The sequence below is a fragment of the Glycine max genome, chromosome 15 (genome assembly GCF_000004515.6).
Source record: "Glycine max cultivar Williams 82 chromosome 15, Glycine_max_v4.0, whole genome shotgun sequence".
Classification (NCBI taxonomy): domain Eukaryota; kingdom Viridiplantae; phylum Streptophyta; class Magnoliopsida; order Fabales; family Fabaceae; genus Glycine; species Glycine max.
Genome location: NC_038251.2, coordinates 53,585,691 through 53,657,779, shown reverse-complemented (window position 1 = coordinate 53,657,779; position 72,089 = coordinate 53,585,691). Strand labels below are relative to the sequence as shown.

The 72,089-nt window shown below is 36.6% G+C and overlaps 1 protein-coding gene across 6 annotated transcripts; it reads left to right on the top strand.

Moving 5' to 3' along the window:
• The first annotated feature begins 14,591 nt into the window (after window positions 1–14,591).
• Window positions 14,592–66,197, top strand: LOC100798570 (protein PHYLLO, chloroplastic). Of its 6 annotated transcripts, XM_041009557.1 has the most exons (26): window positions 14,592–15,289; window positions 15,359–15,475; window positions 15,773–15,874; window positions 17,256–17,315; window positions 17,444–17,512; window positions 24,654–24,758; window positions 24,831–25,025; window positions 25,623–25,721; window positions 29,982–30,548; window positions 30,707–30,931; window positions 34,032–34,334; window positions 34,703–34,770; window positions 48,233–48,391; window positions 50,059–50,184; window positions 50,266–50,397; window positions 50,495–50,612; window positions 54,454–54,486; window positions 54,568–54,609; window positions 54,913–55,155; window positions 55,275–55,442; window positions 55,807–55,950; window positions 61,254–61,715; window positions 62,706–62,999; window positions 63,083–63,240; window positions 63,344–63,451; window positions 65,503–66,197. In XM_041009557.1, exons 1-26 carry the CDS (start codon window positions 14,636–14,638, stop codon window positions 65,747–65,749), a joined length of 4,998 nt encoding a protein of 1,665 aa, XP_040865491.1. In that variant the 5' UTR covers window positions 14,592–14,635; the 3' UTR covers window positions 65,750–66,197. The 6 variants fall into 6 exon arrangements, with proteins under 6 accessions (XP_040865491.1, XP_006598280.1, XP_014623070.1 ...); XM_006598217.4 differs by having other exon boundaries at window positions 54,454–54,609; XM_014767584.3 differs by lacking the exon at window positions 48,233–48,391 and having other exon boundaries at window positions 54,454–54,609.
• The last annotated feature ends 5,892 nt before the right edge of the window (window positions 66,198–72,089 follow it).

The window sequence follows — 72,089 nt, the reverse complement described above, 5'->3', positions numbered from 1 at the left end:
GTGGGATGAAGGAGTCAACATTGTGCCAAAGTACCTGAATTGTAGCTTGTTGTCCATTTCGTTCATCTACTTGGGCATCCCAATTGGGGAAAACCCAAGGCATTGTGAGTTATGGGATCCTATCTTTAACAAGTGTGAGAGAAAGTTAGCAAAATGGTAACAAAGACACATTTCTTTTGGGAAAAGAGTGACCCTTATACAGTCAGTCTTAACATCTATTCCTATTTATATCTTCTCATTTTTTAGGGTTCCCAATAGAGTAGTGGATAAGCTGGTAAGTATACAATGCCGATTTTTATGGGGAGGGGGAATCGAGCAAAAGAAGATTGCGTGGATTAAGTGGGATACAATGTGCCTCCCAAAAGAAAAAAAAGGGATTAGGCATAAAAGACATCAACACCTTCAATCTAACACTGCTTGGAAAATGGAGATGGGATCTATTTCAGCACCAAGGGGAACTATGGGCCAGGATATTGGATTCAAAATATGGTGGCTGGAGGTGCATGGATGTCGTAACAAGAGGCAGCTATGAATCTTTATGGTAGCAGGACCTAAAAGCGGTGTTCCACCAATCGCAACAGGGCAATGTCTTTCAAAATGGAATAGTTTGGAGGGTAGGATGTGGAGATAGGATTAGGTTTTGGAGGATAGTTGGATTACTAATGATGCTCCACTAATAACAAAATATCCTAGGCTATATCACATTTCCTGCCAGCAAACACAGCTCATTCAGCACATGGGAAGCCACATATATGCAGGTTGGGAGTGGAATTTCATATGGAGGAGATCCTTGTTTGACAATGAAATCGACATAACTGACAGCTTCTTGGGGGACATAATAGGTAGTCTAATCCAGCCACATAGAAGAGATAACTGGGTGTGGAAAGCAGATCCAAATGGCCAATACTCAGCACAAAGTGCATATAATCGGCTGTTGGGGGAATCAATAGATGAGAATCAAGATGGAATTTTTGAGGAATTATGGAAATTAAAGATTCCAAGTAAAACATCTTTTTTTGCATGGAGGTTAATTAGAGATTGACTGCCAACAAAATTAAACCTGACAAGGAGACATGTAGAGATCAATGATTTGTTATGCCCATTCTACAGAAATAAGAAGGAGGACGCAGCTCATATACATTTCAACTGTAGCAAAATCCTCCCTATATGGTGGGAATCTTTGTCTTGGATAAACATCTTAGGTACCTTCCCACAAAATCCAAGACAACATGTCTTTCAACATGCACATGGGCTGGAGGCTAGAATAAGGGCTAACAGATGGAAATGCTGGTGGATAGCACGCACTAACATGGATTATCTGGCAGCATAGGAACATGATAGTTTTCTCAAATGACACCTTCAATGTTAACAAATTGATGAATGATGCAATCTTCGTAGTTTGGACATGGTTCAGAAACATGGAGAAAGATTTTGTAATACATTTTAATCAATGGTCGAGTAACCTAAGAGAAGGTTTTTGTAATTTGGAGAGGGTAGTAGATATAGGATCTGAGTAGCATATAGACTACATTGTAACTAGCTTTTGGTTCCTATCTAGACTGTTTCAAGTCTGATCTTAGGAACCAATTGTCTAGACAATCCGAAACATGTAACTTTAGTACCTCTGGTACTCTTATGTATATCTAATTTATCTTTGCTGATAAAAAAAAAAAAACTACCATGGTCACGGGAGAAAAAGAAGAAGGTTAGGGGAGAGGTGGGTCGTGCACGGGAGAGGAGGAATAGGTGACATGGGTTTTTTCTTGCTTTGAAGTTAAGTGTTAAAATTCACTCAGTAACAATCAGATAATAAGGCTATTTTTGCGGATTTCAGCCTAAAATCGATGTAGTGCCTACTCCTAATGTTGATTGATATTAATTTTAATGGAGTTTTGGAAATCCTTAATATATTATCATACTATTGTTATATTTACTGCCTTTGATAGAAATTATCTTATTTAATTGCATTTGAACAAATAAAAAAGCACATGTATTTGAAGTCCTGGTAGAATTTTCTTTTTCTTTATGCTGTTTTGTTTGTCATTTTATATTAATTTCTCTACATCTGGTTCCCTTTTATTCGTATCTTGCCACTATTTATTTAGAGCTGAAATATTGTCTTTCACAGTTTCACCTTCGTAAAGTCTTCATTGTTTTGTAGTCAAGGTTGTGGAATTCTAAGGGTAAAAGGTGACTTATAAATTGATACTCATACTTTGTATATCATATTTAAAGAGGGTTCTATAATTTGTATGTCAGTGTTTTAGTTTCTATTTTTAGATAATATTGAAACTGATGATGATAATTGTCTAAATAGCATTATACATCTTAAAATTACATCTGGTATTCATTATTGAAATTCTTTTTATGACTTCTCTCCTTGTCTGGTATTATCTGTCAACTCAACCATTTCCAAACTCAACCTACCAACTTTACTTGTCACACAGTCTTTCTTTTTCCTCCTACATTCAAAGATATTAAGTTTATTGATAACAATGTTCTCTTAGGTGTTATGAAGCAGAACTAAAAGCGTGAAGAGAGAGAACGGCATCCTATTAACCAGAGGGAGAAACACACCCTTTATCCTGTGAGTAAGCAGGCAATTTTAATGTTTCTATTTAAACTGATTGATTTTGCACTAGTTCTTTTCTTACTTGTACAGTTGTGTGAAAAACACTTGGCAGCTATGAAGCCTAGGTACTCCCAAAATGTCAAAGACATCAGTGTCATACGCAAAACCAATACTGATACATATATGGCATGCCTAGTCAGGTACCCTGGGAGTATCATCCGTTTAAAAAAATTGTCAACTAATATGTTTGGGATACAACTTCGGTACTTTGAATAAGACTAAAATTGCATATGGCTCCAATACTTTTCTATCTTTTTGATAGAAACTGGATCCAAAGTATAGAGAAAAAAGCTTCTATTAACAGAAAAGCATACAAATGGGTACCAAGACTTTCAAGATGCCTGAACTCTCTCCTACAATAATCTGACTTCCTTCTCAAATCACAAGATAAAATCCCTAAACCCCTTTTCTTATTTTGAATTATTAAAAGATTTGGTATCCTCATTGTTATGCCATTACTGTCATACCATTCGTGTGTCATATTAAGTATAGCTTGGCTGTGAATTACCTTGGTTTCAGCATAACTAGCGAGTCAGATAACTCAAAATTTGATATGAATCATATGATGTATTCTTTTGATAGCTACCAATTAGTAAAAAATGAAATTGGAATTTTCATGCCTTGTATGTTCTTGCAGGTAGAAATTACTGACGTACCTGCCGATACGAAGGACAAAGACGAGATTCTTGAGAGTGAATTCTTTGACACTAGGCAGGCATTTGTGACAAGTAGACCAATGTCAAATCATCAACCCATGAAATTATTATCAAAATCAGGGGAAAAAAAAAGATCAGAAGGAGAATGTCCAAGGAAATAAGATTTAGAATTTATGTCCAAGGGAATGTCCAAGGTTTATGATGTTGGGGTTCAATATAGAGGGATTAGGGTTTATAGGTGTTTGAGGAAGGGTCCTAGGGGGTTAATTTGTTTTACCTGAGGGTTGAGGGGGTAAAGGTTTACATCTTAGTGCCTTGTTAAGGGTTATAGGTGTAGGTTTTATGGTTGAGTTTAGGGTTATAGGTTTATAGATTAGTGGCTTATTGGTTTGAGGTTATTGAATAGGATTTAAATTTGATTGAATTAGATGATAAATTTAGTCAAATCTAATTCAAATAGATTCATCTATATATATTTAATTATTCTTCTTTCAAATATTAATAACAAATAATCAAGGAAATGGAGAGATACAAAAAATAATTTTTTGGATACATAATATAAATACAAAAATTAGTTAAAAGGGTCTTATAGATAAAAGAAAGAAGTATTTAATTAATAATTAATTATTTAATGATTAATTGCATTAAATTTCATTTGGGTTTTTTCTAATTTCTTAATAATAAATTATATTCTTTTTATAATTTAAAATGTATGAAGTATAAAAATACACACAAGAGGTCATTAACATAAATATGGGACAAATAACACATTTTAGACATTGATTATAAGTCGAATGCAACAAATTTATAAGTAATCTAAAACTAGGACATTTATTTTCGGTGCAAAAACAAAAGTAATTTTCATGTAATAACCCTTTGTGCTAAAGTTGCTCGTAAAAAAAGTACACCCTCGTCAACTGTACCCTACTTACTAGACAAGTCAAAGGCATGTGCATAAAGTGGCCATAAACAAGCGTGTCCTGTCTGCAACACGCCACTGTCTGAAATGAGTGAATTTTCATGTTATGTACAAAAAAATATTTATGAAAGCATTCACGCAAGGACCAAATTGCTCTAAGCAAAGTTTGTAACTAACTCATTCTTTTCCTCATAATTTTTACATGTTAGAAGCTACTCGACAACAAAGTCCGTTCAATATTATTTGTCTACTTTATTGTTATATATTTATGAAAAGGCAAAAAGAGGGCACTAGGAAGGGTATGTGCCACACCGCTTGCACCTAACTTGTCTTTGGATCCTCTATCTTCTCCCTGATCAACGAATATTATATAAAATAGATGTATTTAATAAATAAGAAAGATATTTATTATTTTGATTATAAGCAAATCTATTGATCTAAATAAGGAAAACATAATCATTATTTTAAAAGAATCATTAATAATATATTAATCTAACTTAAGTAAACATAAATTATTAATTGTTGTTATTCTGTACAATGTTACACATCCGAAATAAAAATTAAACCCTAATTCCACATACCTTTCAAACAACAGTAGAATAACTTTTTTTTATTATGTTTCATCCTAAATATTTTTTCTTCATTTTGTTCTATTTTACTACATTTAATTTTGTTTCATTCATCATTAAATATTCTAACATAACCAACATGCGTAATAGACCAAATCATAATCTATTTCAATTCAAAATAATGGCTACCAAATTTTGTTTAAGGCATTTTGATATTTCCTTTGTTCATGTTCAAGTTTAGTCGTTTGATGGGATTTGATAAAACGCCTTCCAGTTTAACTAAACCATATCGTAATCTTTGTTTTGAGCTTCTCATTAATTAACACAAGGCACCTTTTAGAAGCAAAGGATCCTATTAACGCAAATAAACGAATGAGTGATTTTTCATTTATAATATCATGTACAAAAAAATTATTGTAAATATAACATTCTGGTACTAACTTCTCCCACTAGAATACTGCCCAACTCAAACAAGCCATGTAACATTCCCCAGAACAAACAGAGTCAGAGTTGAGGCGCCGGCTGATATATATTCAATAACTGCTATATGTTTAATGAGACACTTTACTTTCCAACAGACTAATCTCTGGTCTAGCAAATAAGCTGCCACAACAAAAGTTTCTAAACCCTAAAGTTAATCTGGGGATCCCAACAACTGTATTAAGAAAAAAAAACATGGGAATAAAATAGAAGTGTAAAATCAACCTGAATTCTTTTTTACCATGGTTACATTGTTTTAGTCAAGCAGAGCTAATTCAATGCATCTTCATGAAAGGCTTATCTTAATTAGGACTTATTGCAATCCTCATTCCGAAGACAGTGATATTTCTTGTCCAAATAAGCACACTAGCAAATTGATCAATTATGCGTACAATAAGAACATTAAGGAATCACCTCATTATGGTCATGGAGAATAACATGAGTGTTAGGTGAGAATCCAATTGTTGGTATTCCACACACTCACAAAAGTAGTGAGTGAATCTGTAGCCGATACACTACTCTCACTGCACATGCATCCTCTCCTCTCTCTCTACAATAGAAACATAACTTCGATTATAGGATTTAGGATTTAGGCTTTATAATTTCACATACATTTAAACATTTTACACGAAAATTTATTTCAATGTTAAGGTTATTAAAGTGAATGTTTAACTTAATTTTATGAGTCCTATAATTTTTGAAAAATTTATTATTTATGACATAAATCTTTTAAACAACAATCACTCATATATAAGTAATTTCATGTTATCTACTTTAATGGGGGAATTGAGTAACTTGTAAATGTTCTAAGTAAAAAGAGTGCACTTCTAATTTTTATATATTTTTTTGTTAAAAAATAACATATAATATTACATCTTTATTAACACTATTAAAGTCTGATGTGACTAACATGTAACAATATGAATAGAATTAATAGTTAAATTAATTATTTGACTTTATAGGTGATAGTGAGCATGATCCTAGTTGGTCCGAATCTATGTTAATTTGAACGGAATTGAATTTTAAAAATAGTAATCTTATTTTTAGGATGGTTTGAGTCGCATTTCAGAGTTTAATATCTATATTCTCTTAAAAAGTATAATTTTTTAATAATTATGTATTAATAATAAAACTTTCATTAAATTTTTTTGTAGGTGATAAAACTTTTATTTAATAGTTAATGTTTTGTATAATATGATATTATATATATATATATATATATATATAATGAAATTATTTTATTATTTATATTGCAAAATATATATTTTAAGTTTTATACTTCTTTTATTTTACAACTTAATCAAGGGGCCGATGCTCAACGATGATCACTGAAATCTATCAATACACGCAATATACAGGAAAATGGCCGATGCTACCAATTTTTAACGAACATAAAATAATATCGACAAGAATATACAGCTCCTATGTTACAGTAAGACTCCAAGAAAAAATTGAAACGAGTCGGCCCCACAATAAAGGCTTTAGAAAGGACAAATTATGACATAAATAATCCGCCTCAATGATGTATTTGGTATCAAATAAATTACAACAAAATTTCATGTCATTTACCTAACTCTATGCTAACAAGTTCGTCAGTTGCTCCATTCTAATCTAGCAAGCAGAGATTAGTGATTCTCAAGAACCAAACTGCTACCTCAGTTCTATAGGAGAAACGAAGTCAGAAAAGATATAAGCTGCAGTGCGAGGATGTTGTGCAAGTGAAAAGATCATCATCTCATAACAGACTCTTTCACATACGATCGACCACCTGAACTGCAATAATGGCAGGGAACAAAGTCAGAAATCCATTAAAAATTTACCCTAAAGGCATATTTTGGTGAAAGAAATTGTTCTGACTCACGTATATTCAAGGTGAATATTCATAAATCGAGCATTTTCTTTGCTTTGTGACAATGTCACTGAACCTTCAATTAGTTGATCTTGTTCCAGCTCTATAGGGTCATAAAAGTATATCAATGTCTGTAAAATACATCAATAAGATCAAGACACCAAAATAATAAAAGAAATGTAATTTTGAACATAATATTCCAGCAGTCAAAATAAGCATAATAATAAAAACCTAACTAACTATATTCCAAAAGCTTAAGCTTTGGGTCTTGTGTTTACATCTCTAACGGGAATAGATGGGAACATTGTTCAAGGTCCACCCCCAGTTCATATTGAACAAAAAAACTAGAATCATATATTTAAACTGAAAATTGAAAAAATAAATACTGCACCTGCTGCTGATGTGTTGGAGGGTCCTCAGGCGCAGTGTACAAGGCCAGTGCTTCATTTGGGTTTGTTCGCCTTTTTCTCTGACTACCATTCATCTGATGATTGTCAACAAATGAAGTAGTTGATTGATAATTGGTTGATGATATTGCATGCCCATTAAATTCAACGTCAAACCAAAATGCAAAACCATGTAATGGTGCAGGAGAAAACAAGAAACAGATTTCAATTAATGCTGTGATAATACAGGACCTCATTAAACAATAATTTGTCAGTAAATTGGATAAGAACAGAGCACTGTCAAAACAAACGAGCAAACATTATGATGACTGCCTGAGGCTCGAACATTAGCAGCAAGGTAAAGATTAAGAGGTCAATACACCAGTGAAAAGGAAGAAAAAATAAAAGGAGGTTACCTCGCATCATAGAATTGAACTTAAATTTGGCTGTTACAGATTCTAACTCTTGGATGGTAACAGAATAACTATCAATATATTTTACCTGTAATAGTTAATGAACAATTTTTTCAGAAATGATACTACATACTTATTAAAAGGAAAGTTTGAACTAAAGAAACAAGCATGCGTCATATATACAGGCACAAACTGACATGTTATTGTACAAAAGTATTTACAAATTACAACGAAGACTACAAGACATTTCGATCAAATAGTGCATATTGTAATCTAAAGATTCTACAATAATCAAATAAATGGTGTCAAGTTAGAAACATTACTAACTGATGCTAACCAATAATGTTTAATCAGATAATTTTTCTTCTCCCTTTAATAATAGTAAATCAGTAAAAAAAAGTACAAAGGCATTGAATAATGCATCCTCTCAATAAATAAGATAACAAAAACTAAAATCCCCGAGGGTTGGCTCAACTAGCAGGGTCAAACTTCTTTGACCAAAAGATCTTCGGTTCTCTTCCTGTGAGTTGTCCTTTATGGGAAGGACATCAACAAGTACTACTGTGAGCCATCACTGAAGCATATGGCATGCCCAGCTTTGAAAGGGAGAAACTTTCCCTCCCTTGAACTTTATTTTCCTAAAAAAGTAAAGGATAACAAAAGCTTAAGAAAAAGATAGAGTGCAAAGCTAAGCAAAACTCCACCCACATATTACCCTTGTTGGCTCATAATTGGATCAACACCTTGTTAAGGAAAAAAGCCCAAAATATATTAACCTAATTAAAATAATGATTAAAGTTATTAAAATATAAGAAAAATTAATTTAAAGTAATTATATATGTGTGTGCCTAGATATTGTAAATTTTAAAAAATCAAAAAATTATATTAATAGATACTAATTAATATTGTAAAACATATTACAAATTTAAATAATATACCAAAATGAAATATACCCCCGACATATGATATGCTACATAACATGCACCCATACACATACTAAAGAGTATCATGCACTAAGTAACTATGGTATAAAGTATAGCATCTATGAAAAATGAAAACCATATATTGGTCAAAGGAGTCTACCTCAACTCGCCCATGCAATACAACAACGACATCAGACAAGTCATTTGCTTTCTCGACTTCATTTTCTTGCTTGCAAAAAAAAATAAAAATAGCTAGTTGAAACCAAGTAGGTCAAGGTAAAAAAAAAGTGCTACTCAACCAACTTATTCACAATTCAAAATTCATAACCTCAACCTTTAAACTTATAGAACAACTACATAACTCTTTGCTCTCTAAATCCCACAAAAAGAAAAGATGAAATTAAACAGAACAAGAACAACCACTAAATTGTACAAGATAGAAGAGATGAAAAAAAGAATATGTAGACACATTGATAATCAATGTACAACTGGTATTACAATTTACAAAATTTAAAATGTTGAGCAAAGTAACATAATTCACTAAGCAAGAAAAATTTATAAGAAAAAAAAATTATTACAAATTACAATGCTTTATAGGTAAGGGAAACAAAAAAGGCCTAATGAGAATTCTCTCAGTCTTTCAAATAGAAATAGATCATATGATGGTTGACACCATCATTCATATTTTCAAGGAAAAAAATATACAAAAAATGAACTATTATATTTCACAATCTCAGGAAAAATGATTGACATGAGAGAACGGGGATCAATTGAAGTTAAGCTAAACCCTAAATCATAACCCCTAAACCCTAAACTCTAAACCCAAGCCCCAAGTCCCAAGCCCTAAACATGGCAAGTTAGAGATAATGTAGACATAAATAAGCAATAATAAGTGAATCGTAAGGACAAGACATGATATGGAAAGCAAGAGAGAAGATAAAAAGCAAGACCTTCAATTTTTTTAAAAAGTTTCTTCACTTTCCTTATACCCATCAAAGTTAATGTTCACTTTGAGAATACAAATTTGTAGATGCCAATGACAAGATATAGAGCATACAACAAAAGAAAATAGATAAACTCTTCAGGAAATTGCCAACCAACAACTATGATGTATTCGTAGAAAATAGAAATAAAATTAAATTACAAATGGGTCTTAAAAGAGACATAAAGCATTTGATGCATAAGGTGAGAAAAACCTAGATTTAAGGATCTTAATGTCTTCGTCTTTAGTCATTTCTTTATTCTTGTTAAAATAAAATAAAATAAAATACAATAAAAATAGCATAATAGTAACTTCCCTCACAGTATAGTAACATCCCCATAAGAGTGTTGCCAATCTAAAACCAAAGACAAAAAACAACATAATGGCCTAATTAAAGAACAAGAACAATCCTAGAAGAATGCCATTAGAAGTTCTCCTCCTGTGAGACCACCCTGTGAATGTTGTTCAACATTAATATGTTTAGAACAACTTCTTACTAACAATCAAATACATATAGACACACAGTAGATATAAAACTAACAATAAAGGAGCTTGTTTAGAGTTTTTCCTTTCATCATAATAACCAATTCATTTTTCCCAATTTGAATGTAGTTCACATTTACTAGGCGATCACCATTAAATCTTGAAACACAGTTGGTGCATACTCTATCCTCTTCCTTTTATCAAGGTTATATAGCATTTGAAAGCTTATAGACTTTTCAGGAACATCTTGTGTGTTATCTCTGCTTATCTCCATTTATATGATAACAATAATTTTAATTGAAATAAAATTTTATTTATGTAGTAAGAGTGGTCATTTTTCTTGCAGTGCATATGAAATCAGATCCTCCAACAACATAAGACCAGAAAAAATAAAAGGCCATTCCTAAATCTGTAACACCTAATCGAAACCCCACCATGATCCATACTCCATAGAATAATAGAACCCAATGCGACTACCAAACCATCACCTTGAAAAATTACTAATGTTACTAATATTCACACAGTAATCTCCAGTTTTAGCAACTACAGTAGTAGCCTTCCCTACACTAAGGTCATTTCATAGTATCATTATGCATCTTATCACACTAACAATAAAACAAAACAATCAACCAAGTTCCTTTAACTTCATTAATTGACAACAACAACATGAACCTAAAGCTAAAAAGCTTCCAACAATTGATCTTCAGTGAAGGGGGAAAGGGCGAGTGAAGCAGAAAATTGCGTACATATTTATTGTCGACGATCTTTGAATTAGTGAAGCATACAACGTTGTCGACCATGACATCTTTGTAGAGCGGCAATCGGAGAAATGGGATGCTCCTGAGGAGGACGGAGGAGTATCGTGTGGGGTTGCTGGCAGAGAAGGACACAGAGGAAGGTTGGAGTTCTTTTGGAGAAAGAAAACCAAGAAACACAACAACCACACCCCGGAGAATGGGATGCTCCAGAGAAGAACCTTCACTGTGTCGTCGTGGTGTTGCCAGAGAAAAAGCACATAGGGGGCATGTGATATAGAGAGAACAAGACGAGGAAGATGTGTGCCGTTAGTTGTGGTGTTGTCAGAGAAAAATCCCGCATTAGGGATACAGAGTGAAAGACCATGAAGAATAAAATAACCGAAAGAGAGAGTGAATGCTGTCAGTTTCTTTTTTTTTTTTCTCTCTCTCATGGGATTTGCATCAGGGATTTACTAGGGGTAGTTTGTGAATTGAAGTAAAAATTTGGCAAATTGACCCCAGGGGTCAATTTAACAAACTTTTTTCGTAACTGGGTCTGTTTTCAAAGTAATTACCAAGGGGTCTGTTTTTCCAAAGCATGGCATTTCGCCAATGGGGTTGGCGAAACAGCCATGGCACGGGGTGCTAGTTTTGCCGCTGCCACTCGCGAAACAAGGTGGGCTGAGGGTTTCGCCATTTGTAGTGGCGAATAGCTGAGGGCATAGAAAAGAAAAGCGCATAAATACTTTTCGCCAGTACGGAAAATTAATTTAACTTCAAACGGTTGTAACTTATGATAGAAATGTCCATTTCAGGTCCATAATATGTCAAAATGCTCGAAATTGAAGGAGGAATCCCTGGATAACAATAATTTTAATTGAAATAAAATTTTATTTATGTAGTAAGAGTGGTCATTTTTCTTACAGTGCATATGAAATCAGATCCTCCAACAACATAAGACCAGAAAAAATAAAAGGCCATTCCTAAATCTGTAACACCTAATCGAAACCCCACCATGATCCATACTCCATAGAATAACAGAACCCAACGCGACTACCAAACCATCACCTTGAAAAATTACTAATGTTACTAATATTCACAAAGTAATCTCCAGTTTTAGCAACTACAGTAGTGGCCTTCCCTACACTAAGGTCATTTCATAGTATCATTAGGCATCTTATCACACTAACAATGAAACAAAACAATCAACCAAGTTCCTTTAACTTCATTAATTCACAACAACAACATGAACCTAAAGCTAAAAAGCTTCCAATAATTGATATTCACTGAAGGGGGAAAGGGCGAGCGAAGCAGAAAATTGCGTACATATTTATTGTCGATGGTCTTTGAATTAGTGAAGCATACGATGTTGGCGGCCTAAACCCTAGCCCCTAAACGCTAACCCATAAACCCTAACCCATGACCCCTAAACCCTAACCCCTAACCCCTGCACCATAAACCCTACCCCATACGCACCAAACCCTACACCATAATCCCTAAACCCCAAACCCCTAAACCCTAATAATTAGGGTTACTCGAGAAATTAGGGTTTGTGTGTATATGACTAATTAAGGCTAATGGTTAGGTGACTAATTTGGGTTTAGTGTCACTTAACCAATTAGGGCTTATGGTTATTTGACAAATTAGGCTTTGGTGGTATTTGACTAAGTAGGGTTTAAGGTTACCTTTAAATTAGGGTTTAGGGGTATTTGACTAATTTGGGTTTATGGGTACTTGACTAAGTATTGTTTAGTGTTAGTTGACCAATTAGGTTTTAGGGTTATTTGACACATTAGGATTGCTTGACTAATTAGTGTTTAAGGGTATTTGACTAATTAGGGTTTAGTGTTACTTGACCATTTAGGGTTTAGTGTTACTCGACCAATTAGGTTTTAGGGTTATTTGACTAATTAGGGTTTAGTGTTACTTGACCATTTAGGGTTAGTGTTACTCGATCAATTAGATTTTAGAGTTATTTGACAAAGTAGGGTTACTTGACTAATTAGGGTTTAGGGATATTTAACTAATTGGTGTTTATGTGTACTTGACTAATTAGGGTTTAGTGTTAGTTGACCAATTAGGGTTTAGGGTTATTTGACAAATTAGTGTTAGTTGACTAATTAGGGTTTAGGAGTATTTGACAAATTAGGGTTTAGTGTTACTTGAAAAATTAGGTTTATGGGTACTGGACTAATTAGGCTTTATGTGTACTTGACTAATTAGGGTTTAGTGTTACTTGAGCTATTCAAGTTTAGGGTTATTTGAAAAATTAGGGTTACTTAACTAATTAGGATTTTGTTGTGTTTGACTAATTAGGGTTTATGAGTACTTGACTAAGTATGGTTTAGTGTTACTTGACCAATTAGGTTTTAGGGTTATTTGTCAAATTAGGGTTACTAATTAGGGTTTAGGGGTATTTGACTAATTAGGGCTTAGTGTTGCTTGACCATTTAGGGTTTAGTGTTACTCAACCAATTAGAGTTTAGGGTTATTTGCAAATTAGTATTACTTGACTAGTTAAGCTTTAGGGGTATTTTACTAATTAGTATTGATGTATACTTGACTAATTAGGGCTCGGTGTTAGTTGACCAATTAGTGTTTAGGGTTATTTGACAAATTAGTGTTATTTGACTTATTATGGTTTAGGGTTATTTGACAAATTAGGGTTTAGGGTTACTTGAAAAATTAGGGTTTATGGGTATTTGACTAATTAGGCTTTATGCGTACTTGACTAATTAGGGTTTAGTGTTACTTGAACTATTTGAGTTTAGGGTTATTTGAAAAATTAGGGTTACTTGACAACATAGGGTTTAGGGTTACTTAACTAATTAGGGATTTATGATTATTTTGACTAATTAGGGTTTAGGGTTATTTGACAAATTAGTGTTTAGGGTTACTTGATTAATTAGGGTTTATGGTTGTTTGACAATATAGAGTTTATGATTATTTGACAAATTAGAGTTTAGGGTTACTTGGCAAATTAGGGTTTAGGTTACTTAACTAATTATGGTTTAGGGTTGTTTGACTAATTAGGAGTATTTAAGGTTTAACATAATAGCATAATTAGGTCATTAATTTAATATTCACATATTGCATAAACAAAAATAAATAGAAACCTTATCAAATAATCCTAAATAATAAATATTGTTGAGTCATGTCTGAATGAAGAAGGTAAGAAAGTGAGGGAGGTTGAAAAATACATTGAATCCATGATTAGAAGGGAAAAAGGAGAGCACAAGAGATTTTTAAGAGAGAGAAAATAAATTAAGTGAATTAAGAAGGTAAGAAAAGAAAAATGCAAATACAATCGTCTAAAAATCTAAAGACAAATAATAAAACGTAAATATAATAATAACTCTTTTTTTTCCTATTTTTGCCAAAAGTCAATCAAATAAGATATCTAATTTTATAATTATTGTTGATAGTTCCTTTTATATATAGATAATGAATGAATAAAATGTAAATGGATTATTTTTCTCCTATTCTTTCCAAATATCAATAATATATTGTCCAATCTTATAATTGGGTTGGTGGTTTTCTGTTATATATAGATAATAGATAATAGAATATTAAGAGAGTGAGTGTTTGGTTTCTTAGCCGTTAGCGATGAATTTGGCGGTGTCGGCGTTGGGAGGGTGGAGGGTGTGCAATGGAGCAATGTTTTTGGTTGAGGGAGGCGGTAATGGTTTGGGAATGGGAAGTGGGAGAGTGTGCAGTCGGAGTCGGAGTCGGAGTGAGGTTGGTGGAGTCAGAGTCGGAGTGAGGCTGGATGGACCTGTGCCCCTAAACGACGACGTTTTGGAAAAGGAAGTGGTTTTCGAGCAGTGCGTGACGCGGACTCTGTCTCCGGCGTTGACATTGGAGGAGGGACTTGAGAAACTGAAGGAGGCTCTCCAAATCTTGAATTCTCCTTCCCCTTCTTCCCCTACTGGATTCCTTAGGTTTCAGGTGGCGCTCCCTCCCAGTCCTAAGGCCTTCACTTTGTTTTGCTCCCAACCCCACTCCTCCTCGGTCTTTCCTCTCATTTATGTTTCCAAGAACGACGCCGACTCTAAATCACTCTATGTCAATGGAACCCGTGGTGTTTGTGGCATCGGTGCTGCTGTTTCCTTTCTCCCTCCAACTCCAAACCACCGCACTTTCCTCAACAGATACATTTCATCTGATTCAACCAATGTAGTGGCCTATGGTTTCATGGATGTTAATTTGGATGATGATGTGAGTCACCAGGAAGGTTCTTTTTGGTTTTTCATCCCTCAGGTAAAGGTTGAACAATCTTATTGCCATTACTTTAATAACTTTAAATACTAATTCTTTAGCCGCTCCCAGATTGAGTTAGATGAGCTGGAAAGTGTTTCCATTCTGTCAATGACCCTTGCATGGGATGAATTTTCCTTCTCTACTTTTCAAGAAGCCCATTATTCGCTTCAAGTTTCTCTAGACCAGGTGCCTGACATGCCTTTATGATATCTTTTCAGTTTTTGTTGTTTCATTTACCATCATTCCCTGCTTCTATCATTTTCCATGTAATTTGGAATATTTAAAGTTAAATGGTCAATTCTTTTTTGTATGGGTTTTTACACCTTTGTGAATGAAAAAGGGGAATCTTTCATTGTGGTTTGGTTGGGCCTTTCTCTTTGTTTCCTATAATCTAGAGGATCCTTTTCTTCTTCTTGGGTTCTGAAAAAATAAAACATCAACTCCCTCCTGTATATATGCTTGATGTTATTTCCTACGGTGTAGGTTATGTGTCATGTCTGGTCTACTATTGACACATGGAAATCCAAATGCACTAGAGCTGCCCTCAAAAAACTCAATTTGGTAGAAGATAGATCTATTCCAAGGGTATAAACTCTTTTCTTTCCTAATAATATGTAAGTTTTACTTGCAACTAGTTGTTACTTCCCTAAATGCCAATATTTGTTTGACATGTTTCTTTAGTTGATATTTGTCTTTTGCATTTTCTTTTCCTTGGGTCTCGTTAAATGTTATTGCTCAAAGGCTATTTTCGTTATAGTTGTATTTTTTTTTGTATAATATGCTAATAGTTTAAGAGTTAAATACAATGCAGTGCAAAGTATATTTGGGCCAAGCCCATATACTTTCAATAGTCTAATTCTAACTCAATCCATAATAACTCTTAAACATTGTTCCCAAATCCCAAGTTTGAGCATAAATATTAATCATGCCTAGCTTGTAACAAATGAAATAACAGTGTTTTCCAGTCACAACCTTTGTGAACAGATCTGTTAGTTGGTCACCTGCCCTTATTTGGGAGGTAGATATAAGATTTTGTTGAACCTTCTTTCTGATAAAATGGCAATTTATATGCTTATTCCTCTCATGAAAAACTGTTGTTGAAAGACAGAAAAACAAATACAACAGACGTTGGAACTGTGTCTTAACTACACAACAGAGTCTGCTTTATACAGTCTGATTGCAATAAATACAATTATAGGAGATTTTATTCTTATATACATGATTTGATATGCCTATAAATCACATTCTAATCAAATATGCCTATAATTACAAAGATTCTAATTAAATAAGGGAACTAATCATAAAAAATATAAAAAGAAGAATAATTCTTAAGAGATCATCTAGGATACTCTAAAATATTCCAAGATATAAAAATGATATCATTAGATATTTCTTAGATTTTCTAACACTCCCCTCAAGGTAAATCTTACAAAGCTTTTAGTTTGTTACAAGCAATAAAAATTGAGCTCCACCAAAAAAGAATATTTTGAAAGGCAACTCAAGGATGCTGGAGAAGCCTGAGAGAATTGCCAGAAAGATAGCATAGTCAGACAGCTGGAATGACCATTAGCCTCAAATTTCTTGGCAAGCAAAGCAAGGTCTGACCTTCTCAATACCACATTTGGAAGTTTAAACCAATGTTATTGGAGACCCAAAATATTTAAACATGAAAATAAGTTTGACAATAGCATCATGCCTTTCTCACTTTCTCTGAAATTCAACAGTCTATATATCCTTCCTTTCATTCATTTTTTAAATTTAAATTTGTGAGTGATACATGTTTAATGTTTAGTGTTTTCCTTTATTAGGTATCTTGTGTTTTTTTTGGTCGATTCACATAATGCTCCTATTACTTTTTTTTCGAGCGAGAAATATTTCTTGATCCACCAAAACCTTGCTCTAAGTTGCTGACTGCTGAGTTTGTTGACTTCTTGTTATTTATTTGCTAATCTACATGAATTGCTAGGTCTACATGAACACTATTGCACCAGGAGGAAGAGAAAGTGTGGGTGACATCATGGAACTGGTATTCTATTTTTCACTTTTTCTATCATTAATAATGAATTTGTTTTTTAATTTATTTGTTTTTCATGTGTTTGTTTTTCAATCTTTTGCATAATTGGAAATTTCTAATTTCATTCACTTCTATTGCAGAAGGAGTCTCCATCTTCCAGTCAATTTTGTGTTAGGCTATCAGCAACCATTGTTTTTTCAAATAATATGGTATATATTGTAATTTTTGCAAAGATATAATGCTTTATCTCTTATCCAAATAGAGTCATATAATGCTGGAATATAAAGGCAAAGTGAGTTAGGAAAAACCAAACAATTAAATACAAAGGAGAAAAGATTGGGATAGGGAAACTTTCTTCTAAATCAGATATAAATTGAATGTTTCCATCTTATCTTTATTCAAGCTATTCTTCCTAACTTTTCCAACAAACTTTGGTAGCCCCCTTCATGTTGGCGCATATATATTAGTTGAAAAGAAGGAAATTGTATATAAATTGTTTATTTTTGTACATTCACTAATCTTGTATCTGTGATTGACCGTGCATAGTTAGCATCAATGTATTTGTCCATGGACAATGAGCCTTCTCTTCTAAATAATAGTCCTTTCCCTGAACTTGCCTTCAAATAATGAAGATCCTCTCAATTGCTTGAAGGTGTCTCTCACGGGGGTCATGCATAAATTGGCTGACCAGACTAAGAATATAGGTAATATTAGACCTAGTTTGAGATAGATATATCAGCTTCCCACTCCAATCTCTGGTATTGGGACTCCTCGCATGTGGACTTTCTTTACTTCCAATCTTGTGGTTCTGCTCAGTGGGCACCCTTGTGGTTGTGTATCTCAGTTTTCCTTTTGAGATAAAAATGCCTTTTCTGGAATGGCTAGTTTTTATTCCCAGGAAATACTTCAACTTTCCCAACTCCTTCATTTCAAGATGAGTTGCCAGCTTTTCTTGTATTTCTAGTTTCTTTGTCTTGTCATCAAATGCAAAAGCAATTATCATATATACTTACACTAGGAGAAGGGTGAGTATTAGGGAAATGTTTTATAAATAGCGTATGATAACCTTGACTCTGTTTGTATCCCAAGGACATCATGACTTGAGTAAATCTTCCAAACCACTTCGGGGAGATTGTTTGAGGCCATACAAAGCCCTTTTCAACCTACACATTTGTTCTTTCCATTGTGAGATTCAAACCCGTGGAGAATCTCCATGTAAACTTCCTCTTCCAAGTCTCCATGCAGGAGGGGATTTTTAACATCAAATTGTTCTAGGTCCCATCCAAAGTGGGTGACTAGGGAGAGAATGATACGTATTATATTCATTTTTTGCCATAGGGGCAAATTTCTCCTCATAGTCAATGGCATAGGTTTGTGTGTACCCTTTGGCCTCCAATCTTGCCCTGTATCGATCCAATGTCCCATCAGATTTACACTTCACCTTGTATATCCATCTACATCCTACTTTCTTGTCTTTGGGTTTATCGATGTTGGAAAAGCTGCCTTAATTGCAGACACCCCTCAGCCCGCCTTAGTTGCGACCTCTTTGGGGGTTGCTTGAAGTGCAACCTTGAGGGTGGTGCTTTAGTCTCACATCGATTAGTGATATGACCAAAATAGTGTAAATAAGTGGGGATCAACCCTCACCTTACACGCTGGTTTTGTAAGGTTGAGTTAGGCTCAAACTCACATTCTAAGATGGTATTAGAGCCTATCCTAGATCCATTGTTGGGCCACTGATACACTTTAGGCTGGAAGTCTTGGGCATGAGGGGGAGTGTTGGGAAAGTTTGTCTTTATTGCGGACACCCCTTAGCTTGCCTTAATTGTGGCCTTTTTGGGGATTGCTTGAAGTGCAACCTTGAGAGTGGTGGTTTAGTGGTTTAGTCTCACATCGACTAGTGATATGACCAAAACAATGTATATAAGTGGGGGACAACCCTCAACTTACAAGACGGTTTTGTAGGGTTGAGTTATGCCCAAACCTACATTCTAAGAATCGACAATCTCCCAAGTCAAGTTTCTCTCTAATGCCTCTATCTCTTCATTCAAGGCCCTAACCCAATTTCTATCTTTCAGAGCTTCCTGAAGTGATACAGGTGTTTTGATTGCGTCAGTGGCAAAGCTTTGATGCCAGACTAATAGATAACCAATGCAAAAAATCGAGAAATAGGATACCTGGCACATGATCTCACTTTCCTCAAGGCAATAGGCATATTATCAGTAACTTTCCAATTATCATTATCATCTTCAGGGACATTTAACTTTAGTTCAGATAATTCAATTTGCTACAAGAGCAGAGTGGGTTTCTCTTGCTTTTCATTTTTTTTTCTTCCAAATAACTGATCTTCCTATGCTTTTTCATTATGATCTTCCCGTGCTTCTTCAAGATTAGTGTCTTAGACATCCTACAAGACTAGAAGCGGTAATGACCCCAAGATAGACTTAACTTCTTGAATACTTTCTCTCCTTGAAGCTGAGGACTGACAAAGAAGGATACTGTTTCATGAAAGTTGGCATCCATACAAAAGTTCGAGACTTTGAGGGTGATAACACTTGTACACCTTTTTATTTGAGGGTTAACCAATAAAGACACATTTGACAACTCTTGGGTCCAACTTATCACAATGCAAACACATGATATGGGAGACTCAATAGTAAAGGAGAAAAAGGGAAGAATGATAACATGCGTTCAATTGAACTAATACTAGTAAGACATGAGTAGATAACTAGTATAATATGGTAGATGACCCTTTTAATGGACCTAGAAAACACTATAGTACCATTTTATAATGTGGGTTTTGGGTCTAACTCAACCCTACAAAACCGTCTTGTAAGCTGAGGATTGTCCCCCTCTTATATACTCTATCTTTAATCCCTAAGATATCTGAACCTCAGCATTTGGGTGAATATAGACCCATCTCATTAATCGGGTGCATGTACAAGATAGTGGCGAAATTGCTTGCCAACAGAATCAAGAAGGTCATGCCAACTATCATAGATGAAACACAATTTGCATTCATTGAAGGTAGACACTTATTGCAAAGTGTACTTATTACCAATGAGGTAATTGAAGAAGCCAGAAGAAGCCACAACCCTTGCCTTATATTTAAAGAAGATTTTGAGAAGACATATGATTCGGTATCTTGGGAATTCTTAAGAAGGATGAGATTTAGCTCCCAGTGGATTAAATGGATTGAAGGATGCATTAAATCTGTCTCAATGTCAGTTTTGGTGAATGGGAGTCCCACAGCTGAGTTCCTTCCTCAAAGGGGAATTAGGCAAGGGGATCCATTAGCACCCTTCCTGTTCAATGTGGTAGCGGAAGCTTTATCAGGGTTGTTGAGGAGGGCAATGGCAGAAAATCTGTACAAAGGCTATTCAGTGGGGTCCAAAAATGTTAGCATAAGCATATTACAGTATGCGGACGACACCATATTTTTTGGAGAAGCAAGTATGGATAATGTGAAAGCTCTAAAGGCTACCCTAAGGGCTTTTGAGTTAATCTCAGGCCTAAAAATCAATTATGCAAAGAGTTGTTTCGGAGCATTTGGGGTATCTGATCAGTGGAAGCAAGATGCGGCTAAGTATTTGAATTGCAGTCTGCTAACTATTCCTTTTGTGTATCTCGACATACCTATAGGGGTCAATCCGAGGCGAAGACAAACGTAGGATACCATTATCCACTAATGTAAGAGGAAATTGGCAAAATGGAAACAAAGATACATATCATGGGGGGGAGAGTGACATTAATTCAGGCTGCACTAACATCAATCCTAATTTATTTCTTGTCTTTTTTCAGGATTCCAAAATCAGTGGTGGAGAAGTTACACAGGATACAACACAGATTTTTGTGGGGTGGCGGATTAGATCATAAAAAGATCGCATGGATTAAATGGGAGGCAGTTTGCTTACCAAAAGAAAAAGGAGGTTTGGGGATTAAGGACATTGACACCTTTAACCTTGCATTGCTTGGTAAATGGAAGTGGAACCTAATGCAAGAAAAGGGGGAGATATGAACCAGAGTTTTGGAGTCTAAATATGGAGGGTGGAGGAGTCTTCATGAACCAGGGAGCGCAGGACAACAATCTGTGTGGTGGAGGGATTTAAAACAAGCACTTAATCACTCACACCAGGGAGACATCATTCAAAATAACATGAGGTGGAAGGTTGTAGGATGGGATAAGATCAGGTTTTGGGAAGATAAGTGGATCCAGCAACAGAAATTAACAGCATAGAGATACCATAGATTGTATCTTATATCATCATAGCAGAATCATATGATTAGACAGATGGGACATCATAAAGATTCAGGGTGGGAGTGGCAATTCCTTTGGAGAAGATCGCTGTTCGATAATGAAATTGATTCAGCCATCAATTTCCTAAGGGAGATAGGAGGCATAGGTATTCAGCAACAAGGATTGGATGAGTGGGAATGGATAGGAGATCAGTCAGGAAAGTATTCTACATGCAGTGCATATAATCTGATATGGGAGGCTACTGCAGGAGGTCAGCAGGAGGAATGGTGTGAGGAACTATGGAAGATAAAAATCCCTAGTAAGTTTGCGGTCTTCGCTTGGCGGCTGCTAAGGGACAGATTACCAACAAAGAAGAATCTGCACAGCAGACAAATGCAGATTCAGGATATGTGATGCCCTTACTGCAGAGGTGCTGAGGAGGAGGCATCTCATCTATTCTTCCACTGCATCAAAATCCAACCAATTTGGTGGGAATTGATGTCTTGGTTGAATATTAAAGGTGCTTTCCCCCTCAGCCCTACACAACATTTTCTCCAGCATATCTCTATAAAGACAGAAGGCATAAGGGGCAAGAGGTGGAAATATTGGTGGCTGGCGGTAACATGGTCTATTTGGAAGCTCAGAAATAGAATGTTGTTCTCAAATGCAGAATTTGATGCTAATCGACTGTTTGAAGAAGCTATTTTCTTGACCTGGACTTGGCTTAGACATTTTGAGAAAGATTTCACAACCCATTTAAATCAATGGTCAAACAATATTAGACAGGGTTTTGTTTATGTAGTGGATGATACAAATAGAACAAACTAGATGTTCTCCTCATATCTAGAATACCATTGACTTCTGGTGTCTAGATATAAGGATTGTATATCCCTTTTGTATTAGTACCTCTGGTACTGTTTCATTTATATATATATATATATATATAATACATTTATTTTGCTGATAAAAAAAAACTAGTCTCTGCATATTCTTATGCTATTAACAATTGTAAAATATTTGTCTCTTGAGGTTCTTGAATTAAATTCGAAAAGTCTATATATGATTTCCTCCCTTTATAATTATCAAATTAGAAATAAAATTACTTTTCAGTTTCCTCCTTTTAAATCTTTTCATTTTCAAGTGTATCAAAGCCCACATTCAAGAGAAGACTAGAAGCCCAAAAAATGACTAGCAAAAATAAGTGGAAAGCCATAAGAAGTAAATGAAGACAAACCTATAGTCAGTAGAACTCAAGAAAAAAGACCACAAGTTGAGGCAATGAATGATAACATAAAATGTGGTGTCTGAGGTCTAAACTAGTACAAGCCCATACTAGAGATTGAAGACAAGTCACAATTGTGCAAACTAGTTGGACACGAAGGTGGGTATTAGTGAACAAGTTCCACATTGCTGAGTCAAAAACAAATAACAAGTATATAAGCAAGGGCGATGGGTGAAAAACCACAAGGCATTTTTAGACAAACAAACTTGAGTTGAAATCCCACACTCTATGGCACCTCAAAACATGACCCACACATAAATTCTAATACATAGTATTAGAGTATCCTTTTATCTTGTGATCAAGGGTTAAATTTGATTCTCGTCTATCAATGTTCCAATCCCAATTTGGTTTTACCCAAGATTGAGATATAAACAATTCTTGGGGCTTATACTTAGCTGCATAAGAGGTGGTTGGCCATAGCTACATAAACACACATAAAACAAGGTAGTTCAAAATTAAGGTTCATTTGCTTCAAAACTGAAAAAAAAAAAAGAAAGCTTAAGCCTAGGTGATGGCACATAAATGGTTCTGTACTTTCTATACTTCTCTAATGCACTCTCTCACACAATCAGTGTTATCAAAACCAGACCGGTCATTGACTTGGTAATTGTACTGGGTTAATGGGTCACAAATCAAATGGGTGGGTCACTAGTTGAACCGAACGAATAAGTGTCTATTAAATTTTTTGAATTTATATAATACCTTATATATAAAAATAATATTTTTCATAAATTTACTAAGTTCTTATCGTGGTGCAGTGGCTTTAAATATTTTAGAAAACTTAAGGACCTTGGTTCAAATCCTATTTTGTGTTGTTTTTCTCTATTTTTATATTCACATGTTTACAAACAACAAAAAGTAGCGTAAACAACAAAAAAGTAATGTACTGGGCTATGTGAGAAAGCAATAAACAAACATTGGGCAGCGTGTGAGAACAGTAGATAGGTATAGGACTGTGTGAAAGTAGATACAATAGACAGACCAAAGTGTATTGGAAAGTGAGAGAGTACAACTGGGAAATTGAGTGTATCCGACTAGACCGAGTTTCCCAGTTCTTACTGGTTCAGTGTTGGGTTGATTACATGGCACTGGGTTAGATGCATATCTGATTTGATATGTTACCCGAACCGGTGGTATGCCCGGGTTCCGGTTTAACCGGTTGGACTGGCTGGTCCAGTCTGAGTTTTATAACTCTGCACACAAGATCCCTTTGGTCTTGAATCATAGACAGTACACATGCCCACTTACCTTGTACTGAAATTCAACATTTTATTAAAAGAACGAAGACAACATGTCTGAACTCTATTCATGTTACATTAGGTGAAGTTTATGAATTGTTTATACTCTTTTTATTTTTATTACAGCTCTAACAAAAAAATTAATTCAAATTCAATTTATAATATTTAATTTTTTTTGCAGGATGATTGACTTTTGGATGTATAGGTCTTTACGACTTTATCTTATTCTGCAATGACTCTATGAGAGAGGAAGAATAAAAGGGAATGAAAGTTTGGAAAATTTTAGACTAGAAGAAAGCCAACTTAGAGTTGAGCTTTTTAAGAACAAATTTTATCTCAAAATCAATTATAAGATGAACAAGATTTTTAAAATTTAAATAACCAAAATGTTCTAGATCTAAAAGTAAGCTCCATTTCACCTAGATATCTAGCTTTGATGGTTGCCGGACAGCTTAGATTTTGGGAAATTTAATTCATGTACCATACAACAAAGAATAAAATTATTCTTTTGCCAGGTTATTTCTAGTTGTTATGTTTCTCTGTTGTATTTGTCTGAAGTTTGTCCTTGTTATGTTTCTCTCTTGTATTATTAGTTGGATCATGCCAATGAATTATCAAACTCCTTGAAAGAAAGTGCCAATATTAACACTGTTTGGGCATCGCTTATTGTTGAAGAATGCACAAGACTTGGTTTGATGGTGAGATGATCTGATAAATTATTACAAATGCACCAATATTAATGCATGATTCTGATTTATTCTTTCGTTTAGTATTTTTGTATTGCTCCTGGATCTAGATCTTCCCCTCTTGCTGTTGCTGCTGCAAGTCACAAATTAATCACATGTATTTCATGCTACGATGAGCGTTCACTAGCATTTCATGCTGTTGGATATGGAAGAGGATCTCACATTCCAGCAGTAGTCATAACATCATCAGGCACTGCAGTTTCCAACCTTCTTCCTGCTGTATGTTTCATTTTAGTATTGCTTGTTTGACATGGATGTCCTTATTTTCATGAATTTATTTTAGGCTAAAATACAATTTTTGGTCCCCCTATAATGCTCAATCTGCAATTTTGGTCTCCTAGATACTTTTATTTTTCACACAAAGTTTGATCATGGATAATCAATTAATGGTCAACTAACAGAAGAATCAAAATCGCTGATTTTGAAAAATAGGGGGACTGAATGTTTTGATTTGGAAATAGGAGACCAAAATTGAGGATTGAGCATTATAGGGACCAATAGTGTATTTTAGCCTTTATTTTATTTTGAATGTGTGATGATTTATTAATTTCATTCCTATGACTTGGTTTGTTGTCATTCTGTATGCTGTTGCTAATACATGCATGCATTATTGGAGTTTTATGATATAAGAAAATTTTGGACTTTTTAGGGTTAGTCAATTGGTTGCTTTGCTGGCTCTTTTTTTGTACTTAGTTTTTACTTTTATTTCCATCAACTTGATTTGTAGTTTTCTTTCTCTAGAGGAATAAATTATTCAAGTTTGTTAAGATACAAATAATACTTTTGATCTCTTTAGGTGACTAACAAAATGTGCAGGTTGTGGAGGCAAGTCAAGATTTTGTGCCACTTATTTTGCTTACAGCAGATCGACCTCCAGAGCTTCTGGATTGTGGGGCAAACCAAGCAATCAATCAGGTTAAAGCCATTGTTGTTTTTAAATATCATGGTATATGTAGACATGTGCTACAATGTTAAATTGGGGGTGGGGGGGGGGAGGGTTGGCGTAGTATTAGGGTTCATAGAATTGAGAGAACTTGATTTCATTACAAGTGAAAGAAAAGTGATTACACACATTGAGTAGTTGATGTCAGCTTTATATAGACGAGTTAACTAACCTCTAACTTACTGTCTAACTTACTGTCAGTTAGTTAGATGTACAGCTGTCAGCCTAAAAATGAAAATTCCTATGTAAAACTCTATACTCTAATACCCACGTGCAAGCTCATAGAATTAGGGTTCATAGAATTTCTGAGAATTGAGAGAACTTGATTTCATCACAAGTGAAAGAAAAATGATTACACACATTGAGTAGTTGATATCAGCTTTATATAGATGAGTTAACTAACCTCTAACTAACTGTCTAACTTACTGTCAGTTAGTTAGATGTACAGCTGTCAGCCTAAACTGAAATTCCTATGTAAAACCAAAAGAAAATACAGAGTAAAACTCTATACTCTAATACCCCGTGCAAGCTCAGGAAGGGTGAGAAACAACAGAGTCCACCACTCTAAGCTTGTCCAATCGAGTAGGAGAAATGCCTTCATAAGCATATCTGCATATTGATCAATTGCAAGGTACATGAAGGACACGATTATGAGCAAGAGAAATAGTGCTCAAATTATCACCAAAAACTCGAGGAATAGTGTGAGAAACTTTCAGCTTAAACAACAAGGTCTGAATTTGTTGGACCTCTAAAGTAGCTGGAGCAAGGTTCCAGTACTTAGCTTCAGTGCTTGAACGAGCAACAACAGTTTGCTTTTTGGACCACCAAGAGACCATGCTGGGTCCTAGAAAGAAAAAAGCATTGAATGTAGACCCCCTGTCATTTGGATCCGAGGCCTAATCTACATCACAATAGGCTTGAAGAATAAAAAGAGAATGAGAGGGAGCAGGAAGAAGAAGTCTCCCAGGAGAGAGTACCCTTGAGGTACCGAAGGATGCATTTCACTACAATCCAATGCTGCTCGAGAGGTTGGGCCATGAATTGGAAAACCTTGTTGACTAAGAAACTGATCTCAGGCTGAGGAATGAAGCATACTGTAAGGCACCCACCACAAATTTATAATAGGAGACATTTTGAAAAATAGTCAAACCTTGGTGCGTGGATAATATGGTGGGTGGCCTGTTTTTTTTTTTTTTGATCAGCAAAGATAAATATAATATATTGAAATAAAGTACCAGAGGTACTAATTACAAAGGTATGGACTATTATATGTAGTACATAAGTAGTCAAATAGGTCTACTTGTGTGGTGTACAAGTATTGCTGAACTATGTGCACTCCCTCTACAAAAACAAAAAACCTTGTCTAATATTACTTGACCACTGATTATAGTGGACTGTGAAGTCCTTCTCAAATTGTCTAAGCCAAGTCCAAACTATAAAGATAGCATCTTCAAAAAGCCGATTAGTATCAAATTCTGCATTTGCATACAAAATTCTGTTTCTAAGCTTCCATATAGACCATGTTACTATGGTTCCTTTTCAAACTACATTAGTTTTATTTTGGAACCATGAGTATGGACCTAATCTTTGTACTTAGTACCTCTAGTACTTCTATCAATATATTAATAATTTTGCTGATAAAAAAAAAATATAGACCATATTACTGCCAACCACCAATACCTCCATCGCTTAGCCCTTAATCCTTCAATCTGGATAGAAATGTGCTGCATGAAGTGCTGTTTCGGGCTGAAAGGGAAAGCGCCTTTGATATTCATCCATGACATCGATTCCCACCAAATTGGTTGGATTTTGATGCAATGAATAAATAGGTGAGATTCATCTTCCATAGCTCCACTGCAGAAAGGGCAAAGCATATTGTTGATCTGCATGTTCCTTTTACGCAGATTCTCTTTTGTGGGCAATCTGCCCCTGCATAATCTCCAAGCGAATACCGCAATTTTGCTAGGTATCTTTGTCTTCCATAGTTCCATACTCCAATGTGGCCTGTTTAATGGATCTAAGATTTTTGATACCATCTTTGAATGTGGCTTTGGGCTTAACTCAATCAAAAGCTAGCTTATAGGGTGAGGATTGCCCCCCATTTATATGCCTTATCTTGACCTTGAGATGATGTGAGACTTGGGTTTTTCCTTTTTTTATTTTATTGTGTTGATGCGCTTCTTGAATATTTCACATTACAAAAGATTAGGAAACTGATGGTGGCAGTGCAACAAAAGATTAGGGAACCAACCCAATTGTGACAGTTTTGTCAAACAAATGCCAAGAAAATTTGGGCCAAAACAAGATCATTCCCAAATCAATAATGAAACAAATCACCAAACACTTGGTGCACAAAGATATGCAATCTGATGTGATGAGGCACTAACCAGCCGCCAGGATTGAGAACCGATGAAGAACATGAACATGTCGCCGAGAACAAATCCAATACGAGCAGTGGTGTGCGCGAAGATCAGCCAAGAGCTGAATCCAACAAACACAAATCTCTCTTGCGAACCATGAAGAATCCACACTCATGACAAGCACTAAAACACCCCCCAGGTGACAGAGTGTAACCTATTCCTGCTGCTACCACCATTGCTCTTTTGCTTTATCTCTAATGAACAGAATCTGAAAAGTAATTGAACACGCGATGGATCTGAGATCCAAACACTACAAGACAAATCTGAGACTGAAACTCCAAATCTATGAAACAAAAGACAGAGCTCTGAAAATCTGAGAAAAGGAGAGAGGGATTTGTTTTTGTTTTTTTAAAGAGAAATTGCTAAAAGAATAGCGGAAACAAAAACGAAGAAGAAAAAGACTCTTGTTGCAGCGGAAGAAACTGAATTAGTGATAAATGAATTAGAGTAAGAAGAAAATAAAAACTGATAGAGATCAAAGAAAAAATCTTTCATGGCAGCCGAAGATAATTTTGTTCATGGAGGATGCCATGGCTCTGATACCATGTTGAGATTAAAGGACATAACTAAAAATGTGTATTCTCTTCCTTCATTGACTCAAAGACTGTGCGTAACTGCGTATATATAGATACAAAAAGATAAGCTAGTAGAAAGGAAAAGATTAATCAAAATCTAATCTAAATTTTAGAGATATAATCCTCCTAGATTAGATAACAGGTTCCTACTTTCCTAGAAATAAGCTATCATATCTCTTAATTTCTACCATATCATAAATAGAATCATATCTTAATCTCTACCATATTATAACAGAATCATATCTTATTATATCTCCTAAATCTCTATCATATCATATATTAACAGTTACTTAGACCAATAGGAACCTTTCTGCCCTTAATCTTACAAAACCTGGAACCTGAAGTATATCTACCCTTTGGTTTATTAGAACATTTTTGTAACATCAAATTATGACTCTCTTCTAATTTAGCAAGATCCATAGCTTCATCTAAAGTATAGAAAGGATTGGAGTCTTAATTGTGTTGAAAAAGGCCCTAACAGGGAATGACATTCACTCACTTTGAAAAAGTTATGTTGAAAGGGTTTACTGTAATGTGGTGTGGTGGATCATGGATGACCACACTTTGTCTTTATTTATAATAAGCAAATAGAATGAATATTGATTACATAGGATCAATGTAATTAATGAGTAATAAGGACTAATCCCTTAATTGCTATCTTATAATAAATAAGAGAATAAAATAAAATCCCTTAAGTGGAAGCTCCAGCCTTCGCCACTGATCCATGACATGGTTGTGCTGTGCATCCCTGGGTGAGTCGTCACCACCTCTGAATTCCACTGGTGGTTGCTTGTGATCACTATCATGGTGGTTGTCACTGATGGTGGTTGCTACCAAGCCCTCTGCTCATCTCTCATAGGGAAATGGGTTGCAGTTTGCTTCTAAACTGTCTAAACACCCAATCTTTGCAATGCTTCCATAAGAGATTCTGTTGTACCCCAATATGTGATTATTAATAAGATTTATGTGTGACCATACAACCCAACATTCGGATATATTCTTTCAACAGTCACAATGCAACATTCTTACCATTTAGCTAAACTGGACACTATTTCCATATATTTTAGATTAATATAATTCACTACTACATCAAGTGCAGTAATTTGGAAAGTCTAAAATGATTTTTAATTCGAATGTAGTTAGTTGCAGTGGCTAATAATTAGTTATTCTAAATGAAGGAATATTTATGTTCATGTTATCCTTGGTACTCAAGCAACACATTAAATTTCTGTATCAGGTGAACCATTTTGGTTCTTTTGTGAGATTTTTCTTTAATCTCCCTGCACCCACAGATCAAATTCCTGCAAAAATGGTACTTACCACTCTTGATTCTGCTGTACATTGGGCAACTTCTTCACCATGTGGTCCAGTGCATATTAACTGCCCATTTAGAGAGCCTTTGGAAAGCAGTCCCTGCAGATGGTTGTCAAGCTGTTTATCTGGGTTAGACTTGTGGATGGCTAATGCTGAACCATTTACCAAGTATATTCATATGCAATTGTCTCATACTTGTATAAATGCTCCTGGTGAAATGACTGAAGTTTTAAATCTGATTCTAAGGGCCAATAATAGTCTTCTATTATTTGGTGCAATCCATACAGAGGATGAGATGTGGGCTGCTCTACTTTTGGCTAAACACCTTCAGTGGCCTGTTGTAGCAGATATCTTGTCTGGGTTGCGGTTAAGAAAGCTTTTAACTTCTTTTCCTGATATTGAAAGAAACTTTATATTTGTTGACAATCTTGATCATGCTCTTCTCTCAGATTCTGTCAAGGGCTGGTTAGAGGTTGATGTGGTTATTCAGGTATTATGACTTATTACTAAATTTTATTGATTCCCCATCTATTTCATTCTATAATTTTAATTTTCCTTTATAAGTTATGTTTCTGCATATTCATTTTTTTACATGATAGTTATGCCTTTTCCACATGTTCCCTTCCTCCTTTTTTAAATTTGGACCAGATAGGAAGCAGGATAACTAGCAAACGAATCTGCCAAATTATTGAGGATTGTGCTCCTTTTTCATATATTATGGTTGACAAGCATCCACATCGTCATGATCCATCACATATTGTAACTCATCGTATACAAACTTCCATTTTTGAATTTGTGGGCTGTATACTTAAAGCTGCAGTTCCGCATACAAGGAGCATGTGGAGCACTTCCCTACAATTGTTGAGTAAAATGGTATTTATTTCAGTAATGAAAAGTTACTTCTTGTTATGGTAATATTGGCAATGTTTTCTTTTACATCTAATCAGATTTATTCCTGTGGTATCTTATCTTGAAATTTGAAATCAGTTGAAAGCACTTGAGGAGAATGATTCCCCAGCTCTTTATTTATAATAATGGAATTGAATACAATAATGATGAGATCCCTTGATTATAGGGATTTACAATTATAAGCAATTGCATAAAAACAGTAACTGAGCAAGAAATAATAATGAAAATCAGGGAACAAAATAACATCTCAATCAATATCTCAACACTCCTCAAGCTGGAGCGTATATGCATCCAGCTTGGAACAAATGTAGGATATCATTGGCCCTCTAAGTGACTTATTATAGATGTCTGCAAGCTGATCATTAGAATTTACAAATAAAGTGGTAATTTCTCCTGAAATTATCTTCTCTCACATAAAGTGACAGCCAATTTCAATGTGTTTAGTCTGTTCATGGAAGACGAGATTAGATTTTATATGCAAGGCTGCTTGGTTGTCACAAATAAGTTTCATGGACTCCATATTGCAAAATTTGAGTTCATTAACAAGTTGCTTCAACCAAATCAGCTCACATGTAGTAATACATAGCTCGATATTCTGCCTCTGCACTAGACCTTGCCACAATATTTTGTTTCTTGCTCTTCCAAGAAATGAGATTTCCACCAATTAGGACACAATAGCCCGAGGTTGCTCCATATAGATTTCCTCAGCTAAATCACCTTCTAGGAATGCATTCTTGATGTCCAACTGATAAAGGGGCCATTGATGCATAGCCTTCCATGGACAGTCAGTGACAAACAAAGGCCATCTTGGCAATATGGGAGAAGGTGTCATTGTAGTCGAGTCCAACGATCTCAGTGTAGCTCTTGGCTACATGCCATGCCTTCAGTCATTCAATCTGTCCATTGGGTCCAACTTTAATGGTAAAGGCCTAGCGACAACCAACAAGGGATCTGTCCATTGGGTCCCACATCAGATTAGATTCTAGAGCTTGCATGTCATCAATCATCGCCTGTCGCCACCCTGGATGTCAAAGTGCTTCCTAGACAATTTTGGGAATTGAAACAGAAAAAAGGGCAGATACAAAGGCATAGTGGGATTTGGGAAGGTGAAAGACGATGGTAATTTAAGAAATTATAAATGGGGTGGGGATTGCGAGTAGTACAATTACCTTTGCGAATAGCGATGGGTAAGTCAGAGTCTATTGCAACAGGAGGAATGATTGGAGTAGGAGATGAAGGACCAATCCCTTCAATAGAGGGTGCTTCCACATGTGTTGGTTGAGGGAGACAGTGATAAATAAGAAAGGGAGGTGCCGAGGAGGGGAAGAAACTGATTGTTGAAAGATGATGGAAGGAATAGGTAATACCTAGTAGACAAACTCAGAGTAGATGAGAGAGTTGAAAAAGGGTGTATATTCAAAGGTGACATCAACAAACATGTAAAAGTGGTGGTTGGCAGGAGAGTACCACCAATAATCTTTTTGGGTGGGAGATAGCATGAGCTTTCAACTTATCAAGACTTGAGTAAGATCGTGTGCAAAACAAGTAGAGCCAAAAACACTAGGAGGCGTATGAAACAATGGGTCATCGGGAAAAAAAATAGAGGGAGGAACTCTATTATTGACAGAAGAAGATGGCATTCTATTAATAAGATAAGATAAGATACCTTGCTGTAAGAATTGCATTCCCCAAAAATTTTAAAGGCGCATTTGAGTGAATTAAGAGGGTACATGAAGTGTGTCAACAACATGTCGATGCTTGTGTTCAGCAACACCATTTTGCTGTGGTGTATGTGGATAAGAGGACTGGTGAAACATTCCATGAGATGTCATAAAATTGTGTAAAGATTAAGAAAAACACTTTTTTCATTGTCACTACATAAAGTACGAATTTATTGCCAAATTGAGTATGAATTTCAAGACAAAAGCTTTTGAAATATGAAACACAACTTTGTTTGCTCTTTTATTAAGAAAATCCAAGTATTCCTAGAAAAATCATCTAAATAATGCCTAAAAGCTAACATGTTGGCCGAGCTGGCAGGATTCACACTCCAAGGATTGTAACTGCGAAAGGCTAGGAACCATGCCTTCAATTTATTCAAACTAAAAATGGTGAAGGAGATTGGGAGCCTCAGTAGTGGTTCAAGCAACAATTGTTAGTGAGTGGAAGTAGTAGAGACCATGTGATTCATATCCTGTGCCAATCATCCGCCCCGTATTCGGTCCTACAGAAAGAATGGTAATAGAACAATTAAGATTGCGGGTGAGTTGGCTAACATTAACAAGGTTAAAGGGAGAGTGAACTACACACGCTGGTGGTGGCGTGTTCGAAAAATTGTGTGTGGGGGCTTGGCTGGAGTCGCTTGTATTGGTGGTCTGACCTCGATCAGAGTTGCGGTCAACCCAGGCGAGGACTGGATCACAACCTACTTCTGATACCAACTTGATTATCAGAAAAAGATTGACTGAATGCTTAAGGAGAATGGTTCCTCAGCTCTTTATTTATTCCTCAGCTCTTTAGGGATTTACAATCAGAATCAATTACATAAAAACAGTAACTGAACAAGAAATAATAACAGAAATCAGGAAATAAAATAATATCTCAACAAAAGCATCTCTACTACTGCCAATGTTGTCCATTAAAATTTTGGAATAGTATTGGACAACTACACTTTATGAGGTTTCTGTTTGTGGCTGATAATAATTCCTTGATACTGGATGATGCTTTATTCCTAGCATGGTCATGGCTAAAAATCAGAGAGAAAAATTTCAGTACCCCTTTCAACCACTGGTCTTCCAATCTTGTGGAGTATTTTGGTTAATATGGGTCGGGTATCTTTATCTTATGTGGTGGGATCAGTGTTGGGTTTTCCTTTGTTTTTGGAGGGTGACACTGTAGATGTCTTGTACTTGTGTATATCTCACCAGTACCTCTGGTACTGCTGTGCTTTTTATTAATAATATATAATATATATTTTCTGCCTTCCAAAAAAAAAAAATCCTTGATACTGGATACAGCTATAGTCATTTTTCAATAAAAATTCTAATAACATTTTAATTTGCAGGTTGAATGGGAGATAAAATTTCAAATTACTGCTGAGTGCTCCCTAACTGAACCTTATGTTGCACATGTGATGTCAGAAGCTCTTTCCTCTGAGTCTGCCCTTTTTCTTGGTAATAGTATGCCCATTCGGGATGCAAATATATATGGATGTAGTTGGTCTATATGCTATCAAAGTGTTTCATCACTCCTGTTAAACTCAGACCTACCAATTAACTTGGTGAGGGTAGCTGCTAACAGGGGGGCTAGTGGTATTGATGGGATACTTAGCACAGCCATTGGTTTTGCTGTAGGATGCAACAAAAAGGTAACTTTTTAGATTTTGAGAACTACCCATTTCACATATTAGCTGCTGGTTGCTGTAGTTAATTGTCTCTTGTAGGATTATACTGTTAGTTTAAAATAAGGAACTTTTATATTAAGGATATTCTATTAAGTAGTATGTCTTATTTGGGGAAATAATGAGTTCAATGTATGTCCATTGCTGCTGTACTATTTTGCTATAAGAGAACTGGGAACAGAGGATTGATTACTCCCATTTATTTGTTAGAAACTTTTCATCTCTTTGTTTTGATTCTTTGACAATTGTTTTTCCATTTATTTTTTGCTTCAATTGTTTACCATATTTTCCTTTCTCTCTTTAATAGTTTCTTTTAATTTCACAATTTCATTCAGGTGTTGTGTGTAATTGGAGATATTTCTTTATTGCATGATACAAACGGTCTGGCAATTTTGAACCAGCGGTAGGAAATTATCTACCAAAATATTCACTTCATATAATGTTTGTTTATGCATTGTTTTGGAAATGCTTGTCACTAGTATATTGTTATACACTTTTACTGTTCGGTGTCTAGTCTCATTATACATACATTAGTCAATTGAATTAAGTAATCATCTTACATAGGGTAATTTGGATCCATGTGTTTATTACTTTAAATTCTGTATCCTTGGTGTAGATGATGCACATGGTTTACACCAAATTATGGTGTTTTTTCACTGCAATAACTACTTGTTTGAAGAATCCGTTAGTGAAGATTATTAGAGTTTGAGATAGGTTTGAGAGAAGAGAGAGGAAGCAGAAGATGAAAACTGATTATGATTACACTCTCAACAAGATAGCACATCTGTCTATATATACAGTGACACAGTTGTTAGTGTCTCAACAAACTCTATCAAACTAACAGAAAATAAACAGTTAAGCTAACTCTAACTAACTAACTGCAGTTGAACTAACTGCATACTTAACTGACTTTACATTTATCTCTAACTAACTGCTCCCCTCCTCAGACAGATTACAAGCAGAGCTAAGATCTCGACACCAAAGAGATTCTCTGATGGACCTTCTTGTCGCATCCAAATTCCTCCACCCCCCATACTTTGATTCCAGAACTTGTGCCCACAACTCCCCATGATGATTGAACAAATTCCAACACCATTTTCCAAGTAAAGCCAAGTTAAACTTCCCCAAATCCCTTATACCCAAGTCCCTTTTCTCCTTTGGCAGACAAACTGTACCCCAATTCACCTAGGCAATCTTCTTTTGGTCTGAGTTTTCGCCCCCACAGAAGCTGCCTCTGTAGCCCCACCAGCTTGTCCATCACATTCTTCGACACCCTGAAAAAGGAGAAAAAGAAGATAGGTATCGAGTTCAGGACTGACTTTATTAGAGTCACCCTTCCCCCTAAAGAAAGATATTTTTGTTTCCACTTTGATAGTTTTCTCTCACAATCTTACCTTAGTCCCCGATGAACCGCCGATAATAACCTGTTAAGCCAAGAAATCCCCAAACGTCCTTTGTAGGTCATTCTAAAACGGCCCTAACCTTTGAAGGATCCATCTCCACCCCTTTGGCTGAGATGATATTCCCTAAATATTCAACAAAGGTTAACCCAAAGGAACATTTCTTACGATTAGCCACCAAATGATGTTGGGCAAGCAGGGACAATACTTCAACAAGGTGAAATAAGTGAGTTGGCCAGTCTAGGCTATATATGAGGATATCGTCAAAGAAAACCAGCATGCATTGACGTAATAGAGGTCTAAACACCAAGTTCGTAGTGAATTGGAAGGTGGCCGGAGCGTTGACCAAACCAAATGGCATGACCAAGTATTCGTAGTGGCCCTCGTGGGTACGAAACACGATTTTAGGAATGTCGTCTTCTTGCATTCATATCTGGTGGAAGCTCGACTTAGGGTCAATCTTGGAGAAGTAATCCAACCATAGAGATCATCGATAATTTCATTCCGGGATGCGTCCTTCTTAACAAGTATCAGAGGATTCGAGAACAAACTAACATTGTGGCGGATCACTCCCTTAAATAACAATTCCCCTACCTACTTTTTGATTTCATCCTCGTGATGATCGACATAGCGGTAGGATGAACACTCATTGGTTTAGAGCCCGACAACAAGGTGATGGCGTGATCTGGGCACGCTTGGGTGGTAATCCCCTATCATGGCAGAAAGATAGACTCATGGTGAGCTAACACTTGTAGGTCTGGTGGTGTAAGCTCGAAGGATGGAAGCGATTCCAAATGGAGGAGATCGAAATCCGTCGTGACGGCACGTCACAAGATGCCATGCAAAGCCGGTTATTGGACTATGTGAATACTAACTGTGAAAACAGTTTTGTTTCATGATCGTAAGGGCTGTTAGCTCTGGCTAACAACACCCATCTAGTATTAGTCAGCAGTATAAATGCACAAATATTTGAAACTATGGCAACAACTTTCTAAAATTTGTTGTCTTCATAGGAGAGCCATTCTAAAATATGAAGTGATAAGTATGTAATCTAATGATATGAAAAAGAGCAGAGGTATGAAGATGAGAGAGAAACAGGGTGAGGGAGAGAGAGACAGGGTGAGGGAGAAAGAGAGAAACAGGGTGAGGGAGAGAATTAGGGTGAGAGAGCGAAACAGGGTGAGAGATACAGAGACAAGGGTGAGGGAGCGAGTGGGAGCTACAGAGGGCAACAGAAGGCGAGGTCGAGAGAGGGAGCCGGAGTCAACGCACAGAAGGAGAGACAACCACCATCAGCGATTCTCTTCACGACGTTCTTCCGCTCGAACATGGACCAACGAGGATGCAGGCTACAATCATCATAACGGAGTCGAAGTGAGATGGAGTACGGACAAGCAAGAGGAATACGATCATACTAACAATCATGGTGTATGGCACGAGGTGTCACACAGACGAAAAAGGAGATTGGTTGAAATCAGGGGCAGCATGGAGAGCCCAAAATGGCAGGAGAGAAAGGTGACTTGGAGAGACAAGGGAGATATCACGACATTCTATTTCTCTAGATTCCCGGAGGGAGTCAAGGAGGGTGATCTATGGCAGATTTTTCAGAAATGGGGAAAGGTATGGGAAGTCTTTATCCCCAAGACTAAGAACAGGGAAGGTCACAGATATGGGTTTGTAAGGTTTAAAGAGGTCCAGGATGAACGAAGTTTGGAGACACAACTTGATACCAACATCTATATCAGTGGGATGAAACTTTTTGTGAACAGTCCAAGATATGAGAGGGGGAGGGTGCTTCGGGTAAAACAGAATGCTACATCCACACAGAAGGTGGCACATACTCACAAAATGCATATGGAGAATCAGGAGGAGGTGAAACCAAAAGGCCCTGGGACCAGACCGCGTTCGTTTGTGGAGGTGGTAAGACAGGATATGCAAGGAGACGTAGCCTCTTATCGGAAGAAGGAACCCCCCCTTTGTACCTCAATGGCCATGCAGAGACCAGTGGTCTTGAGCTCACGTATGGAGTCCAACGAATGGCTACAGAAGGCTTGGGTTGGGAAACTGAAGAATAGAGGAATGTTTGAGAAGGTGGAGGAGGAGCTCAAATGGGTCATAGACGGGGATGTCAATCCCTGTTATTGGATGGATGATTGGGTCTTCCTCCCATATCTGGAAGAATCTAGGGCGGCACGATTGGTAGAAGAGGAGAAGCAAACGGGGTCTACCCCGATCATGGAGCTTCAGAAGTGGTCCCCCAAAATCCGACCAGACCACAGACTAACGTGGGTCCTGATATGGGGCCTCCCACCGTCTGTATGGGCGCCGGAATACATGGAGAAGCTGGTGGAGGGCATTGGTGAGTTTATAGAAGTGGACGGTTACGTGGAGGACCGGAAGAGGATGGATGTAGCTCGGGTCCTTATTCGGACAAACAGGAGACCGATGATAAAGGTGACGCTGTCGGCCGTTATCGACGAGGTGGAGCACGACATCGACGTCGTCGAAGACTCGCCTGGAATGTGTGCGCCGGCGGGTCATCACCGGCCACTTTCTTGGTTTCCTCCGTCCCCTTTTTCGACCCAACCAAACACACCACTAACTGACGGTGTCGGCTCCCCGGGGAACCACTCTGGTAGCGGCGCCTCAGACGGCGGCTCCGACAACCACGGCGTCGACCGCTTCAACCATAGGGGCAGCTATAGTCCAACTACTTGCGTCCACTGGGTACAACCCAAAGGATGTTCCGTTGTTGACCGGTCCGCCATGGTTCCTGCTGACGTGGACCAATCAAAACAGCTTGACCACCAGTGCATCTCGAACGCTGGTCCTGTAGGGATTTCAGTACCCAGTAACGGCCTTATTCCCCAAAACGGCACCGATTTAATTGCTGCTGATAAAGGACGTCTGAAGTTTTGCATGCAAAAGGATAAGGGCCCTGCAAAAGCCATTCAACAAGGAGGGAGTCAGCACAGAGACCTTTTGGTTGACAACCTAAGGTTTGAAAATTCTTGCACAGAAAAGGAAATGGAGGGGGACATCCTGTCTGTATCTATACCTCCCCAAGACAGTGCTATGCCTATAAAGGAGAATCCCAACCTTAGCACCTGCGGGGGCCAAATAGAATCAAAGGAGACTGAGGGTGTATTGGGCCCAAGGATACTGGGCCCAACAGAATCAGTTACTAAGGTGTACGTTAGGAGGAGGGAGGTGCTGGCTAGTAGGGGAAAGGCCCTTTGCTTTAATCCTGTGGTTAACCCAATACCGGCCTTATTAACAGACTCCACTTCAACTTCGTATGGCGCGTTAATGGATAGACAGTTTGACCTTGTGAAGGAATTGGGTCTGACACATGGAGAGGATGATTCGAAGATTAAGGAGCTTATGAGGGACATGGACACTAATGACAATAAGGTGGCAGCAGAGATGGGTTCTAAATATCATCAATTATGATCATTCTCTCTTATAATTCAAGAGGCTTGGGGAGGGGAGTTAAATGGACTGCCATTAGAAGGAATATTTTAAAACATAAGGTGGACATAGTGTGCATTCAAGAAACCAAAAAAGAAAGTTTTAATAAAGGTATCTGTCAAGCCCTATGGGGGGATTCCTCTGCATCATGGGATTATGTTCCCTCAATTCAGGCTGCCGGGGGCCTGCTTTGCTTGTGGAATAATGAAGTATTCCTGGTGGATAGGAAGGTGAAAGGAGTTAATTTCCTAATGCTAGAAGGAAGGTGTGTTAACAGTAATCAGAAAATGTTTGTCGTTAATGTTTATGCCCCCTGTGACCTAGCTGGGAAGAGAGTACTGTGGGATGATTTGAAACTGCTGAGGGATTCTAATTCCCCTGGCCTTTGGTGTTTCATGGGGGATTTTAACAGTATTAGAAGCCAAGATGAAAGACTCAGCCTATCCCAAAGACCTGCTGACACTTTGGGTATTTCTGAATTTAATCAATGGATATCAGACATGGATTTGCAGGAAATCAAATGTGCTGGCAGCAGCCTCACCTGGATTCGTCCCAATGGAAGTGTGAAGAGCAGGCTTGATCGTTTTCTGGTCTCGGATCAGTGGTTGCTTTCCTGGCCAGATAGCTGCCAATATAATCTCCCAAGGGATTTCTCTGACCACTGTCCCATCATTATGCAAACTAAAAAGGTAGATTGGGGTCCTAAGCCTTTTCGGGTAGTTGACTGGTGGATTCATCAAAAAGGGTATCACAGCATGGTGAGAGAGGCATGGAATAGTGATCAGCAAGGTGGTTGGGGTGGTATCGTGCTTAAGAACAAGTTGAGAAACTTGAAAATGACAATAAAACAGTGGAGTCAGGAATATGGGAACATAAATGTTAAGGAGATTCAGAAAATTCAATAGAAGTTAAATGATGTGGAAGAATTAGCTTCCACCAGAATTCTGTCTGAAGATGAAATCAAGGTTAGGAGATCCCTGCAACAACAGCTATGGAATGCTTCCACTGCCTATGAATCTTTATTGAGGCAGAAATCCAGATCAAAGTGGTTACAAGAAGGTGATAGCAACTCGGCTTTCTTTCATAAGGTAATCAATTTCAGGAGAAATTATAATGCTCTCCAAGGTATTCGCATAGATGGGCTGTGGGTCCAGCAACCAGAGGAGGTGAAGATAGGCGCTGTGAACTTCTTTCTCAACAGATTTTCTGAGAAGCATCCCTCTAGGCCTACCCTTGATGGAGTTCAATTCCCTTCTCTTGATCAAAGGCAGAGGGAGGGTTTAATTTTACCTTTTTCAGACCAGGAGCTTAAGGAAGCAGTGTGGAGTTGTGGTGGAGATAAGTGCCCTGGGCCGGACGGTTTTAATTTCAATTTTATCAAGGAATTCTGGAGTGTGCTAAAACCAGAGTTCAGACGATTTGTGGATGAGTTCCATGCCAACGGTTGTTTCCCTAGAGGCAGCAATGCCTCTTTCTTGGCTCTTATCCCCAAAGTTAACCATCCTCTGTCCCTAAATGATTATAGACCAATATCCTTGATAGGCTGCATGTACAAAGTGATAGCTAAGCTTCTAGCAAGCAGGTTGAGACAGGTTATACCTGCCTTAATAGATGAAAGACAAACAGCTTTCATTAAAGACAGACATATTCTTCATGGCACTTTGATCCTTAATGAGGTGGTGGAGGAAGCTTGTAGGAAGAAGAAACCAGCAATGATTTTCAAGGTGGACTTTGAGAAGGCTTATGACATAGTCTCATGGTCTTTCCTGGACTATATGCTGTATAGATTGGGCTTTTGTCATAAATGGAGAAAGTGGATCTCAGCTTGTCTTCATTCAGCAACCATCTCTATCCTTATTAATGGCAGCCCTACAAAGGAGTTTACCCCATCTAGAGGCTTGAGGCAAGGGGATCCCCTAGCCCCTCCACTCTTTAACATAGTTGGGGAAGGCATCTCAGGCCTAATGAGGGAAGCAGTTAGGAAGAATCTATATAGCAATTACAGGGTTGGTATGAATTATGAGCCCACAAATATTCTGCAGTATGCAGATGATACTGTTTTTGTGGGTGAGGCTTCTTTGGAAAATGTCTTGGTTTTGAAGGCCATGCTAAGAGGTTATGAACTGGTTTCGGGCTTGAAGATTAACTATGCTAAGAGTCAGTTTGGGGTTATAGGGGGTGCTGTTACTTGGACCTCGGAAGCAGCACAAATCCTGAATTGTAGACAATTGGAAACCCCTTTCACCTACTTGGGTATTCCAATTGGGGCCAAACCTTCCAGCAGCGTTGTGTGGGAGCCTTTAATCAAAAAATGTGAGTCTAAACTGTCTAAGTGGGCCCAGAAAAACATTTCTATGGGAGGAAAGGTAACCTTAATCAATTCTATCCTTAATGCTGCCCCAATATATTTATTATCCTTCTTCAAGATCCCACAAAAGGTAGTAAATAAGCTGGTAGCCTTGCAAAGGAATTTCCTATGGGGGGGGGGGGGGGACAAAGATCATAGGAAAATCTCTTGGGTAAAATGGGAGAATGTTTGCCTGCCCAAGTCTGAAGGGGGTCTAGGAATTAAAGACATCTCTAAATTTAACATAGCCTTGTTGGGGAAGTGGATATGGGGCATAGCTTCTGATCTGCAACAACCTTGGGCCAGGTTAATCAAATCTAAGTATGGAGGCTGGTCTGAATTTCAGTCAGGCCGTGTTCAAGGAGGACATTCAAGCTGGTGGAGGGACCTCAGAAAGCTGTATCACCAGGCTGATCAAAATGTTTTTCATCATTGCTTGAGCTGGAAGGTTGGGAACGGGGATAAAGTCAGCTTTTGAAAAGATAAGTGGTTAGGAGAAGGTCCTACTCTACAACAGAAATACACTCAGCTGTTTCTAATTAATAGACAGCAATCTGACCTCATTTCAATGATGGGATATTTCTTTCAAGATACGTGGAGGTGGGACTTGAAATGGAGAAGGAACCTGTTTGACCATGAAAGTGATCTAGCTGTCGATTTTATGGAAGAAATCAGCTCTTTTCATTTTCAGAGAAATGTTAAGGACATCATGACCTGGAAGGCTGATCCTAGTGGGGTCTATTCCACTAGGTCAGCATACAAATTCATGATAACCCCCTCTTCTCCAGCCTTTGATCTGAGATCCTCATCATTACTTTGGAAATTGAAGATTCCCCCAAAAGCTGCAGTTTTCACTTGGAGGCTTCTTCAAGATAGGCTCCCTACTAGAGCTAATCTCTTAAGAAGGAACGTCATCATCCAGGACATTGTCTGTCCTCTCTGTGGTCTAGATCAGGAGGAGGTGGGCCACTTATTTTTTAATTGTAAGAGGATAGTAGGCCTCTGGTGGGAGTCAATGACATGGGTTCAGGTTCACGGACCTCTCCCAGCTTCTCCAGTAGATCATTTTCTGCAATTCTGTGATGGCTTTGGAGCTCACATAAACCACAGCTCTTGGTGTGGTTGGTGGGTTGCTCTGACCAGTACCATATGGCAGCATAGGAATCTCCTCATTTTCCATGATAAACCTTTCGAACCATCTAAAGTCATGGAAGATGCCTTGTTCCTAGCTTGGTCTTGGTTAAAAGCTAGACAAAAAGGTTTTAATACTAGTTTTAACCAATGGTCTTCTCATATCTCAGATTCCTTTGGTTAATTCGACAGGGTTAGCCTTTTAGTTGGGTTTGCTTGGGTTTTTGGAGGGCAGCACCAGAGGTGCTTTGTATCATCTTCCAGTACCCCTTGTACTGTTTTTTACTATATTAATACATATATATTATTTGCCTTCCAAAAAAAAAAAAAAAATTGTAAGGGCTGTTAGTTTGTCACTAACAACACCCAAGTAGTTACATTTTGTTAGAAGTTAGATAGAGTTAGTTATGGTTAGTTTCTCAGTTCAGAGGTCTTTAAATACCTCGGTTGTAACTAACTCGAATTAACTTTTCAGATCAACAATCAGTTATATTCTTTTTCGATTTTTCTCTCTTTGTTTATCGAAAATGTTATCTAGAGCCATTTTTTCGTAAGCATAGTTCTTCTGCGACTGAATGTTCATGGCTTCCGCTCGTTTCAATTCCGTTTCTCAATCTTTTCCCAACTTGATTGTAGAGAAACTTGATGATTCTAATTATCTGCACAGTGATCAAATCGCACAAGCTGCAACAATTTGCTGTTAATCCCATCGTTCCACCACGTTACCTCACCGAGGACGATCACATCGCTGATCGAGTCAACCTTGAGTATGAAACCTGGGAGGTTCAAGACCAAATGCTTCTTGTTTGGCTACAATCTACACTTCCATAGTCTGTGCTGTCGAGAGTTCTTGGTTCCAATCATTCGTATAAAGTTTCGGACAAAATCCATGAATACATTAGCCTTCACACCAAATCTTGTGGGCGGTAACTTTGTTTTGCCATGCGCGCAGTCCATCTTGATGGAAAATTGGTTAAGGAATACTTGCGCAAAATCAAAGGCTACGTTGATGAATTAGCTGGCGTGGGCGTTCCTGTTCGTCACGAGGAGTACGTTGATGCGCTTCTCGAAGGGTTACCATCTAATTATGCGCTAGTCATCTCTGTTATCGAGAGTAAGAAGCGTACTCCCTCCATTGCCGAAAATGAAGCTCTTCTCTATGGTCATGAAACTCGCCTTACTCGCTACAATCGAGATGCTTAGATGATCAATTTTGCGTCGCTAAACTACACAAAAGGTTACTCACATCCAAACACCTACAAAAATGGTGGTTATCGAGACTCATATGGCCACGACGGTGGCTGTGGTACCTTTTCTGATCGGAGTACTGCACACGGTGGTGGAAGCTCTGACAGAGGCCACAATGGTCGCCAGTTTGCTAACTTCCAATGTCAAATTTGTCTTAAATATGGGCATACTGCTAATGCTTGTCATTTCAAGATTGATGTTAGCTTTCACCCACATGAGTCTCTAACTTTTTTTTATCCTACTACAATGTAACTTATTCCTTATTCTATTGGTCCACCTAGAACCTCCAACACTTGGGTTAATCCCAATTCTGAGTGAACAGGTTCAGGTCACAGTCAACCTAGTGTCATGCACACAAACTCGGCTTCTCATGGAACTGGTCAAGTTGGCTCTACTTGGATACCAGACTTTGGATCTAGTTTTCATGTTATTGGTCGAGTTCCCTATTGATGTCTACTTCTGTCCCTGTTACAAATGCTGAGCTCCCTCATTCAACTGCTAATGCCAATAATAGCTCTAACATAGGCTCAAAATCTGTTGTTTCTTCTTCCAATGTTGCTAATCTTTGGCATGCTAGGTTAGGGCATCCAACTGATCATGTTATGAAAATTGTTCTTAATCATTGTAACATTTCCCACTTGAATAAAAGCTTCACAAAATGTTGTTTCTCTTGTTGTATGGGTAAAGCTCATTGATTACCTTCTCACAATCTTACTTATGTATATTCACCTTTAGAACTTATTTTCGCTGACTTGTGGGGACCTTTACATGTTCCCTCATATGTTGGTTATACATATTATTTTTCCCATATCCACTTTAACCAATGGTCTACTAGGCTGAAGGCAGAAATGTCCTAGGGGTGTGTGAGGATAGGGCTGTTATCCTATGTGATTCTTTTTGTAGCTGGGTTTGGCAGATTCTGCCTTTGTAATTACTTACCTCTTCAGTACATCTAGTACTGAAGCTTCTATTAATACAATTATATTTTTGCAGTGCAAAAAAAAAAACACATGGATTTTTCCTATAAAGTCCAAGGGTGAAACCATCTATGTTTTCCAAAATTTCAAGTCCATGTTGAGTTACAGCTTAATACTAAGATCAAGAGTATTCAGACAGAATACTAAGATCAAGAGTATTCAGACAGACTGGGGAGGTGAATACAGACCTTTCTCTAATCTCCTAGCTTCCTTTGGTATCTCTCATAGACTAATCTATCCTCACACTCATCATCAAAATGGTGTGGTTGAGAGAAAACACAGACGCATAGTTGATTTGGGTTTAATCTTGTTGCATCATGCTTCTTTACCACTATAGTTTTGGCACTATGCCTTTACAACAATTGTTTACCTATTTAACAGGCTACCTACTACTACTCTTAAATTTATTGTTCCTTTTGTTACCTTGTTAAATAAAGAGTCTGATTATCACTTTCTTAAAACCTTTGGATGTGCCTGTCTTCCTTTGCTAAGACCATATCATACCCACAAGCTCAATTTTAGGTCTCAAGAGTGCTTGTTTCTGGTTTACTCTTTTCTCACAAAGGCACTGGTGCTTGTCATCTTTTGGAAGAGTTTACATCTCTAAGGATGTTCTGTTTAATGAGTTAAGGTTTCCTTACTTTTACCCTCTTCCTCAAGTTGCACAAAAAGTCTGGATTCTTACTTTAGTCTCAATCCTAACCTCTCTCCACCTTGTGTTGCAATTAGTCCCGAGGTAACTCAAACGTCACCTGCTAATTCAGGTTCCATTCCACTTATTCCCCCTGGGTTTTCACCTTTGCCCACTCATTCTCCCATCACCATTGTGTCTGTACCTCTAACATCTCCTTTTACATCCATTTCTGCTGAACCTCAAAATTCTGAGTCCACTACCCTTCCTACATCCACTTCAGAAGCTGTTATTGTACCCACCTCTCTCCCAATTAACACTCACCCCATGCAAACAAGGTCTAAGTCTGGTATTCACAATCCTAAACTCCACCCTTCACTATTTCTCACTCATTCTGAGCCTAAGACTGTGAAACAAGCTCTAGCAAATCATGACTAGCTCTCTGCTATGCAGCAAGAGTATGATGCCTTGATGAAGAATAATACTTGGGACTTAGTACCATTCCCTCCTAATAGGCAGGCCATTGGCTTAAATGAGTGTACAAGGTCAAGGAAAATGCTGATGGTTCTGTTAATAGATTCAAAGCAAGATTGGTAGCTAAGGGGTTCCACCAAGTTCATGGTTTTGATTTTCATGAAACATTCTCTCCTCTAATCAAGTCTGTCACCATTCGAATTATTCTTACTCTTGCTCTGTCCTATGGGTGGAAATTGTTTCAACTAGATGTGAAAAGTCTTTTTAAATGGGACTCTTGAAGAAACTGTTTTTCTGAAACAACCTCCTGGCTTTGAATGTATTGGTCTATGTGGATGATATAATTTTGACAGGCAGCTCAACCTCTTTGATTTAGTAGCTTACAGACAGACTTAATACTACCTTTTCTGTTAAGCAGCTTGGTCATTTAGACTATTTCTTTGGCCTAGAAATCAAGTATCTGTCCAACAATTCTATCTTGATGACTCAGAGCAAATACATTCGAGATTTGCTGAGGCTCACTCCATTTCTTCTCCAATGGTCTCTAACTGCAAACTGTTCGGACATGGTGCTGATGCTTTTCATGATCCTATTTTATACAGATCTGTGGTTGGTGCATTGCAATATTCTACCCTTATCAGACCTGAAACCAGTTTTGCTGTCAACAAAGTTTGCCAATTTATGGCTGCTCCTCTAGATTCTCACTGGACAGTGGTGAAAAGAATCTTAAGATATCTCAAAGGCACCTTATCTCATGGTCTGTTTCTTCAACCCACTTCTATTACAAAGCCCTTGATTATTAGAGCATTCTGTGATGCTGACTGGGCGTCTGATGTGGTTGATAGGCGCTCAACCTCAGGGATTGTCATTTTTCTTGGTCCTAATTTAATATCTTGGTGGTTTTGCAAACAGAAAGTTACTGCCAGGTCCAGTACAAAAGCTGAATATTGCAGCATAACTCAGACTTCCACTGAGTTGACCTGGATTCATACTTTGCTGGCAGAGTTACAAGTCGCTTTCACCACTCTTGTTATCTTCTGTGATAATCAGAGTGCTTCTCATAATCCAGTCTTTCATAGCATAACTAAACAAATGGAAATTGATTGTTTTTTGTCAGGGAAAAGATTTTGGCCTAGCAACTCTCTATTGTTCATGTTCCAGCATTGGATCAGTAGGCTGATGTTCTGACCAAGTCTCCCTTTGCATCAAGATTTGAAGCTCTTTGAGGCAAACACAATGTGAAAAGTGTTTCTTCTGAAAACTCTCCCCCTTGAGTTTGGGGTGGCAAGGCGTAACTGAATTACCATTGTCAAATGAGTATTGAGGTTATATAGGGAATGTGTGGGAGAGAGAAAAGGACACTTTTGGGAGCAATGTGAATTCTGTTATGGCCAGAGGGCACTAGCCTCTCTGGAAGGAGCCTAGCTTTGGCAGTTAGGATTATTCCCTCTGTATTTTCTTTTTCTGTTAGCAAATAACACAATCATTCCCATATTTGCATATACTTTTCCTTTTCTGTGTTTTTATCCCTAACAATATATATATATATATATATATATATATATATATATATATATATATATATATATATACACACGCACACACACAGAGGGAGGGCGGGTGAAAACCTAACAGTTGATAAAAACCCTTGGCCTTAAACCATCAATTTCTGAACACCCACTTGAACCCTATAGTTTGTCTGTTGGGAGGAATAAGAACAAGAGTCCAGGTGTATCACAACATTTTTAGTCCTTCGATGCTTGCTTACTTTTTGGTTCAGTGTGTAAGAAAAGTGATGGTTGTAATTTGGGAGGGCAGTAAGTAGTCTGAGTGACCCATTGGTCAGTGAGGTACTTGGTTAGGGGTTTGAATTTCCTCCTCAGTCAGTTTTCAAGAGTTTAACATAGTGGTCATCATGCTACCCACCATCCTGTTATTTTGGAGATGGCCACTTTGCTTCGGTATATGGGATTGATAACTGTACTCCAGGTCTTATGAAATTTTTTAGGAATTTGGTCTTTGCATAATGGTATGAAAATTTATATTCAAATATAAACTTGAAAGTGACTGAGTTTTTGGCTACAAGATTATTTATTACCTATTATCAGGGTACTTATTGTTCAATGAAGCTATCCTACTTTTACTTGCACGAACCATAGCTAATATTATGAAAATATATCAACTAGGAAATTGCGGAAACCAATGACAATTCTTGTGATTAATAATCATGGAGGAGCGATTTTCAGTACCCTTCCTTTGGCAGATAAAGTTGAACCTTATATACTGCATCAATATTTCTACACCTCTCACAACATTTCTATACGTCAACTATGCATGGCACACGGGTATGAATCTTAGCATTTGGCAAGAATTGTGTTAAAAATGTTTTTGTATTTCTGATATTTTTGTTTTCTTTATGCCATATCATTATGTTTCTCTACTTGCTAATCTATGTACCTAATGCCATTAAATTAGTTTTATTCTTGATTATGTTTGATAGAAAAAATAGACTTTAAGTTAGAATACAAATATTGTATTTATTATTTACGTTGCTCTTCTACTATGACTGATACTAAAAGCACCAGCACAACTTAGTATTGGAGTTCTATGATGCACTTGTGATACCCTTGAAGAAGGGTTGCTTTGGTTTTTTATTCTGGTTATGGAAATATAACCTTATATGATATTTGAATTGTTACTCATTTGATTAAGGTAACTAAGGAAAACATAGTTAATATTACGGAACTTCTGTGTACAATATCTGTATATAGTGCAGAGCTACAACTAATCCTAGTATCATCTATGGTAGTTATAACTGTCATGAAGATAGTTATAACTGCCTTACTACAATGCAACTAACAGTAATTAGGGAAATGCACAATGCAAAAATAAATAGACGGCTTAAATATATTTTTCGTCCTTCCAATTTAGCACTCTTTTACTTTTTGTCCCTATCATTAGTCACCGTCACAAAAATCATGATGTGGCAAACAAAATGGTGTCATGCTGTTGTTAATTAAAAATGACAAAAACCAAAACAAATATAATTTAGGCTAAATGTTACTTTTGGTCTTCTGTGTTTTTGTATTCTTTTCATTTTGGTACATTATTAAGTGCCCAATTAAAAAATAAATTGTTGGCTTAGACACTTAAGTCGACACCTTTACACAATTCAGACACTTTAAGGGCACTTCTATATGGATGGACACACATTTATATTATTAAAAAAAAATATTCATCTTTTTAACTTTTGGAAAAGTCAGCTTAAAATATAATACAAATATTAACAAAAATAATGTCTCTTGCCTGTTTTGAGTCTTGTTATTATTAAAAAACATAGAAGGTTGATTTAAAAAGATGAATATACCATCAATTTAGATATTTTGTTATATATTACTCATATTTCATATCATTAGAGTCTCTCTCTTTGTGTGTGTATGCGATGTCCATCTGTCCTATATTTTATGCCTTAGCCGAGTCGGAATGTCTATGTCCGTATCCGTGTCCGGTGTTTGTGTCAAAGTGCGTGCTTCATGGACTGAAAGTGACAGGAAACTGAAATCTAAACAGAAAAAGGTAAGGTATGCTATATACAGCTGAGTAGACAACTAGCCCTAGGATGCATAGTTGTATGGGCTGGTTCTCTTTATTAAGCAAAAATGTTTTAATCTATCTATCTAATCTACATACACACACATTAAATTTTGTATTTTATTTCAAATTAAATATTTTTCCCCATTATTTTGATATTCACGCCATGTTCTACCAATGCTGCCTTTTCTTTCCTAAGGAAAAAATCAATATACTTTCAGCATCAAACATTTGCATGTGAAGACAAAGGCAGAACTATTAAGCAAAAATGTTGTAATCTATCTATCTAATCTGCATACACTCATATTAAATTTTGTATTTTCTTTGAAATTAAATATTTTTCCCAATTATTTTGATATTCACGCCATGTTCTACCAATGCTGCCTTTTCTTTCCTAAGGAAAAAATCAATATACTTGCAGCGTCAAACATTTGCATGTGAAGACAAAGGCAGAACTTAAAGAAGCTATGTGTGTAGCACAACATGAGCAAATGGACTGTATGGTTGAAATTGAGAGTTCCATTAATGCCAATGCCAATTTCCACAGGTTTAATTTGCATTTTGCTTATTTAATATTTTGTTGACTTAATGAACAAGTCTTTGCCAACACCTTCATTTCTTGACTTAGCATTTTGAAAAAATCTGCACTCCAAACTACGCAACACACCATAAGTTTCCTGTCATGGATTTTCTGTCAAGGCTCTATAAAGGACAAGTTCTGTTTATACAAAATCCGTGAAATACAGTGTTCTAAATATAGGTGAGTTTTCACATTGCATGGAGATTCTATTCTCTAATTTATTTGGATGTTCCTTTTGATTCTTTTCCTTGGATTGGATGTAATGGCTCTGTGGCAGGATTGCACTTGAAGCTCCGCCAACATCAACATTTGTTAGTGATGGTTGTAAGGAATTCTATAGAGAAGGATTTATTTTATCTTTAGTGCTTGAAGAGGGAAGTGTTGGTTATGGTGAGGTGGGTATCAGTTTCATGTTATATCATGTCTTGTATCTTGCTTTACATTAATGTCTTGCTTTATAATAACGTTGGGCTGTTAAGAAACTGAAGATTAGATAAAAGCTAAATTTCTTAGTAAATGTATTTATAGAGTTAGAGTTCATAGCTCTAATAGAAGATATGGATAGCGGTGTGGAGCAGCTGTCACAAAAAAATGAGATAGTAGGTAGCGGGATGACCGCTATTCTAATATTTTCATATATATTAAATAATTATTACTATATATATACTCTTTGGAGTCAAATATGAGCAAAAAAAATTTGAGTTATGGAACAAAATATAAATTTTTTCTAACTATTTTTACCTTATTTAATGACACCATCCCTAAAACCCTCTCAACTAACTGATATTCTATTTCTATTGACCTTTTTTTATTCATGACATCAAGTTCCAATGAAGGGTAGTTTTGGAAAAAAGACGGTGATAACTTAACATAACATAATGAGATGGGTTACTGGAAGAATGATCACCTTTCCGTAATGGGTAGTTCAAGGTCAAATGGCAGGCCTGGATCTGGTAGAGGTCTGCACTGGGGAAGGTTGATCATGGTCTGGACCTCAGCTAGAGGAGTTGGTACAGGTGCCACTGGTTGGTTTAGGAGACATTGATATGTCTAAAGAGATTGTACTGTCAGAGGATGCTCAGATGGGTCTTCATATAGGACAGAGGGAACATAAAGTAGATTGAAGGGACAATCTAGCACGAGGAACAAAGAAGCTTTGATACCATATTAAAGTTCAATAAGTTGAGGAAGATTATTAGAAAAAATGCGAGCTGAGAGAAAAAGTATAGAGAATTCTGAGTTTTATTGAAATGTGAAAAATTAAATAGTACAATGAGCTGAGCCTCTATTTATAAATGGTCAGGAAAGGTGTAAGCTAACCAATATCTCAATAACAGATTGAAAGCTATGAAGCTCAAAACCTCTCTTGTTTGAAGAATCAATAATGTAACAAAATTCCTAATACTAGTTGGAGTTACCATCTGAGAGGGACCCCACACATCTGAATAGACTACTACAAAAAGGGATGTAGCCTTTTTATTGACATGGTCAGGAAATGAGTGACATGTGTTTTTCTAATTGACATGACTCACTATGTAAAACAGACAACTTGGAGAGACTTGGCAACAACTTCTGAAGTTTAGGAAGACCATGATGTCCCAACTAGGCATGTTTGGTGAGGAAAGATGTGGTAGCAAAACACACTTATGGTGGAGTGAAGGGGTAATAGAGATTATTATGAGACTCGCATCCGATGCCAATCGTCTATCCCGAGCTTCGATCCTACAAGGTAACAATGCCTTTAGTGAATGTTTCTAAACAAGAATGGGATTGATTAAAGGGACAATCAGGTACAAATAAAATAGAATTGACAGTTAACGGGGGAAGGGGATAGGTGGTGCTGATTCCCTGGTGTTGTATTTGGGAATCGTTTGGCAGTATAACTTAGGCGCTATCTACACTCCGATGTGCTCCTCTTCCTCCAACGACCTTTTTTGGCTGTTTGGCTCCTTTTAGCTGCGTTTGGTTGCTCTTTGGCGATGGCTTCACCTAATTCTGGATCTGCTTCCTCTGTCGTGACTTTCACAATCGTACCCCTTATCCCCTGCGAAAAACTTGTTGGCACAGCCAACTACAGCACTTGGGCACTGCTGTTCAGTTGTGGTTCCAAGACCAAAGCCGTGCCGATCACTTGACCACAAAACTGAAGGATGTTCCGACTGAAAATCAAGTTTGTTGGAAGCAAATTAACGCCTCTTTATGTAGTGTCCTTTGGTTTTCTCATGCTCCCGACTTTTAGGCACAATACTAGGCTCTTAAAAACTGTTATGATGTGTGGACCGAGGCCAAGAAAGTTTACTTCAACGATGTCCATCGTGTTTACAATTTTTTTACCGCTTTAACGAACATCAAGTTGGAGAATGCTGACATTGCAGACATGCCTTTTACCACTGATGTAGAAACTTTTTACAAACAACACGATCAATTTTTCATGGTGCTTGCTTTGATTGGACTCCCATCAAACCTTGATGCAGTATGCAATCGGATACTATCGGGTCCCATTGTTCCTACCTGTGACATGGTTTAGGAGCAGTTGTTGTGTTTCTCCACACCGCATACTTTTGGAAACTCTTCCACGTCTACCAGGGAGTACTCTACCCTTGTTTCTCACTCCTCTAATAATTGTGCATCTATCAGTGGTCGTCGACGTCCTCGTTGCAACTACTACAGTTGGAATAATGTGGAACAAACTTGACTAGGACCCCAAATATTAGAGTGAACTAAAATCAAATAGTAGAGTTAGGATCTTGATTTTCAGAATTAACCAGCATTGCACTAGGTTGAGAGTCTATGTGAGAATTAGTTCCCTGATTCTGTTTTGAACCGAAGGTGTTTGATGAATTGCTTTGAAACATTGGTTCCATCAGAGTGAGAGACGCATTTGGCTGAAAATCATAATCATAGCGAAAATGACACACCGCTGCTGTGTGACTTGAAGCAAACTTGGCACTGAAAATTTGCATAACCACTGCTGCCTCTGTCGCCACCACGACGACTTTAACCATGGCCAAAGCCATTGCCTCGGCGACTGTAGCCACCGCCGCGATCAAAATCATTGCCTCCAGGACTGTAGCCACCGCCACGATCGAAGTCACCACGATTTCCAGAATAATTGGATTGATTTTCTGATTGAACTTATTCGAGGATGAATTGTAACCTTGAGCAACATTAATCGAAGGTGAAACAACAAAGTGCTTCTAAAACTTTTTCATGTGTGCCTCATGTGCGAGCAGTAGTGCCTCTATTTCTCCAATCGGAAGTGGTTCAAACTTACTTTCGATAACTGGACCATACTCTTCTAGTAGGCCTTCAACAATCGTGTGAAGTTGTTCACGCAGAAGAATAGGATCTCCACACAATTCAAGCGCATCAACTATGCATTTGATTCGTAGAAGAAACTCACGCATTGTTTTCTGCTCAAGCATTGTAGTTTTGAGTTCTGTTCGAAGTATCCTAGCTTCCGCACACGTTTGCTTTTGAAAATACTCACGGATCTGCTCCCAAAGCTGATATGAATGAACGCATCCAATAATTCGAGATAGGATTGAAACTCAGAGTCGATTGGAGCCATGGCAAGAGAATCTGATCTTATTCCCAATCGGTGTATGCTGGATTTCCATTTCCAGCTTCACAATCTGCCTCTATGAGAAAGTGAATTGGGATCTGAGGACTTGCCACAAAACGCTGAAGTTTATGAGCCTTGATGACAAGTTCTACCTGTTGCCTCCATAGTAGGAAGTTGAATCATCTAACTTCCGAGAAATCGGATGAAAAGAAGGAATAGTAGAAGCAAAATTCTGATTTGTCGTCATGGATAGACCTCAAGCTCTGATACCATCATAGAGTTTGAGAGAGAGAAAAAGAAGAATAAAGATGGAAGATATTATTATTGATTCAGAATGAAAAGGTCAATTACAAATTGATTCTGGTTTGCTATTTATATAGAAAACAAATATGGTTACACATAACCTGACTAAGGCAATTAACTAACCTAAGTTAGTTATTGCTCTAACAGAAATAACAGCTTCTAACAGAATAACAGAAATAACAAAATCACAGCTGTTCTAACTGAATCATAACTGTTCTAACAGCGGCCCTAACTGAATCACAAAGTAAAACATACTTGTACACTAATAGTATGATTTTTTGTGATGTTAGCCAAATTCATTTTCCAATTTTCTTATATTCTCTTGCACTTTCTAAATTACTTGTTCATATGTCACTGGCACCAAACAGGTTGCACCTATTGACATCCACAGGGAAAATCTGGTAGATGCTGAATATCAACTTAGGTTTCTTATCCATGTTATGGAACATGTTGATGTTAGTTGCTTCCTCTCTCTTTTGAAGGGTTCATTTTCATATTGGATATGGCATGAGTTGGGCATCATGGTAAGTTGTCTAATCTATGTTATTTAGACAAGGGCTGGAGATATTATACAAATAAAAACCATTAATTGAGCTACACCTAAAGGTTTAGATGTTTAGGTGATGAGTTCCTTCATGTGGTTTCAAATTCTTCTCTAACAAAGGGATCTTTGTATGAGTGGTGTGATTACAACTGAATACAGACAATAAAAACTTTCCTTATTGTGCACTTGTAACCTTTCAGCTTAAATGATAAGGGAACTTCTTGACATTAAAATATCAATTTGTTACAAACAGATTTAAGATATTGCTGTTGTTGTGATGCAGCCATCTTCTATTTTTCCAAGTGTCAGATGTGGCTTGGAAATGGCTATCCTCAATGCCATTGCTGATGCAAAAGGCTCTAACATGCTGAACATACTCTATCCCTCAATAAATGGGAACAATAAATGTGAAAGGTCATTAAATGTTCAGATTTGTGCATTAATTGATTCAAATGGATCTCCAACTGAAGTTGCTAATGTTGCTGCCAAACTAACTGAGGAAGGATTTTCTGCAATTAAGCTGAAGGTGACCTATTCATTGTTTAGTTTCTGCTGCATACACTTATCAGCCCTCAGCTACATATTATATAGACCAACTGTTGGAGAATCTAGTGAAGGCCAATAGTTAACGTTATTGCTATGCAGGTAGCACGTGGGGGTGATCCAATGCATGATGCAGCACTAATACAAGAAGTGAGAAAGAAAGTTGGTTGCCAGATAATTATCCGTGCAGATGCTAATCGAACCTGGACTTATGAAGAAGCTATGAAATTTAGTTCGTTGGTTAAGGATTGTAACCTACAGTATATTGAGGTAGACTAAGAAAATAACATTTTTTGTGGTTCATGGATTTACTCTGTCAAATCTTTGGATCTTTTTTAGAAGCAACAAATCTGAATTAAATCAATTCAGATACGTTTAGATTATGTGCATTTATTTTTTGATTTCTCTCCTGATTTTTAGGAGATATGTTTTTCTGTTTATTTCCATGTTTGTAGCCGAATTAATCATTCAATTCTGCATAAATACACATTTACTATTATTTATTTCCATAAAAGAAAAGAATAAAATATTTCTCTAAACCTAGATACTCTTTAGCTTTTCTTTATATGGTCTCCACCAATATATTTGTTGGTGCATGTTTGATTATAAATTGATTAAAATACCCCCTTTGCAGGAGCCTGTTCAGGATGAAGATGATATTCTCAAGTTTTGCGAAGAAAGCGGCTTACCTATTGCTTTAGATGAAACCATAGACAACATTCAAGAAAATCCCATGGAAAAGCTAGCCAAGTTTACTCATCCAGCAATAGCTGCTGTTGTAAGTAAATAAGAACTTCTGTAAGACATAAAGGGCAAAATAGCTTTACATCAGTTAGGTATTGGTATTGTTTCTTTACAAAATCAAAATACAATTATATTAGCAAACTGCAATGCCGTTTTCTGCGGAATTGAGATAATTTTAGTCTACTTATATAGTTTTTTATTCAAATTAACGAAGTAATTCTGCTATGGTATGCTTCTAAAAAAGGAACAGTATTGGAGTTGGTAGTGTTTGGCATGGTTTGATTTGGTGGAGGATAGTAGAACGGAGGCATAAAAGGAAAGTATGAATAGTAAGGGTAAGGTTAGTTTGATGGAGGATAGGGATAATTGGGATAGGGTGAGGTGTTTGGTTGGCAGGCTTAGAAGTGTTGTTTGGAGTGGAATTCTGTGTGCTGGTTTGAATTGGTGTGTTTATTCTGAGAATTAGACTTAGGCTGAGAGGGAACATAGTTATCATCATGACGATGATAACAATATGATGCTTCATGCCCATATTTGTGGCAGATTTGGCACTGAACATCAGCAAAGCAGCCACCACCTCGGGTAATGTAGTGGGATCAAAGAAAGTTAAAGATTCCTGAGGATGGAAGGTCACATCAAACCGAAAATGACAAACATTAGCTGTGTGCCCAAATTTGAGACATATTTGACATTGAAAATTTGCAAATCGTCCACCACCACGACCTCGGCCGAAGCCACCACCACCACGGCCTGCACCACGGTTTGAAAAGGCACCACGACCATATGCACCGCGAGAACCACCAGAATCACCAGTTTTATAGGTGTTTGGATACAAACAACCTTGTGTGTAATTTATTGAAGCAGAGTTCATCACCTGTGCTTCTTTATTGTAGCGCATAAGTCGAATTTCATGTCCGTAGAGCAACGCTTCGATAACATAAACCACCGACGCGTAATCCGACGGCAGTCCTTCAAGCAGCTCGACAACGTATTCCTCATGACGAATAGGGACACCAACACCCGCAAGTTCATCCACAAACCCTGGGATTTTTCCCAAGTACTCCTCAATTGTTTTGCCGTCAAGAGTAATTGCTCTCATGGCAGTGTGAAACTGCCGTGCTCGAGTTTTGGTGTGAAGGTTAAAATGCTCATGAATTTTATCCCAAACCTGGTAGGAATGATCTGAACCAAGACCACACGACAACACTGATTTAGAAAGAGTTGACTACAGCCATACTAGGAGTGTTTGATCTTTGACTTCCCAGGCTTCATAATTAGGATTGATACAATCCGCAACACGATCATCTTTTGTGAGACAACGAGGAGGAATAATCGGATTAACCACGAAACGTTGCAATCTGTGTGACTTGATAACTGGTTCTACGTGTTGATGCCAGTGAAGATAGTTAGAATCATCGAGTTTTTCAGCCAAAGAGTTGGGAAATGATTGAGGAACTAAACTGGAAGGAGCGGAAGCCATGAACACAGAACATTGGACCTTGTAAAGGAACTAGGAATTCGAAAAAATAGCTCTAGATATCATTTTGAATAAATTGAGAGAGAGAAGGGGGAGAAAACTTGTTGAACATAAAGGCTAATTTTATTGATCATCAAAAGTTAATTATAGAAGGTTATAAAAGAGGTATATATAGACCTCTGTTCTGTTGTTGAAACAGATTGTAACTAACTAACAGAATTGTAACCAACTAACAGAACCTAACCAACTTTAATTGATTCTAACCAACTCTAAGATAGGTGTTGTTAGCAAAAGCTAACAGCCCTTACAATTAGTTTACAGAACTGTTTTCATAGTTGACTAACAGCATACTCTAATAGTCCCAAGTATGATTTTTCAGCAAGGCATCATATTCTTGCTGCATAGCAATGAACCAATCTTTGTTTGTCAGGACTTGTTTCACAGTTTTAGGCTCAGAATGAGTGAGAAAAAGTGAAGGGTGTAGTCTAGGATTGTGAATACTAGATTTAGACCTTGTTTGCATAGGATGAGTGTTGACTGGGATAGAGTTGGGTATAGAAAACAGATTCTGAAGTAGATGTAGGAGGGTTAGTAGACTCAAAGTTGAGGCTGAACAGAGATGGATGCAGAAGAAGTAGATGGACAAAGTACAAACACAGTGGTGATGGAGGAATGAGCAGGTAATGGTGAAAAACCAGGAGGAACAAGAGGAGCATAGCCTGAATTAACAGGTGATGTTTGAGATGTCTGAGGAATAGAGGTAACAAAAGGTGGAGAAAGGTTAGGACTTAGACTAAAATAGGAATAAAGATTTTTTGTGGAATTAGAGGAAGAAGGAAAAAGATCAGCATGAGGAAATCTCAAGTCATTAAACAAAACATCTTTAGAGATGTAAATTCTACCAGAGGATGACAAGCACTTATAATCCTTGTGAGACAAGGAATAACCTAGAAACTAACAATCTTGAGACTGAAAATTAAGCTTGTCTGTATGATATGGTCTTAGTAAAGGAAAACAGGCACACCCAAAAGTTCTAAGAAAATGATAATTAGACTTTTTATTAAACAAAGTGGCAAAAGGAACAACAAATTTGAGAGTAGTGGAAAGCCTGCTAATTAGATAAACAGTTGTAGTAAAGGCATAATCCCAAAATTGCAAGGGTAAAGAAGCATGATACAACAAGGTTAAACCCAAATCAACTACGTGTCTATGTTTTCTCTCAACCACACCATTTTGGTGATGAGTGTGAGGACAAATTAGTTTATTAGAAATACCAAAAGAGGCTAGAAGACTAGAGAAAGGTCACCTCCCCAATCAGATTGAATACTCTTGATTTTGGTGTTAAGCTGCAACTCAACCATTGACTTGAAATTTTGAAAAACAGAAATGGTTTCTGCCTTGGACTTTATAGGAAATATCCATGTGTACCTAGAGAAAACATCAATGAAGTAAACATAATATTTATAACCAACGTATGAGGTAACATGGGAGGGTCGCCACAAGTCAGTGAAAATGAGTTCCAAAGGTGAATAAACAGAAGTAGAGGTGTGAGTAGGTAACCTATGAGCTTTACCCATACAACAAGAAGAACAAAACTGTGATGTTTTTATTTAGTTGAGAAATATTACACTGTTTGAGAACAATTTTCATTACATGATCATTAGGGTGTCCTAAGCTAGCATGCCAAAGATTAGCATTACTGGAAGGGTTAACACCAAAATTTGAAACAACATTAGAGGTATTATTGACAGTAGCAGTTGAAGTAGGAAAATCAACATTTGGAATAGAGGCAGAAGTGGACATCAGCAGAGAAGGATTGCCATGAAGCTTGAGGTTGTTAAAAGAATAGAGTCCATCAGCACCAACCACTCCTTGTAGGAAGATCTTATTGGTCTCGTGAGATTTCACAAGATATAAGTGAGAATGAAACTTAAAGAAAATAGAGTTATCTTTGGCAAACTGACTCACATTTAACAGCAAGGTTATCAAACTCGAGAGTTTACATAGAATCGTGAGAGTTTCATAGACTCGATTCGTAGACTCGTAAGAGTCTACTTCATATAAAAATAATAACAAAATATCTATAAATAACATATTAATTAAACATTTCAATAATATAATAAACCAAAACAGTAAATCATAAAGTTCAGAATATTTAAATAACCAAGTCTAGTAATACATCACCACTAGACAATAACTTGTAGAGGTTATAGTAGTGATAGATCATTCTCATCGAAGGTTTGATGTTATTAGAGAACAAATGTTTGATATTATTAAAGGTGAGAATTTTGTATTTGAGAATAACAAGCTAAATGAAGGTATGTTGAATGCTAAATAGACAAAAAAAAATCAAAAATGACTTACATTTTGGTCTAATTTTTTTAACTTGCTAACTCATTGACTCGGTGGTAAACTCGAGAGTCTACCGAGTTTACTTAGAGTTTATAGAGTTTACCCAGAGTCTACTAAAAAAAGAGTTTACTCAAGAGTCAACTCGTAGAGGACAAGTGGACTCGTAAACTCGTAAGAGTTAACTCGAGAGTTTGATAACCATGCTTAACAGGTTTTTTGAAATTGAAGGAACATGTAACAATTTATGAAGTTTAAAGGTTATGCTAGTATCATTAGGAGAAAGAAAAGTTGAGGAACCAGTGTTGCAGATACTTAAACCATCACCATTGCCTATGAAAATCTGCTCAAGTCCATCAAAATGAGTAAATTGTTTAATGTTTTGAGAATCATTAGTAACATGAAAACTGGCTCTAGAATCTGGTATCCAAGTAGAGCCAGTTGCACCATTACCATGAGATGATGAGTTTGTAAGCATGACACTGGGTTGATTGGGACCAGGAACAGTGGACTTAGCATTGGGATTAACCCAGGTGTTGGAGGTTCTGGTTGAACCAGTAGAATAGCGGATAGGTTGTAGCGTGGTAGGATAAAAAAAAGTTAGGGACTCGTGGCTGAAAACTGATAACAGTCCTGAAATGACAGACATTACCAATGTACCCATACTTAAGACAAATTTGGCACTGGAAATTAGCAAATCGGCCACCTCCTCAGGCTCTACCAAAACCACCGCCACCATGTCCAGGATTTAGATCAGAAAAGGCACCGCCACCACTGCCACGGCCATATGAGCCTCAAGAACCACCAGAGTCACTGTTTTTTTAAGTGTTTGGCTGCATGTAACCCTGAGTGTAGTTTAACGATGCAGAACTGATCATAAGAGCATCGCGATTGTATCGTGTGAGCCTAGTCTCATGACCATAAAGTAGAGCATCGCGCTTCTTACTCTCGAAGACAAAGATCACTGATATTTTCAGTGCCAAATTTGTCTTAAGTATGAGCACACTGATATTTACATTATGATTGTGTTGAGTATGTCTAACAGCCCTTACAATCAATATACAAAACTGTTTTCACAGTTATACATTTACATACACTGATATTTGTAAGTAAGCAAGTTGGGCATGTTAGACATCGATGCTCCAACTTGAGAGGGGAGGAATCGGATTTCTAGGAGGAATATTTGCTATTCTGAATTTTAGGAAAGAATAATTATAAAATAGGAAAGATCTGCAATTATTATTTCAGATTTTGTTGTTGACATATGCTTTTGCCTTTTTTCTTGCCTAGAGATCTGCTGATTGAGGAAATTCCAGATTTAATGGATTTCCTATTTTTCAGCCCTTAGTCTTCTATTTATGTGTAATTCCTTCTAATGATTTTCAATGAAGAAAATTAAGTTTCACTCAGAACTGCAAAATATTTAGGATTTGAAAAAAAATACGTAGTTAATGACCTTGTCCATATAAAATGATAACTGTTTTATTTAGAATTTTGTAATGATTTTTCAGGTTATTAAACCAAGTGTTGTTGGTGGATTTGAGAATGCAGCATTAATTGCCCAATGGGCTCACCAGATGGGGAAGATGGCTGTTGTAAGTGCTGCATTTGAAAGCAGTCTGAGTCTGTCTGCATATACTCAGTTTTCTAGTTATCTTGAACTTCTGAGTTTAGGTACATTCAAAGTGTTAGATGATGCAGCATCAGGTACTGTAGCACATGGTCTAGGAACCTACCGTTGGCTTAAGGAAGATGTAACACCTAGTCCACTTTTGATTTGTCGTAATCCACAAACTGGTTTTGTTGAAGCATCTGTGGCAAATGCTAGTCGATTGGTACATGATTTTCAAGTCAACCAGAAAGTTATCTCTTACATTATTGCAGAGGAGCAAGTTCATCGGTACCAATATAAAGTAGAGCTTAACAATTTATCTTGTTCTTTTGAAGTTCGTGAGACTGGCCTTAAAACAAATGTAAGTATAGAAGTTTCCATACATAATAATATTTTATTTACAATCATAAAATTTAATAGACTGCTGTGATTGCTGATCTATATTTTGATACACTGACCTTTAATATTCACTTAGTAATTTAGATGCGGAATTTTGGTATGGTAGCATAAATATCCATGGTGCATCCTACTTCCTTACGAATGCATTTATTCTCTTGTATTATATTGAGCATAAAAATTAAGGCAAATAAAGTCAAGCAGAAGATCATAGTGCCTTGTGTGTGTCTTTGGATTCCTAACTTTTTCAATGGGGTCTTATACATATTGAAACTACAAATAACAATGGATGAGAACCCTAGCTTTCAATTCCTGTTATTAGACTACCATATACTGCAAAAGCATAATGCTGAAGGCAGAATATTGGTGGAAAACTAGATCTGTTCTCTCTCTAAAATCAGTCAGGATCATTCAAACAAGATGTGTTCTCTCTGTAAAATCAATCAGGATCATTGGATCCTTTTGCAGAGCTAAACATTAATTATTTGTTTTAATTTGCAGGATCAATTGTATCATTGTTTTCCTTTTTTAGCACACACAGAAATTACTAGGAGACTAGGGCTCCTGATACAGCTGCCATAGTGGCATCTGTGTAACTACCCGAGAGTCAGTTGGATAATTGCTCTCTTATACAATACTAACCATATTCTGGATTAGATTCATGTACCGGCTCTGTTTTGTTCTCCTATTTATTCATCGTCTGTAATCAGTTGTAACTCAATGAAAATAATTTTCCGCACATAAGTTTTATGAACAATATATACTGAGTGAACAGATGTTATGGTTGCTGTAATGAATGGAGTAGTATGGCTAAATTTTAAATTCAGTCTCTATGCCTTTACAAGCATATCTATTGTATATATAGGTAAAATTCTCCATCTTCAAATTTCTTTTCCTGAGAGTAAAATTTAATTCCCTCATATAGATCTGATTTTGTTAGATTTAGCAAATGTAGGATAATGTACTGGTATTTCTTCATGGTTTTCTTGGAACTGGTGAAGACTGGATTAACATCATGAAGACCTTTTCTGGATCAGCAAAATGCATTTCTGTTGACCTTCCTGGTCATGGAAAATCAATATTACATGGTGTAAAGGGTGCTGGTGAAGAACCATTGTTGTCACTGGAGACAATTGCTGATTTGTTGCATAAATTAATTCATCACATTGCTCCAGAAAAAGTTACACTAGTTGGGTATTCAATGGGCGCAAGAATTGCATTGTATATGGCACTGAAATTTTGCACTAAGGTACAGGGGCTATATTCAATGTTATTATTTGTTTTTTAAGTTTTAATGACCATCGGTAAACAATTTGAGCATATATGATGCAGACAAAGGGTGCTGTATTAATATCTGGGAGTCCTGGTTTGAAAGATAAATTATCTAGAAAAATTCGTACTGCTAAAGATGATTCTAGAGCACTTGCAGTCATTGCACATGGTTTAGAACTTTTTGTCAGTTCCTGGTATGCAGGAGAGCTGTGGAAAAGGTAACCTGTTCTTTCTAACCTTTAGATTGTGCAGGATTTATGCTGATTTTTTTATGATGTATTCTTTCTAGAAGTGTGTCTAACTGTTGTTTTTATCAAACAGCCTAAGAAGTCATCCCCATTTCAATCGAATCATTGCTAGTCGCTTGCAGCATGATGACATGCAGAATCTTGCACAGATGCTGTCTGGATTAAGCATAGGAAGGCAGCCGTAAGCAAATTAAGCTTAACTATTTGTTCATTCCTTTGCTTTGTTTATCTTTTTGTCTTCTCCGTCCAGTTGCATGTCTATAGGATATTTGGAGCAGCCATATTCATGGCCCCTAATATCTCAAATTTTGTTAAAATTGTCTTTGTGCAGAGAAATTAATCACATAAGAATATAGTATATACATAATACATTAAATCCATTAAAAAATGTACTAAGTGAATAGAAAACAAAGGAGTTATTGGTGAATATTAAAAGCTAGGGAAAATAATAAAGACCTATATGAAGTGTGAAAAAAAACAACAACAACAACGCCTTATCCCACTAGGTGGGGTCGGCGAAGTGTGAAAAAAGAACACCGCAGGGAAAATAATAAAGAACTGAGACCTCTACACATGACCAAAAGAGCAGTGTTTGAGATGCATGAACAGAGGGTAGACTGAAAACAATCAGAAAACTGTGGTCGGTGGTTGGTAATAAAGCAAAGGTCAGCCTTAGTCATTTGTCTCAAAACAGAGTGCAGAATTATATTATTTTGACTTCAATCAGAAACCTTATGTGTTTCATATGAGAGGGGGGATTGTAGAATATACCCATAAGAACAGATTCTATAGCACATAGGCATTGTAAACGAGACTTTTCTTGTTGGGAATATCATCTGATTTAGAACATAGGCATTTTAAACTGCAGTGAACGCAATTTCCAATTGCAACTTCCAGAACAGGAATATGTGGTGCAACCTGATTCTCACAGCAGCCAGAGGACATCCTGAACCTCTTGATTGTGCTATGTATCACTTAGCACACCATTCAAAATATGATTTGTTATCTGATAATTTGAAAAAGAATTATTGGTGTTTTTCATCCCTGTAAAGCAATCTTTGATATTTGCCCGACTTTTAAAACCGCTATTATTGAGAAATTTCAGATACAAGTTAAGTAATTTCTATACTAAAGAATAAAATTACCCAAAATTCATTCATATTCTGGCAATAGAGAACAGAGAACAAAGATAAAATCAAGAAAGACCTGTGAGAGAGAGAACGCTTACTGCAACAAAATCAAAGGACAACTGAATGACAGAGATAGTGCCAGAGAACAGAGCAAGGTTGGAAACACCAGGATGGTACCAGAAAATGTCAGAAATGGATAGAGATGGAGCCAGAGAATAGGGTTATGTTTCCTAGACACAAGGGTACACTACTGTTTCAGAATAAGGTTTCAATTTCAAACCCTGAATAATTCAAGTGAAATCATAAAACCTTAACGATGAACTATTGTGGAGGTAAACAGGGGTTTTCAACCATTTAGCAAAGACACAAGGGTACACAACTGTTTCAGAATAAGGTTTCAATTTCAAACCCTGAGTAATTGAAGTAAAATCATAAAACCTTAGCGATGAACTATTGTGGAGGTAAACAGGGGTTTTCAACCATTTATCAAAGTTGCACCCGCTAGTGCCCCGTGAAATCATGCAATTTACAGTACTATAGCGGCCACGATTGCCACAACATGAAAATGCAATGCAATCTGAATATAGGTACCAGCCTAGGGCTGCAACGCAATGCTCTACCATATAGCATCACTACAGCACGCGATTACAACTATGATGCAAAATATCTGGACCTACTTTTGTAAAATTTTCTACTGCCATGTCCCGTCACTGCAACATGTTCTATTTTGTTTATTTTATAACTTAAAATTTCTCAAATGTTAATGTCCTCTGTCACTGCAACATGTTCTATTTTGTTTCTTTTATAACTTAAAATTTCTCAAATGTTCAATTTGCTTATCTACCATTTTGCAGTAAAGAAAATAATCAAATTCTTTAACTATGAACCTCGTGGAAGAAGTTTCTAAGTAGACATGTTATCTATGAAAATTCTACGTATTTTAATAGTGAATAGGAATAGTCAAGTGGATCGACAAGAATTTAACATATCAATTATTGTGAACAAGCCAGTTATATTTTTGTTATATGTAATGGTTAATGTATATATTTGAATGATATATAGTTGTCTTTTAACTAACCATTTTCTTTACCTGAGAGAGCAGGTCAATGTGGGAAGATTTGCCAAATTGTAGAGTACCTCTTCTTATCATGCATGGAGAAAAGGATACAAAATTTCGGAAAATTGCTCAAGCAATGATGAAAGCATTGTGCTCTAGCTTACGGAGTAAGCATGAAAAAGGGTATGACATACACGAGGTTGTTGAGGTTCCTAGCTGTGGCCATGCTGCCCATTTGGAGAATCCTCTTCCACTAATTGCTGCCATAGGACGATTCCTGACAAGAATATGAAAGTTGTATTCTCCAGTTGGAGGATCAAAACATGAAGCAAAACCTTTTTGTGTTATAAAAGGTTATAACAACCTTGCATACGTGGCAAGGATAAGTGAAACTGGTGAATTGATTAGGGCTTAAAAAATAAAATGGAATGGGAGGGAAGGGTCTGGGAGAAGGAAGGAATAATCGGGAGGGTTGGGAATGGAATATTGAGTTTGTACTTTTATAGAATGTCCCTTGTTTTTTTCCTGTATTTTCTTTTGATTTGTGTCATGACAAAGGGCTAACCTCTCTTTCCAAGGAACTTTATCTCCATTATTTCTTATCCAAGTATCGAGCTTTGTTCAGATAATGCCCGTACCACTAAGGATGGTGTTCATTTTGATATACTTGTGTTGATATTCCGACAAATGCTTGATTTGTTATGCATATATATTAATATCAATCATTGATTTTCTTATTAGTGATTGATATTTTACATCAGTTGAAGATAAATGGCTTAGACAAGCACAACATGTCCTTTTTTGTTATGTGTTTGTTTGTTTTCCTCTTATTACATATACAATGATCTCTACACATAATAAGACTGAAATTGATTTTTGAAGAATTTACATTTTTATCAATTTTAAATTCTTGTGTTATTAAAACATTGATTGATATTTTAAAATAGATAAAGATAAATGGCTTAGAAAAGCAAAACAGATCCTTTTTTGTTATGTGTTTCTTTTTTTTCCTCTTCTCATTACATATATAGTGATCTCTATATGTAGAGGCTAAAATTGATTTTTGAAAAAATTATATTTTTATTAATAGAATTTTCTCTCTAAAGCTAGGGTTCCCTCTCTCCATGAGAGCTAAGGTTTCTTTTCAAAAAAGGTTGCATTGTGAGTGAAGTTCTCAATATATGGTGTATGAAAGGAGGGTGTTAAGTGATGGACACAGAGACGAACCAGTTGTCATTGGTGGTGGAGGAGGAGGATGGTTTTGTCTTTCATGTAGAGCATGAGCAAAATGTTGATCTAGGGCTATGTCTGGTTGGACGCATCCTTACAAGCAAAGCAAATCCATTTCTAGATTATGAAGGAGAGGATGGCAAGGTTGTGGATGCTGGGGAGGGAAGTTACTATATTAGAAGTGGAAATGTGTTTGTTCTTGTTTCGGTTCAACCATATTGTGGATTTCAATATGATTCTTGAGGGTGGTCCATGGTTCTTTTATAACCATATCCTATACTAGGTTGTATTAAATCAGGTGATATTCTTGAATTTCTGGGTTTAAGTACATGACTTGTGGTGGGATTTATTGTGGAGATAGTATGTAAGCATCTATGGAATTTTGTAGGGGATTTCTTAGAGTACGATACCAAAAATAGTTCCTCTTTTTGGAAGTCGTATATGAGAATTTGAGTGCTAGTTGATGTCAAAAACCCATTGGAGCAAACCTAAAATTTGAAAAAATCATGAGGAAAGTGGAACTTAGTGAATTTCAAATATGAAAGACTTGGGAATTTTTGCTACCTATGGTAAACTAGGCCGCATAGAGAAATTTTGTGAAAATTTATTTACAATGGAAAATTATGGAAGGCGTGATTAGGGGATGAAGCTTAAGGCAAAGATATAGAGGAGTGGGGACTAGAGAGGAGGAAGGAGTAGGTGTTAAGGATGGAGTAATTAGTGGGGAACACATTAATGACAAATCAATTTCGGATAACACAGGTTTATTTGGCACAAAATCAGAGGCAACATTGATTGAGGAGGAGAAAAGGATGTTTGTTGATATGCTGACAAAGAAAGTGGTTAAGGAATAGATTGTGCACCAAATAACAAGGAACAAATATTAGGAGACAGTAATGATGATGCTTAGGATATAGCTAGTGCCCTAAGTGAGAAGAAATGCAAAAGAGATGGTATTTTGTCTATTGAGATGGAATGCAACATATCTTCAAAGATTTAGGAGGTTAAGGGGAGTGGTAATGGGGAGCACAAAAAGGTTGTGTAAATTTTTTTTAATGGCAAGTCCTGAAAACCAGGCCTGAAGACCATGAGTATAATTAGTTGGAATTGTCACGGCCTAGGTCCTAGGTCCTGGAAACTAGCGTTCAATTACAACTTTTAAAGACCTAGTTTCGGTGCATAAATCGGAGTTAATTTTCCTTTGTGAAAATTTTTGCGATGCTAGAAGAGTGGAGGAGGTTAGGGTTTATATTGATTTTGAAGGAGCGATAATGGTTGATAAGGTAGGAAGAAGAGGTGGCTTGGCAATGTTATGGAAGAAACCATTTGAGTCCAGCTTGATAAATTACACCTTGAATTTTATCAACATGGAGGTCTAGAGAGATGGGAATCAAGTGGAGGCTAATAGGATACTATGGTTATCCTGAAAGACAAGAAGGAGGGAGATGTGGAATTTTCTAAGAAAGTTGATGATGAACAATGATGTCTCCTGGTGTATTATAGGGGACTTTAACGATCTAGCCTGTGTTGATGACAAGAGAGAAGGAGTGAATCTTCCACCTTGGTTAATAAGGGTTTTTTAGGTCCACAAGTTGTAGTGTCATGTGGGTTGACATCACTTCAAAATTGTCAACTCTCTCCTGTTAGACAAGTGGCCTCAGTTATCTTAAGAAGGGGTGGTTGAATTAAGATAACAAGAACTATTCCCCAATTAAAATTTCACTCTCTCTTTTTAAATTAACAATACACCCTTAACATGAATTATTCAAAAGACAATTTAGAATAAACTTCTTTTAAGGAAAAAGATAAATAGCAATAAATAAAAGAAGTTTAAGGGAAGAGAGAAATGCAAACTTGATTTATACTGGTTCGGTCACTTCCTGTGCCTACATCCAGTCCTCAAGCAACCCACTTGAGATTTTCCACTCTCTTTGTAAAATCCTTTTAAAAAGTCTGAATCACACTGGGACAACCCTTCCCTTGTGTTCAGGAATCCTTTACAACAAGAGACCCTCGGTCTCTTAATCCCTTTTCAGAAGTAAGAAGAAGAGAAGAAGAAATCTTTCTTGAAAGAGATAGATTTTACAATGAAGATCAATCACAATTCCTTATTGAATATGCAAGTGTTTGACAAAGGAATCTTTGAGAGGATAAGACATTTCAATTCAGAAAAACTCTCTTAATCTTTTGAGAGGATACAACTTTTTGGACAATGAAAAACTCTCTACTCATTCGTGTTTCCAAGTCACATATAAATAGACCTTTGATGGCCATTCATAAACCATTTGAATAGATGTGACTCTTGGAAGTTATTTTCTGAAAATTTCCTCTGATAATCGATTACAATATTTGTGTAATCTATTACAGGTTTTAATATTTGAATTAAAACGTTTATTAACTGCTGGTAATCGATTACCAATATGGTGTAATCGATTACACAGTCTAAAATTTGAATTCAAATGTTTAGTCGCTGTTGTAAACCATTTTTGGCCACTAGTAATCGATTACATCCTCTGGTAATCGATTACCAGAAAGTAAATCTCTTGAAAAACACTTTTTAACTCAAATTACTTGGCCAAACCTTTTGCTATATCAATTAGGAATTCCTTTCCTAAAATACTAGTGATCATCTTGATGTTGTGGCTTGTATTCTTGAATCATTGTCTTGAATTTAAACTTGAAAAGCCCATTTGCATCATTTGCATCAAATCATCATGATCATCATCAAAACACCAAAGGCATTTGCTTCTACAACTCCAACATAAATAAGGGCATCAAATTAATGTTTTCCCCCAAATCAAGAAATACTCGTCCAATACAGAAATTCCCAATCATGATGGGAATGGTGAACCTACCATGACCCTGGTGCTTGCCGAACAACATTTTATGAATGATTGCACTATAACCTGCCTCGAACTCAATGTTATCCTTTTCAATGTACTTCTTCTTTATCAGGAGCTCCTTCATGAATTTAGCATATGTAGGCATTTGCTTCAAAGCTTTTGAGAATGGAATATTGATTTGAAGCCGCTTGAAGATATCAAGGAAACAGGAGAACTATCGCTCCTTACCTTTCTTAGTTGGATTTTTTGGATAAGGAAGCTCTTCAATGATATGTGGCTTTGGCCTTCAACTTCTCCTCCTTAGCACTTCTATCTTTAGCCTTCACTCCAACAGCCTCTCTCACTACTTCCTCTTCACCCTCGCTCTCCTTTTCTTTTTCTCCATTTTTTAATATTGTTTATTTTATTTTCTTCCCCGCCGTCTTTGGAGCTATGTGATGTTGAGATACAAAGTCATTGGTGATGCAATCCTGCCCTCCAAGGACATTGGATAGAAGACTCCAAGAAGATTAGGCCAGAGATACAGGAGAAGGCCTTAGGGTTCTCATAAGCCTTAGGGTAGATTTTGGACTCATGGACTAAGTATGAGTCTACTTATCTTTTTACATATTAGATTAGGGTTTCATTCTTTTTTAGCCTTGTATTTTGGGCTGCATAGTGTAGAGAGGGTACCCTAGTAATGTATGACTCTTCAGTCCTTATATTTTAGGGCAGACACATGGATTAAGTATGAGTCTACTTATATTTGTACATATTAGATTAGGATTTTATTATTATTTTTAGCCTTGTATTTAGGGCTCCATATTGTAGGGTGGGTATCCTAGTAATGTATGACTTTTTAGCCTTTGTATTTTAGGGCACCTAGACTAGGTTTTGTATTAGGGGTAGTTTTGTAATTTAAAGTGTACTATTTGATGTATGTGTTGGGAGAGAAATTTAATTGAATTGGGAGAAGTCCAATCCAATTAAATTTTGAACTAGCTTAAGGGGGAGGTGAGCATTTGCTTGCTACACCCCATTGACACGTCATATAGCCACACTTTGTACATGTCCTTCATATTTTAAATGTCTCATGACACTTAAGCACACTTAGTAAAGAATTTTGGATTTGATCTTGGACTAGTGGTTGAACCATAGCTAAAATTCACTAATCATAATTAGTGAAATTTTGGCTCCAAATTTAGCTCCACAAATTCAAATTCAAGTGAAAATTGAATTGAAATTCAAATTTTCCTCTAATTTTGTGACACTTAGGTTATAAATAAAGGTCATGTGTGTGCATTTTACAACATTAATCATTTGAGAAATTAAAATTCAAAATTCATACCCCATTCTCCCTTTTCTCTCTCTCAAAATTTTGTTTCCCTCTCTCCCTTTCCCTCCACTCATCTTCTCCTACCTTCAAGCTCTTATCCATGACTTCCTATGGTGGTGAGCTTGTTCTTGACTCATCTTCTCCTTGAAGTGATGTCTCCAATCACCTTTCCTCTTTCTCCATTCTAATGACATTGATCTTCAAGAAGCAAAAGACTCAATTGATGAAGAAGATGCAAGGTCTACAAACTCTATATGGTGCTACATTAATTGCCTACCATGTTCTCAATCAACTCCAGTGTCTCTTCTAGTGTCTTATATTTTATTATTCCTCCACCAGTTGCGACATCAAGCATGACCTTTGTTTGCCCCTTCAAACCCCCAAGGAAGATGTATAATTGATCAACCCCATCCATAAACATAGATATCATAGACGATCATATTAAAAATATGAATATACATGTCATTGATTTCATCATTTAAATTATATATATATATATATATATATATATATATATATATATATATATATATATATATAAAATAGATACAGGTTTTTAGTTTAATTGAAATAATTTTTTTAATAAAATTTTAATTTAAAAATATTCATTTAAATTGACAAACATAATACACACTAATTAATTAATTGCACATATATTTGTTGTAATTAACATCCTTAACAGAAAGTGAAAATATCATTAATACATAATGTCATGTGTCAAGTTCTCATATATCCATCTATTACGAATAACATGTTCAAGGAGGAAAACATGTAATGTTAGATTCTCATAAATTTGTTACTAGGAATTGTAGGTTCATAGGAAATATGGCATGTGTCAAGTTCTTATAAACTTGCTACTAAGAGTAGCATGTCTAAGAGAAAAATGTCAAATATTAGATTTTCATAAACTCGCTAGTCAAACTAGTAGCTTTGATCTAGCTAATGTTCATAATAGTCCTATGCTAGTACAATATTTCATGATAGAATCATATTGATATTTTGTTTGTAAAAATGATCCAAAGTTAATCAACTCATTTATCATAAATGGAGAGAAAAATATTAAACAAAATAACATGTTTGATCATTTATCTTATTTTTTGGTTCAATTTGATCTTTTATTTTTTTTAAGTTTAATTTGATCATTTATTTTCTTTTTTTGTTCAATCTAGTCCTTTTGTCTTTTAAAAAAGTTGATTTTGATCATTTATATTATTTTTTGTTCAATTTATTCCTTTGATCCATTT

Bases quoted from the DNA above. Each gene is read 5' to 3' on its own strand.
- LOC100798570 (XM_006598217.4), top strand. From the start codon at position 14,636: ATGAATTTGGCGGTGTCGGCGTTGGGAGGGTGGAGGGTGTGCAATGGA. The intron at 15,875-17,255 runs GTATAAACTCTT...ATGAATTGCTAG, and splicing joins AAGATAGATCTATTCCAAGG to GTCTACATGAACACTATTGC. The intron at 48,392-50,058 runs GTATGAATCTTA...ATATACTTGCAG, and splicing joins CAACTATGCATGGCACACGG to CGTCAAACATTTGCATGTGA.